This window comes from Eriocheir sinensis, chromosome 36, assembly GCF_024679095.1.
Source record: "Eriocheir sinensis breed Jianghai 21 chromosome 36, ASM2467909v1, whole genome shotgun sequence".
NCBI classification, from domain to species: Eukaryota; Metazoa; Arthropoda; class Malacostraca; order Decapoda; family Varunidae; genus Eriocheir; species Eriocheir sinensis.
Genome location: NC_066544.1, coordinates 8941347 through 9004869, shown reverse-complemented (window position 1 = coordinate 9004869; position 63523 = coordinate 8941347). Strand labels below are relative to the sequence as shown.

Genomic DNA, 63523 nt, shown 5'->3' with positions numbered 1-63523 from the left:
TTTTTAGGTCCTCTGAAGTCTAAACACATTATTTTGGCTCTTTATTTACCTCCATCATCCTCATCCTCATCCTCATCACCATCTTCATTATCACCATCATCATCATCATTACCATCCTCATCCTCATCATCACCATCATCCTCATCCTCATCACCATCATCTTCGTTATCACCATCATCATCATCATTACCATCCTCATCCTCATCCTCATCCTCACCATCATCCTCATCATCTTCATTATCACCATCATCATCATCATTACCATCATTATCCTCATCCTCATCACCATCATCTTAAAAATTCGTTATCACCATCGCATCATCATTATTACCATCATCATCATCATTACCATCATCCTCATCATTACCATCATCATCACCATCATCATCATCACCATAATCATCATCATCATCATCACCATAATCATATCATCACCATCATCATCATTATCATCATTATGCACCACCATCCTCATCCTCATCACCATAACCATCATCACCATAATCATATCATCACCATCATCATCATCATCATCGTGCACCGCCATCCTCATCCTCATCACCATAATCATCACCATCATCATCATCACCATCATCATCATCACCATCATCATCACCATAATCATATCATCACCATCATCATCATCATCATCATCATGCACCGCCATCCTCATCCTCATCACCATAATCATCACCATCATCATCATCATCATCACCATCATCATCATCATTACCATCATCATCAGAAATTACCGGTCCACGTTACAACATTATCATAAATATTCATCTTCGAAGGCTAAAATAATGCCATGGAGTCATTTCGAATAGCTTATTGAGTTTGTGTTATATTTTTTCAGGTTCTCCAAAATCTAAACTCATTTTTTTTTCGTCTTCTTTACTTTACCATTATCGTCATCATCATCATCATCAGGCATTATTAATAGTCCATGAGCCTACAAAAAAAAGTCCTTGGATGTATATATGCGAAAAATTTTCAGAACATAATTTATAATGCCTCGATCAGAATGTTTTTTTTTTTTTTTAGCACTTGTCCCCTACCATTGTATCTTTTTAGTTTCATGGTGCTACTTCCACATGTATCCTTAGTTGTATAATCACGTAACTGTAGGTATATACATATGTACTGCCTGGGGGTTGGGATGGCATGTTCCTCCCTTCTCCTTTGTTGTTTAGCCTACTTGCAACAATAACAATAATAATCTCCTTTGTTGTTTAGCCTACTTGCAACAATAACAATAATAATCTCCTTTGTTGTTTAGCCTACTTGCAACAATAAACTATATCAATCAATCAATCAATCACTACGCGTTAGATAAAGACGGCGCAGTAATGTAATTCTATATAATTTGATACATGGGGCTAGAACATAGGCTATTTTTTTATTATTATTATTATATCATGACAAACTGCAACCAATAATAAAGCCATTGATATATAATTTATAAGGCTGAAGGTATGTGGTGTGGGTGAAAATTAACTGAGAAACAACATATCTCGGAGCGCTGAATAAAATAGACAGAAGGGGGGAATCCAAAATGAGAGTCAAGGGATAGAAAACTTGTTGAAACGTATCGTGCGCCAAGGGATTAAACGGGAGATTTTTCAGGCCGTCTCAGCATCACACACGTACTGCTCTCTCCCACGTCCACACTATGCGATAAATGGTTTAATTCCTTGCCCTCGGAACACAGTGGCCGCATACTCGTAATGTAGGCTATTGTAAGTATATATCTGTTATGGCAAAGAAACACAGTAAAGGAGATCGACGCCTGCCAACCTCCCTCCAGACAGTGTTACGTAAGTCTGTAGACGAAAAAGATAAACTGCCCCGCGCTTCCTGGGTCCTTTACTAGTAGTCCTAACGGTAAGCTTTCTATAGTGTGTCCTCTCCTAGGGTCGTTGTTTGGGGCAGATCTCATTTAGTCTTATTTAGACTGGTTCACGGCTGGGTTTCCAGAGCTTCAGCCTAGAATCTTTCTAGGAATTACTTTGCAGCATTTTAAATGTTCTTTTTTTTTCTTCTTCTTCTTCTCTTCTTTCTTTTAATTGCCCTCCTATGGCAGTAAATACTGTCAGATGTAGTCTAAATGAAAGAAAAGTCCCGGGACAGTATGCCCCCATTGTACTGAATATCTAGCAACACTTCTATTCCTTTTATTCATCTTTACGTCGGTGTTAAAATATGCCATTTCACAAGGTATTGCAACATAAAAGAATTAACATGATTCCAATCTTTCTCGACACACTGACATTTTAATTTTTTTTCCATGTACCCACGGAGGTCATCCATCTCACCCGTTGGCAATTTGAATGTAACTACTTCTGGTAACTATCGTTGTCACACTCTTAACACTTTATCAAAATCTGGCACTACAAAAAAACGCCTGCTATGCTAAAAAAATGTCACGTCCATGTTGTGGCTATAACTATACAAACCAATGAGTCTGGGTTCGATCCCTTTCGAGCCGATGTTGTGTGAAATACGAAAGTTGCGAGGTATATATATAAGTTAAAAGTGAAATACATACTGGTAGCAACAAAGGGGCTCTCATTACAACATGAATAGATAAAAAAAATATTTACAGCTTGCTTAGAGGAAATATTTAAATAACTGGAGTGAGCTAAAATAGAAATGGCGATTGACGGCAATAACTTGATTCGACAATGATAATGTCTTAGTAATTGATTCTGAGGAAAACAAGAAATACCGAGGAACAATAATGAGAGGGTTTGAAAGTGACTGAGGAAAACGAAGGTGACTTTCAATAATCAGTTGGCCAGACAGTAAATTTCATGTGATCGTAAAAGAAACAATCGAGAGAATAGAATGCACGTATTTACGAAGAAAATCAGTACAAATCCAGTCAACGGAAAATAATATATAAGTTAAATAAGATGATCCCATTATTCTAACTCATGGAGAGGTACGTGTCCATACCTTGCCATACAGCTGTCCAAATAATTCATCAAGACTAAACATTTGTCACACACGGCATACTCTCTCTCTCTCTCTCGACGCCCTTTCAATCCTTCATTCACTTCCTCCTCTCACTCCACCCCCTCCTCACGCCCCTCACTCTCACCTTTCAAGGCCTCTCAGCGTCCTTCCTACACTCACTCCTTCTCATCTCATGTTTCCCTCACTCTCACACAGCTCTAGCTCCCTCTCTGCCTCACTAGCTCTCTTGTTCCTCCCTCATGATGTGTCCGGAGCACATCACAGACATCACAGTTTCCCCCGCACAGCATCTGAATGGGAAAGACATAACGTAACGATGTGGCAACAGTGGTGGTGGTGGCATTACTGGCCCCGCCCCGTCCCGTCTCTCCCCCGGCAGGTGTGTGTGTGTGTGTTTATTCGATCACAGCTCTTGTCCACCTCTCGCCTCTCCTTCGCTCTCTGCCGAGGCCTGGGAGGTAAGACGGTGGTTCAGGTGGTGTGTGTGTCCCATGGACCCATGGACCCTGTAAAGTCGTGTTGGATCCCTCTGAGTGTGTGTTGCATTGCGTTGAAGTCTCTGTTTCGCTTCCTGGCCATGAGTAAAGCACCCTGGCCCTCGTCTGGCAAGGCTGGTCAGTTTTTTTGTTTTATTTGCTTACTTAACAGCGCAACAGGTTGATGGCGGGTGTTTGTGGTTCCTAAGTACTGCGATGAAGCTGTGATGGTGGCGTTACATCAAACTTTTTTATGTGACTGAACGCTGGCAGTTTTTGCGACGATGGTGCATGAGATAAGGTTATTGTGATGTGGTTGCGGTGATGGTGGAAGTGCCTTGACAAGATGGACCCGAGGTGGGAGGGGGGGGGGAGAGAGACATGAGGGGTGAAGGGGTGCAGGAGAGAGGAGTCAACAGTCCAGTGATCAGAGCGCAGTCTTACGCAGTTTTCCTATTGCGCAACACACCTGGGTTATGTTTTTATTGTCGCCGCGGCCGCTCGTTGGCTTCCCCGGTTATCTGGCAACAGTGTGACGTGTTCCGGGTGGTGAGAGGAGGTTGGGCGCCTGAAAACGTACGTGACGGGGCGTTGATGAATGACGGTGATGAGTGTTTAGCAGCAGAGGCGAGGTGCAGGGGACGGGAGGCGAAGAGGAATGCGAGGTGAGTGAAGGTGACAGGGGACGCGGTGAGGTGCCGCAGGGATTTGGCACCCAGGAAAGACCGAAGATCTAGGAAAGACCCACCACAGCTCTTTCGCTCAACTCTCTCTCTCTCTCTTCTCTGCGGTGTCTGAAGTGTTTCCAGACAACCTTGATCCTCTCACCCATCCCTCCCCGCCGCCTCGGTCTGCCCAGCTTCCCTCAGCTTCCTGCTCTGCGTTTTTCCCCCTCCACAACAGCCTGACAGTTCTGTGGCTCATAACGCCGCCACTCACAGTGTCTCTCTTTTCAGGGGGCGGTCATGGCCTCCCGCGACTGCCAGGTGTGTTTGGAGCCGTACGACGATGAAAAGAAAAGGCCTCGCTGCTTCAGCTGCGGCCACACGCTGTGCACCACCTGCGTGGCTGACTGCCTCCTCCGCGGCGCTCTGGTGTGTCCTTTCTGCCGCCTCCCCCATGCCGGGAACGTCTCCAGTGCCACCGACGTCCCTGTCAACTACACAGTGATCAACCTGCTGCAGGACTCCTCCTACGCCCACTCCTCGCAGCGCTCCGACGCCTTGCTGGCGGAGGTGAAGAAGGAAGCCAATGAATTCACAACAAACCAGCTGGTGACCTGCAATTGCAAGATGACGAGGCTACAAGACTTCCAGCAGCGCCTGAACGAGCAGTGCAGCGTTCACCAAGTGCACGTGCAGGCCCTCAGGTCCCTGGTGGAGCGGCACGAGGGCCTCCTGCGGGACATGACGGGCGCGGCGGAGCGTGTGGCCGCCACCATCTCCGAGGGCAGGGATGTGAAAGCCAAACTGGAGGCAGCGCAGGCCAAAGTGAACGTCGCCACCAACCTGCTGCAGGTGACGGCGGCGCACGAGGAGGACAGCCGCTACAGGAACACCGTGATGGAGTGGGACGCCGCGGCACAGAGCCTCCTGCAGTCCCAGGTGGTGGCGGCGGCGCGGGAAGTGAGTGTTGAGGCGTCGTGTTGAAGGGCTGGAGTGCGGGAGGCTGTCTCTTCCTTCTTCAGGACATAATGTACCAAACATTATGTCCTTCACAAAGCTTCACAAAGCCATGTTAGAGAATAATTTAGTGAATTATTAGATGAAAGACCCAAAAAAGATCAACAATGCCGACTTCCATAACAGAGAATTACAAAGGTCTCAAATTAGTACTATTCATGGTTCATTCGTATACTCTTTTTAAGATTTCTGCGTTGGGTCCTACACACACACACACACACACACACACACATCACCACCACCACCACTACCTCACCTCAACCCCTCTCGCCCCCACAGCTGGAGTTCGTGACGGCCGCCGCCCTGCAGGCAGTGGTTGAGCGAAGTATGTCCGCTGCCACCGCGGCCGTCACCCCCACCAAAACGTTCCAGCCGCCGCCGCTGCAGGAGGTGAGTAAGAGAGAGAGAGAGAGAGAGAGAGAGAGAGAGAGAGAGAGAGAGAGAGAAGGGGAGGGGAGCACTCTGGAGTATACAGATAATAACACACAGAGCCCGTGCCTGGTGGAGGACGTGAAATGGTTTTTGCAGCCGGTGACCGAGCCGAGCAACACCCAGCAGCTAGTGGAGCAGGTTGTGAAGCAGGCGCGGCTGGTGGGCAGCAGTGTGTGGGCCGTAGTCACGACTGGCGGCAGGACTCGGTGTGCCAAGGTGGTGCAGCGCGGCGACCACCTCTACCTGTCAGCCCTGCGGGAAGGGGAGCCACCCCTCTACTCCCACACACTGCCGGTGAGTCTGGGCCTGGAGTAGCGTTAGCCGCGGCACCCTTCATCCTCTCATGTTCCTAGGGCCTCCTGTGACCCTAACTCCCTCTCTGTTGCAGTACGAGGAGGTGCGGGGCATGGTGGATGAGGCGTGCCCCAAGGTGTTCATGGAGGTGTCCTGGGGCGGCAAGGTGCAGGGCCACGCTGGGATCAAGCTCACCAGCACGGCCACCAGGACCCGCCACTTCTTCTACCTGTGTTCGGGTGAGCTGGGTCCCTCTTACGCCAACACGCGCCTGCTGGAGGTGGAGAGCCGCGGCCGCCTAGGAGAGAGAGTGTGGGGCGGCGACTATCAGGCCAACGACGGCAGCGGGGGCGCGGCGCTGCAGGGCTTTACCATGGGCGAGTTGGCGGCACAGTCAGTGACGGCTGGCCTGGTGGCGGGTTTCTGCTACGGCAGCGAGGACCACCACAAGCCGTCACACTTCGTGGTCTACAATAACGACTACCCGGTGGCCTACGAAGAATGTCCCATCGGGATGGTGGAGGACGGCATCGACCTCTTCCGCTCCGTCGCCAAGCTGAGCAACATCCGCGACGTTACAATCAGCGACTGCGGTCTTTTGCTGACCCTGTGACGACCTGACTTAGACGGATAGCCAGTGCCAAGTCATCCCTTCGAGGCACTAAGGGTCGTTTAGGGCAAGGCGACTCGGTGCAGGTCGGGGAGCATCGTTCCCTTGAACCAGACACTGCTGGGTCAGTGTGCCATTCCAGGACGTGACGGACAAACCCACAGCAAGGGTCTGAGGGCCGGCGGTGACGGCGATCTTCGTGAAGGAATCATCTTCCACAGAGGTGATTAAAGACTTCACCGGAGCTAGGTAGCTAAGCTCTGCTAAAGTTTCGCCGTGAGCGTGGATTGAACTCGCAACATCTCAACCCGAGCCAAGCACAATATCCACAGAGCAACCCAACCCTATCCATAGAGATTATGTGTACTTGCGACTAGCTGTGTGTGCGTGTGTGTGTGTGCAAAATGTCTTTGCTCAATCGTCCAAAGAAGCATGACCCTTCCCCATGTCAGACGACGCTGCTACCATACAACCACAGCCCCGCCCCATTCATCTACACACACACACAGTTCCGGGGGTGGGGTGTACTCACAAGGCTGCCCCCACCACTCACTGTAGGCGGCGGCGCAGGTGGTGGTGATGATCGTGTAGGTGGTATTTCCTTCCCCTCAACAGCTGGCTCGTGACACGTGACCACTCGCACGCCGCCGCCGCCAGTCCACTGTTGTTATCACTAGGCGCGTAACTGTTATTGCTTCAGCTGGTGCATGTATCCTCCAGCTGAGAGAGAGAGAGAGAGAGAGAGAGAGAGAGAGAGAGAGAGAGAGAGAGAGAGAGTAATAAAATTGTTAGTGAATTATTGCTCTATCTGTTATGAAGTATACGTCTGTTATAACTTGTAAAGTATTTTATATTCTATCCGAAATAAAATTTATTATACTCATGAACGAATGTTATTATTGACTGCCCTTTCCTTACGACACACACACACACACACACACACACACACACGTCCTTCACAACAGCCACACTGACCCTTCTTCCTTCCTCATTTTGCCACCATCTCGTCGCCAGAGTAAATTATCTAATAAATAATAATTCTTCCACATGCCACGCGCCCTTCTACCCCCCAGAGCACTCCTTTCTCCTCCTCCTCCTCCCTCCTCTCCCTTTGCACAGTACCCGCCACTCAATGCCATGGGGTGCTGGTTGCCTCCTATCGCTGTGCCAACACTATCATGCTTGTTCATGGTCGGTCCCGCTTCCCGATCCCTCCCCTTCTCCCTCCTCCACAATCATGTTGCTCTTACCACCGTCACTACATTGCCCCCGTCTCCTCCTATTCCCTCTCTCCCTCTCATCATCACAATCCTGCCTCTCTCCCTACCTTCATCACCATCTTTGCATTACCCACCTACTTCACAATTAAAGATTCGTATCATAAGACATTTCGCCGCCCAAGAACACATATTTGACAAGGCTTTCGTAGGAGTTGTGGGCATTTCCAAAAGTAGTTTTATGACCCTGGTGGTAGTTTGAGGCTTCCTCTGTACCATAAACCTAAAGAAACACTCATTAGAACCCGACTGACCCACTATTTGACCTTTAGAAATAGCTGATGTGAGAAGCGAAAGTGTCTTAATTATAATACCAGCCAAATTATCTCCTCTCTTCCTCCTTCTCGCTATTATAATACTACCATCATCACCAATTAACTTTGCACTACCCACTAGTCCCTATTCCATACATTCTCTCTCTCCCTCCGTCACCATTACATCATCGATCATTACCCCTTCTGGCTATCTCTACCTCACAAGTTCTATCTTATCCTCCCTCCCTCTAACCATTACAATCCAGTTTCTCTCTCCCTACCATCACCATTTTTGCACTTCCCACCTACCTATCCTTACTTCACAAATTCTATCATCTCATAATCACCACCATCATGCCCAGTCACGTACTCCCCCTACGTTGCTATACCACCATCTCACTCACCACCATGCTATCCTACCACCACTATGCCGCCCCAATACCGCCCTACTACCCTATACTGTCCGCCACCATACTACGCTGCCCTTACGCTACAATATAGTACTTCAGCTTCCATCTTCGTCATACAGGACTGCCATCTCTGACAAGTGACATCTGCACCACCATCACCACATAAGTGACCAACAACCCTTTTATTAATCCGCTTTCACTAACCATGAAAACCACACACATCCTTCTCTCTTGACGGTACTCTCTCTCTCTCTCTCTCTCTCTCTCTTCGCAACCTCGCTAGATACACATGAAAGCCATATAATAATCGAAGGATCACATAATACATGCTATACCCACCCGAAGCTGACCTCTCTTCTGGTCTCTCGCTCTTTTTTCTTTCGTCGTAGAAGCGTCTGGGGGTCTTTTTCATTGCTATTTTTGCTTTTTACCCTTGAGCTGCATCCTTCGCTGTAAAAAAAAAAAAAAACATACATACATATTCACATCTATCAATCGATCTATCGTTTTCGTTATTGCCCTTCAACTGCTTCCTTTATTCATTGTGAAGAAAAACACACACACACACACACACACACACTCTCTGACCACCCGTAGAGTATCAAGCCCCCCAACACAGCCACCCAAACACCCGCCACTCTGAACCCCCAGGGAGGCATGGCTGGGAGGGCGGCGGCGGTGCAGGATGTGATAAAGCGCGCGGTTCACGTTTATGCAGCTTGTGGGGACGTGCAGGCTCTGGTGAAACAGGCTGATAGGGCGGCACGCTTCCCTTAGCAAGACCCACCTTACCCCGCTCCGCCCTCCCCTACGGCTGCCCTGTCCCTCCTGCCTCCACCTCCCTCCCGAGTCCCATGTCCCTCCCTCTCTCCGTCCTATCCCTTGCTCCTGCCCGCCCGCCTACCCGCAGCTGCAGCCACACACACACACACACACACAGGGTAGTCAGCTGGCTAGACACACAGTGGGTATCGGGCAGTGCTTGCTACACACACACACACACACACACACACACATGGAGATGAAGTGTTTCTTTAAAGTGTTAATCAGCGACCGTAACATGATTGAAAGTGTGTGTTTGTGTGTGTGTGTGAGAGAGAGAGAGAGAGAGAGAGAGAGAGAGAGAGAGAGAGAGAGAGAGAGAGAGAGAGAGAGAGAGAGTTTCATTATAATCCCAGCGTCTTATTTAACATAGACCCTCACGCAGCCTCACTCAGTATTTATTAACTTATATTTGGGTTCTAGGAGGGAGCAACAACCATATAACTTTAACCCCAAGGAACTTCCGTATACACACTCCATCCAAGGCCGAGGAACACACACACACACACACACACACTTCTTTGCCCCTCTTATCTGACCTATGCAAGTGCTGTTATGTCCATTATCAAAGTTCATATTTTCGTTGCGTCATCAATATATTAATAATGCATGTAACGTCTGCCCAAGGAAGTGATGTTGTTGTTGCTATTATTGTTGTTAGTGGTGGTAGTGGTGATGGTGGTGGTGATGATCTTCGTGTGTGTGTGTGTGTGTGGCTATTATTATTTGCTCTAATTACACATATATTAGGCCATTACAACTAGGGCTATATACCAAGGGTCTCTCTCCCCATAACCTCCCACCCCCGTCCTTAAACCAAGACCAGCATTCATTTTTTCTCGGTTGTTATTTAATTAGTCTGGCCATGCACTTGCCTTCTACGAGGGCGATTCAACACGTCTGAAACTTTCTTACCGAACAACAGACAGATTGGAAGAAAGCAAACCCGTCGCCCCCCTCTTCGGTAAAGGGGCAGAATGAACCATCTTTTGAGGCAGGGGGGGATGTTTAGGGATGAGGTCGATCAACGCTCTTAGGGTGGCGATTTTCCCCATAAACAATACACTCATTATTGAGGAAGAAGGCGAGAGGTGGCAATGGCTTCTGACTCATCCCCCAACTGACCTTGAACGCCTCCCCGCAACCTGCCAGCGCACGATGATGCCTCTTCTAACCTCCTCAGACGCGCGCCAAGCTGAGCCATTTTACTGTACACACAAATCTCCTAATGGCATGATAAATAAACCGTGGTATACCTCTTTAAAAGCTATAACTAGAGAGGTATAGCAGGTGTGAGGGAGGTGTGAGGTTCTTGTTCTGTAAAAAGGTAAGGAAAAAAGTTGAAGTGGATGGCCATGCAGAGTTGCAGACATTCGGGAGACTTACGAGGCGAGGAAGGTGCCAAAGAGGTGTTATAGTTTTCAATTTATGCAACGTCTGAGGTTGAGAGGAGGAAGGGATGCGAACGGTGAGGGAAGAGAGAAAGAGTGAGAGAGAGAGAAAAAAAAAGAGGCAGGAGGATGACTCACCACCCGGATAAGCTAGGAAATGCTGAGGGAAAATGAGGGTGACGTCTGAGGAGCGGTGTGGGTACTGCTGTACTTATCGAGTGTCAAGTTTCACCCCTAGAGACAGAAGTGAGTAAGGGATATATTTTCATGCTTCTCAGAACAGAACGTAAACAGGGATGACTACATACCACCTCCCCCACAGATAAGGATATGGGAGTTTGTGAGTTAGTTTAGGTTGTTTTCTCCATCTTCCTGACTGATGTTTATCCTCTGAAACAATTACTAAAGAGAATAAAATTTAATGATATGTTCGATATTTTCATGCTTCCTAGAACTAAACGTAAACAGCTAGGGATGACTAACCCCTCACAGATAAGGAAATGGAAGTTAGTTTTTCTCTCCGTTTCCTTCTTCGATGTTTAGCTACTGAACTCATTACTATTATCTAATAACACAGCATATAAGGTAATACACGAAACTTAAGCTGGCTCTGTAAATCAAAACGGGAACCAATTAAATTTTCACTTAGAAGAATTTAGACATACCTGACAAAGAAAACAGTATAGAAACAAAGTACATAAACAAAGAAGAAGAAGAAGAAGAAGAAGAAAAAGAAGAACAAGAACAAGAACAAGAAGAAAAAGAAGAAGAGGAGGAAGATGAACAAGAACAAGTAGAACAAGGGTAAAGAAATGTTAAGACAGGAGAAAAGGAAGGAGACGAATACCACAATAGCCGCAGCATATCATGTGAATCATTAATGCAGCTCGGCGTGATGATCAACATAATGAAGCCATTGCAACACATCACACACGTGGGCTATAGACTTACATGGTAGCAAGGGAGGACTGAGGATGAGGATGAGGTAGTCCAGTCGTGTGCTAAGCTTCCGGTGTGTGTGAGTGTGTGTGTGTGTGTGTGTGTGTGTGTTTCTCTGTATCGATTCGTCAACTTTTTCTTGGTACTGCGTCCTGTACACATATACTCAACGCCTATTAGCTACACGATATATTTATTACTCATACCAGTCTGCATACCACACCGCTGATATGTTGCATGCCACCACGAACCACTACTACTACCACTACCACTACCAAGGTCACTACCAGTTACATTCTTCCTCTTCCCCCTCCCTCCCGTTACTCCCTCCTTTCCTCCTACTACTCCACATTACCCCTCCCTCCGTACCCACTGCATATCTTCTTGTTCTTCTTTCGCTACAGTACCATATTCCATTCTACAACAATTCTAGCAATCCTCTTTCCCTGATCACCCACCATATAAGCTCTTTCTCTCCCTTTCCATTCCCTAAACCCCATTAAATCCACCCTCATATGCCCCTATCTACTGTATAATCATCCACATGTAACTCCTTCCCCTTCCACCCTTCCATCACCCATTTCAACCTACCAACATCCGTCTTTCCATTTCATGATGTCATACTGTCCCTTAAATTCTTTCACTCCTTGATCGTTTCTGCTTCCGACTTTCTTAGCAAATATTTCCAAAGTCTACAAAGGAGATCAGTCGGGTGCTTTTCACATTCATATGGTCGTGCAAAAACCTTGTCTCGGTCTACGAAAACCTTATCAATGGATGTGTAAGCCGCGGAATGTTAGAGAAAGTGAGTCTTGCTATCATCTTTTACAATCTACCATCTACCCTTTCACTGTCTGTCTTCCCTCCTCCACACACAACACCCGGCCAGTCAGTTTTAATGAGGTATTAACATAAATAATTGGACAGAACTGGACTTCATAGTTTTGCCACACTCACTGTCCCTCGCTCCTTCCTCCTCTCCTCCTCCCCCTTCACACAGCTTCCTTCTTTTCCTCCTTTTCCTCCTTTCTTTCTTGGTAATAAAACATCAACAACAACAATACCAACAACTGGAATAATCAGAACAGATGGAGTAGAAGCATATGAGTTTCCAAGTATTTTGATTCTCTCTCTCTCTCTCTCTCTCTCTCTCTCTCTCTCTCTCTCTCTCTCTCTCTCTCTCTAATTAAACAGAAAATTTCTACAAAAAGGAGGCTCAAAATTACACTTTTTGGGTATAACTATTTTAAGAGCCTGTGTGCAAAATTAATTGTTGACTGTTGGCACATACAAACATATACATACAAAATACGAAAAAGAAAGAAAAACATGTAAAAACTATTTGTAATTGTGTCAGTTTGTCACTTTATATTTATACCACTAGCGCACTTGGGTAACCCTCACGCCACCTGTGAGCAGCCTCTCTCTCTCTCTCTCTCTCTCTCTCTCTCTCTCTCTCTCTCTCTCTTTATTTTTATATCTTACATATTGTAAATGTGTACATATATGTTGATGAGCGGGCAACTCTCTCTCTCTCTCTCTCTCTCTCTCTCTCTCTCTCTCTCTCTCTCTCTCTCTCGTATTCCTTGATAAGTCACTAATTACCATCAATTATATTTTTTTCTCACGATAATTTCTCTCATATCACTCACATTTTTAAGGGAGTGTTATCAGCATCATTATCAAGTGAGTGGAGATAAATAAAGTGACCCCGTTCCTAATATATATGTTTTTTTCATCCATGATTTAAAACGCAATGATGATGAGGTGGTTTACGTAATTCAGGTCACGTTTTTAAAAGATGAAAAAGAAAAAGTAGAAAAGGTAGCAAGGAGTAAAAATGAATAGTAGTAAAAGTAGTGAAGTAAGTAAAGTAATTTAAGTAGAAGAAAGAAGAAGAAGAAGAAGAAGAAGAAGAAGAAGAAAAAGAAGAAAAAGAAGAAGAACAACAACAACAACAACAACATTAATAAGAACAAGGACAAGAGAAAGAACAAGAAGAACGAGAAGAACAAAAACAAATAAGAACAAGAAAAAAAGAACAGAAAGACGAAAAAGAAAATGAAGAAGAACGATGATGACGAGGACGAGAAAAAGAAACAAACAAAAAGAGAAGAAAAGGAAAGACAAACATAATTCAGCACTTGACGTAGTTTCGCGAAGGCTAATGGGAGACACCTGTCCATCTAGGTGTTAAAGGTGCGGGCGGGACGGACAGGTGGACTGATTGCCGGCCTGATTGCGATACGACACCTCCCTACCACCACCACCATCACCACCACCACCACCTGCACTCCAAGTCTCACCCTTTACACTTCACATTTTACCCCTCACGCTCTTCTACGCCTCACCCTTCTCCTTGTCCCTCCTACTGTCCTTTCCTTAATATTTTCTCTTCCTCTCATTTCTTTCCCTTCTTATATTACCTTTTCTATCACACTTTACCACTCACTCTGATTCTACGTCTCATTTCTACGCCCTTTCCCTTTATCCTCTCTGTTGGCCTTTCCTTTTCTCCTTCTCTCATTTCTTCCCCTTCCTCTATTACCTTTTTCATCACCCTTTCCTATACATGCACTTTCTCCCTTTCGCCCTTTATCTTTGTCCTCTTTATTCCCTTTTTTCCTCTTCCTAAATTACCCTTTCCACCACCCTTTCCCACACGCATATGCCCTTTCTCCACTTCCCCTTTATCTTTGTTCTCTCTATTGCCCTTTCTTTCTCCTCTCCTCTCCTTTCTCTCACATCTTATTACCTCCTCTGCCACCCTTTCCCACCCACCACCTCACACTGTCTCCACTTTTACGGCCCATATTCTCAAACATTTCGAAGCTTACACATCCACATTTGATAAGGCTTTCGTAGGGGTTGTTGTGGGCATTTCCATGGGTAGTTTTATGAGCCTCGTGACAAGGCTTCTTCTGCACCATGAACGTGAAAACACTTATGAGAACCTAACTAATCTCCTTTGTGACCTCTGTAAATATTTGTCGTGAGAGTTGAAAGAGTCTGAAGAATACAAGCCTAATTTCCTAACGTTTTTATACATTTACAAGTTATCGTATGCATTTTATTTTGTTGTTGTTGTTTCCTGTGGCATGTTTATCGTATTCGTATATATATATTTGCAAACGTAATCTCTTTCGTTGTTATCGTGATCTGTTAATTCTTGTATATCTCTCGTATTTGCACACATTATTGCAATCTTTATCTATTTCGTCGTCATTGTGATATGTTCCGCTCTCGCTAATCTCACACGAATGGCGTACTAATGTAATGCTTTGTCCAGACTCAGCTCGCTTGTCTGTAATAATAATAATAATAATAATAATAATAATAATAATAATAATAATAATGCTTTGTCTGTGTTTGTTCGCGCGTTTGTTTGTATTTCTCGGTATCACATCAAGATTATGGATTGATATAATTCATGGCGGTGATAACAGACACACTATGCCTTAAACACACACACACACACACACACACATTACTCACTCTCTTTGTTATGCTTACGTGGCTAGTTACACCTTGAAACTACCCATCCATCATACGATTCTATATCATCAATTAATTATCATATCCGGTTCCCTTGAGTCATCATTCCTTTGTTTTATTCTTTGTTTTAATAGTGATTTGGAACTTGGCCACAGTAAACAAAAACAAAATAAAATGCATGCGATAACTTGGTAATGTATAAAAACGTTAGGAAATAGGCTAGTAAGTAAATGTGGTGTTGTGGTTATATCCCTTTACTAACATTATTATTACTATTGAGATCCATGAAAGGGCATTGAGGGAAAATAATAGCAAATATATGATGTAGACTCAAACAGATTCCCTTCGATGAACAGACATGGATACTACTTAGCTCTAAACTCTTACTCTTATCGACTCTCATTTAGTGGTTCTGGTTGAATAATCCCTGAACTGGGTATCTATAAAGCGATGAGACTTACCAAGAGGAGAGAAACAGGAAGGGGCTGCTGTGACCGATGGACCAACTGACACTAACCAAACGCTTTTACAATACTGACCCACCTCTCCTCTCCCCTCTCCTTGTGTTTCCAGCTGTTTAAAAGGGTAGCTGGAAGGGGGTAAGAAGGGTAAGGAAGACCATGTAGGAGTGTAAAGGTTAAGAGTTGTTCGATAATAAGAGTTGAACGACTGAACGACTGCAATAAGACTCACTTTAGGCAACATAGAGTAAGTTTGATTTTCAATACTGGACTTAAATACAATGAAAAGGGATGTTGTTATTGTTAGTAAGTGATACTGAAGAGATTGATAAAGCTGTGTGAGGGTAAAGAGAGGTAAAACGATAGATGTAGGACCTTGCAAAATTTGTTGACAAGGGTTATTTGGGTCATATTCACATTTCGGCGTCCAAGCACACTTTTGACAAGGATTTCGTAGGAGTTGTGGGCATTTCTAGTAGTAGTTTTATTACTCTGGTGATAGTCTGGCCATTCTTATCTACCTTCAATGGAAAAAAAAAGCTTATGAGAACTCGATTAATTTACTTTTCGTCCTTTGGTAGTTGATGTGAGAGGCTGAAGCGTCCGAGAGCACCGACCTATGGCTGCTACTACGTAAAACACACTCCTTGCATTGACCTTCAGCATTAGTCCCTGTAGCCACCCCCCCTCCGCCCCTCAATGACTACAAGGAGCATATTATAAGCGAAGAAGTACGATAATGTAGAGACTTGTACGATGGTCTTCCTTGCTTCGGCGTTGTTGGTATGGCAAGATGGAGCCGGCGCCGTGCAATCAAAATGAATTAATTGTTGCTCTAGTTTGGCGAAGAATCGTATTAGTATTTGCGGCGTAATCCTCGATGGGGAAGACTTGCATGAAGGGACTGGTGATTAAGGTTCTGGGTGGTTGGTTGGTAGGCCTGGCTTGTGGTGACGTGGCACTGCTGCTTAACTTTTTTTTTTTGTTTGTTTGTGGATTGTCAAGGTGTTAGTTAATTGGCCTCTTCCTTCTGTACATTTTCTCTCCCCCCCCCTCTCTCTCTCTCTCTCCCTCCCCTTTCTTTCCTTCTTTATGTATTTTTCTTTTCCTTTTTCTTCCCATTTCCTTCTCTTCTTTTTCCAATTCTTTCCCTTCTTTTTCTTTCTTTCTCCCCCCTCTATCAACACACACACACACACACACACACACAAACAACACATGTATACCAAATAAAACCAAACCATAGGCATTTCCGTTTTATTGTAAAATATTATCTAAATACTCTGGTATAAATAGATCTGACTTCTTATATCATATGAATGTACGAAAGCTAGACTAGTTATAAATATTAATCGTATCAATAGTAGTAACTGGTGGTGTTTTTTTTTTTTTTTTCCTCAGGGCAGCGAGGGACACACACTCTATTATCAAGTGCTCATGACGCTACTACCGCGGAAATACAAAACCCATCCTCACTTCCTTGTACCCCTGACGAAGAGGACGAGGAAGAGGCAGAGGAGAAAGGGAAAGGAAATGGGGGTAGAAGATAAGGAATATTAAGAGAAGGGGAAGAGTAAAGGACGAGGAATAGGCAGAGGAGAAAAAAAGGGGTACGAAGGGAAAGATAGCAAGGAAAATGAAGAGAAAGGGAGAAGTAAAGGACGAGAAAGAGGCGGAGGAGAAAGGGAAAAGAAGTGAGGGTGAAAGATAAGGAAAATGAAGAGAAGGGGAAGAGTAAAGGACGAGGAATAAGCCGAGGAGAAAGAAGGGGAGAAGGAATAGGAGGATAACACTTTAAATGAAGAGGAATTGGAAGAGGAAGCCAAGTAAAGGACGAGGAGGAGGCGGAGGAGAAAGAAGGGGAGAATGAAGAAGTGGAGGATAACAAGGAAAGTGAGGAGGAGAAGGAAGTGGGAGTAGAGGATAAAAAGGAAAGTGAGGAGGAGGAAGGGGAAGAGGAACACATGAGAAGGAAAGGCAGCAGGTATACGTGGGGAGGTATCGAGAAAGGGAGATGAAAAGGAAAAGCTTGCCATGAGCTTATTATCTTTTATCTCTTATCTCAGTCAGTAGCACCCACGACTGTTTAGTTATTATCTTTGCCGTATAGACTGAAGCCGTTTACGTGAACCTGACTCCTTGCGGCTGCGTGTGGGGTGAGAGAGGGAGGGGAAGGTGTGGAAGGGGTGAAAAGGTCCCTGTTCCTTCCCTCCCTCCGTCCCTCGCCCCAGCCGCCTTCCCTTCTTTCTTTGGTTGAGCGCTGCGCTACGTACACACGGAGGTAAGAGTGTTGGTGTTGGTGGGAGGAAAACTCTAACATTACCTAGGCCAAGACGTGAATGTTATGGTCAACGTGTCAAAAAAAAGAAAGTATACAAAGACAAAGATATTCCTTACACTAAGCAACATCAACAAGTAAAAACACTTTAATGCGAAAAATTGCATGGAACTGCTTTTGTTTGCTACGACTCGTTGCATAGTACAGAAAGTGATCACTGCATGGGGGCGCCGCGTGATTGGTATGCCCTGCACCCCGCCACCCACACGCCACGCCCTGCCCCGCCCCTGTCAAAAGCACGGGGCACAAAGAGTGGGCGCGGTGTGGGAGGGTGGTGTGGGAGGGCGCTAAGTGTTCCTGACGGATGATGAGTTCCGGAAACGTCCTGCTGCTGACTTGCTGAATGACGAAGTTGTGAGGGCGGCCACGGGGCACAGGACAGGACCCGCGGCTGTGTCAATGGCGGCGGCGGGACTAGCCTTCACGGGCGTGGGGTGGGAGTGGCAAGGGGGTGGACGAAGGGGAGAGGGGAGGGGACGAACCTCAGAGGGACACCAGCTTGGGCGGGACAGATTCAGGGGAGGAGAGGTCAGAGGAGGAGGACCGCTGCTGAGTGCCGCAGTTGTTGGAGTTGGAGACTGAGCCTGAGGGCGCCGACACGACGGGCGTGGAGAGCGGAGTGAGGCCGGTGTGCAGCGGCGTGAGTCCCGTGCCGCTGGTGACGGGCGTCAGGCCGGTGCCGCCCTCCATCATGGAGTCGAAGTTGAGGCCACGCAGGCCGGCGGAGGGCGTCTCGATGGACACGCCGAGGTCAGCCACGGAGGGAGTTCGAAGGGCCACGGGCGCCACGTTGAGGCTGGTGGGTCGGCGCGGCCTGGTGGTTGGGGGGGCGGCGGGCTGCACCTGCACACTCTCTTCCTCCATGGGCTCCTCCTTCACCAGCACGGAAGGCTGATGCTTCTTCACCACCCGCACCTGCGTGTTGGCCATCGTGGCGGCGGCGGACACGGGCGCCACGCTGGTGGGCACTGCGGTGGTCACGGCGGGGGCGGGGGCGGCTGACTGCACGCGGCGGCGACACACGGCCTTGTGCGTGGCCAGCAGGAACTCGAGCTCATCCCGCTGCTGCTGCAGGAGCTGGATCTCCGTCTGCAGCTCAGACTTCTTGTCCTCCAGCTCATCCGTCTCGTCTTGCAGCATGTTGGTCTGGTCGAGGCGCCGCTTACGACACCGAGCCGCAGCCAGCTTGTTCCTCTCCCGCCGCAGGGAGCGCCGCTCCTCCTCCTCCGCGGTGATCTGTGGGCAGGAAGAACAGAACAATGAAGGGGCGCTACAAACAACAGCAACAACAACAACAACACTACGTACTCTATGAAAAGTGAATCACAATACAGGAAATGTGAAACACTAAACCATGCTATAAAAAAACTACAGGACGTATTAAATTACTTCAACATTACACCATGGACGGAGCCTACAACAAACCCTCCAGTGACTAAACCAAGACCAGGGATCACCCTACACTATATCGAGGACCAGCGGACGGGGGGAAGGAGGGAGGGAGAGAGGGGAAGGGACGCGGCGATAACCTGGCCATGGTGATAAGTATACAAGTGGCTGCTACTGATGCTGACTCGTGTCCTCCGTCACATGAGTCAAGCAGAGGGTGAATCATGCGGGCACAGAGGCCTTGCTGACTGATTCATTCATTGACTGACTCATTCGGCAGGTGACCACACAGAGTGACTGGCAGGATGGATGATAAAGAGGGAGGGGAGAGGACTGGGATTACGAGAGTTTAGGATTAGGATGATGAAGATGAGGAAGGAGATGGAGAGGTGCATTACAGTTCTTTAGGATTAGGATAAGAAATGGGATTAGGAGGAAGAGCTGGAGAATTACATGAGGATTAGACGGATTAGGATTAAGAGACTGGAGATGCTGCTGATGATGAGGAGGAGAAGGAGGGTTATACTTAGAGAAGGAGATTAAGAATTGAGATAATGCTATTTTTGGAATTATGATTAAGAACATTTGGAAGAGGAGGAGGAGGAGGAGACAAAACAAGGAGAAGAGAAAGAACAAAAAAGAAGAGAAAAATTATGATAATGATGATGAGTCTATCTCGACCCTCACTTTCTCCCTCTCTTCCTGCCTTCTCCCGACACAAGAATCCCCATCACCACCATCACCATCACCACCAGCACTATCACGAGTCTTCATGCCCCTCGCCACATCCTCCGCCTCTCGGTCACTATCAGCAGAAGGGAAGGCACAACAAGACAAACATCCTGTCCTGCTTACGGCGCACACCCTCACACTCAACAACGTATATGACCTCTCAACACTAGATAGATAGACAGATTCCCTTTCCTTTCGCTTTCGGTTTCCCTTTCGTTTTGCCTTCACGTGCTGCTATATGTGTAAGGTAACTGGACTCCTGTAGTTTCCTTATGGTGTTGTTCTTAACCCGTCCGCTGCGATTGGCACTGATTTGGCTTTTCTGGTAGCCTGGTAACATATACTCCCAGGTCGTTCTCTGGCTCTATGGTGGATAGTGCAGTGTTTCCCATATGTGGTATTGGTGTGCTGGATATCCCTCTCAAGGTGCAGGTCTTTAAATTTTTCTTCATTGAATTGTAACAGCCACTTTTTGTTCGTTAACTAAACCAAGACTAAACGCGTATGATCTATCTTTACGTAACGTCTCTCTTCAGCATAGAACCTTCACGACCTTACATTCATTACCAAACACATCTCTCTCTACCACTACTTGAAACCCACTCAAAGTCTCCTTCAACCTAAACTCATTCAATACAAAGCGACTGTCTTTTCAACGCAGGACCTTCAATATTACCTAACACAAATTTTACTGACACTACAAAGGCCTGAAACCCACACAAAAGTCTCCTTCAACCCAAATCCATTCAATACAAAACAACTCCTTTCTCTTCAACGCCTTACCTTCATAACCTTACATTTGCTATCTAACAGCCACCCTTCCTTACACTACTTAGGCCTGAAACACACTCCATTCCATACATAACGCCTTTCTCTATAACACAGGACCTTCATAACCTAAAATTTATTGCTCGCCACTTCTTTTTCTGGCACTACTCCTTCAACTCATTTTATCTCTGTCCTCCACCATCTACTACTTCAACTCACCCTTTCGTCCTTAATGGGTCTGCGTCCGCCCGTCCTACGCTGGGTCTGGTGCTGCTGGGAGATCTGTGAGGGCATGGTGAGGGGCGCGGGCGGCGAGTTGGCGGCGTGGGCGGCAGGCGGGGCCCTCAGATGCACTCCGGTTGAGGCGGCGGTGGTGTGAGGGATCTGTGTTAGGGTGCCGCCGCCCCAACACTTGCTGTCCACTGAGACGTACGTGTTGCCTGACGGAGGAGGAGAGAGAGGGCGGTTAGAGGAGGGATGAAGGGAGATAAATAGTTAGATAGATAGATTGATAGAGAGACAGACAAGTGGTTACTGGATTATTTTGGAGGGACGTATTTTAGAGGAGAGAATGAGGTTTAAAGGAGAGGTAGAGAGATTGGGAACAGGGAGAAAATAGAAGATATAACGTGTGTGTGTGTGTGTGTGTGTGTGTGAGTGTGTGTGTGTGTGTGTGTGTGTGTGTGTGTGTGTGTGTGTGTGTGTGTGTGATCAGGATAGAGGAAAGGGAGTGAAAATCAGGAATACACAAAAAAGAAGAGATGAGATGAGGTAAAAGAAAAAAAACTGTCTGTGACTTGCATTCTTAACTTCCAATCAAAAAAAAAAAAAAATAAATAAAATAAATAAATAAATAAATAAATAATAATAATAATAATAATAATAATAACAACAACAACAACAACAACAACAACAACAATGGGCTCACCTGATGTGGGCTGCACGAGGGGAGGAACGAAGCCCGCCTGGTTGGTGTGGGTCTCGGGGGGCTGCACGCTCGACAGCTCCAGGAAGGTCTGCTCGATGTTCCGCAGGGTGGTGGGCGTCAGCGTGGGCGTGGTGCGGGTGGGCACACCGCTGTGCACACCCTCCAAGGAATTCAGCTGCAGGAGAAGGAAAATACTCGGTTAAAAAGACGTTCTGAATGTAAACGAATTGCCTACTTATTCATTACAGTGCTTAGGGAAAATATAAAGGGTCATATTATAAGACATTTCACCTCCCAAGAACATATATTTGACAAGGCTTTCGTAGGAGTTGTGGGCATTTCCAGGAGTTGTTTTATGACCCTGGTAGCAGTTTGACCCTTCTTCTGTACCATGAATTTAAAGAAACACTCATTAGAACCCAACTGACCCCCTCTTTGGCCTTTAGAAATAGCTGATGTGAGAAGCGAAAAGTGTCTTATAATACCGACCAAAAAGTGTCATTAGTTCGGTGTTCATGGAGGAAAATAAATGCCATCTTAAATCAATATCACGACAGGCTCAAGGGCTAATGTGACAGAGATAAGCACCGAGGTCACGCGCACACCTAAATTTACCTTTACAGCACGTTGAGAATTAGGACATACAAAATCACTGCAACACACACGATGACAAAATGATTATACACAAACTAATAAAAATAGAGATGACACAACAGTAGGCTTTTTCTATCCACGTTTTCTTTCTTTTCAACATCCAGGGCTGACTAATACATTACACATACATCCTTGTGTTGTATATTCTGAAGGTCAAGAGCCGTAAAAACCCTCTACAGTCTACACCTTATTCATTCTCACCCTGCCCTGTTTGCCCTGCCCATTCCTTTCCTGTTCTGTTCTGTCCTACCCTCCCCTTTCCTGTCCTGCCCTGCTCCGCCCTGTTCTATCCTGTCCTGTCTCCACTAGCCCCTCCCCAACCTTTCCCTTCCCTCCACCCATCCCTGACATCCTGCGGGACGCCCCATCACCAAGGAGGAGACGGGAAGGAAGGGGAAAGGGGGGAATGGGACAGGGGTGGATTACGTGAAGGCATGTGTGAGGATGCTGAAAATATGTACCTAGCTAATGCATGTGATACTTTCTTATATATAGACAGACACATGGATAGATAGATAGATAGAGATAGATAGATAGATAGATAGATAGATAGATAGAGAGAGAGAGAGAGAGAGAGAGAGAGAGAGAGAGAGAGAGAGAGAGAGAGAGAGAGAGAGAGAGAGAGAGAGAGAGTACGTATGGTTGGGGCATATGCTATATCTGCGCGTGGCTTCGGTGCTCATCTCCGTAGCATAAGCCCTTAAGATTTGACTTAGAAAGGATCTGATAAACATATAATCACAGAAATGGATAGAAAGAGAAACCGAGGCAATGCAAAGAAACAAACAGAAAAACGGGCATACACACACACACACACACACACACACACACACACACACACAGTTTCTAAAGTTGTTTGCTCATGATAGTGAACCTTTGGCTTTGACAAGTTGAGAATCATAATCCGGAAAGTTTGTAGAATCGACATATAGAAGCTTTACGTCATGATAGCGTGAATAGCGTGAATCCTAAGAGTCTTCGAGAGCTCTAAGACGTGTAATTCCAATAGCTTGTAGAAACTATTACCCTCCACTCGTAACGACGCCACTTCACACAGAGATAACGTTTAAAACAGAACAATCATAGTTCGAAGATTTCACATGACCAAGTTCACGATAAGGAACGTGGAATGATAGGAAGTTAAGTGTTACTGTGTTAGTGTGAATAGACTAAAAATGTAACGATAAATGGATAAATAAATAGACAAACAAATAAATAAATGTACGTTTTGATAAATATATGAATGCAAAAGTAAATATATAAGTACACAGTAAATAAATAAATGAGTAAAAAAATGTAAATAAAAAAATAATTATATACAAAGAAAATAATGCAGCAAACCTATTTACTTGAGAGAGAGAGAGAGAGAGAGAGAGAGAGAGAGAGAGAGAGAGAGACCTTATCATCACCCATCTTATCAGTCACTATCGCCGTATCGCATGTAAGCTAACCTCCAGTATCTGTGAGTGGGCGACCCGCACCACACACTGCCCTCAGGTCCTCCAGACAGACCCGTGTGATACCTGAGGACACACACACACACACACACACACACACACACACACACACACACACACAGGCGGGGTCAGGCTTCAGTATTTTCCTATTATTAGTTCTCACTGCCCCGTTCGTGTGTGTGTGTGTGTGTGTGTGTGTGTGTGTGTGTTAATAAAAGATGCACACGGCTCACTTCATACCATGTGTACGAAGGTCTGTGTACACGTAGCTAACACACACACACACACACACACACACACACACACACACACACACACACGCAGATTGGTTTCCTTCACACCAAGTCAACAAACTGATAACATTCCTTTCTTTTTTTTTTCCTTCGTAGTTGATGTAGCATTCATAAAAATACACTTTAATAATAATCTTGACATTCATACTGCAAAGCCGGTTAATAATATGTTATTTATAGTTATTACGCCATTTTTTCTTTTCCTTCTTTCTTTACTACTGCAACTACCAGCCCTCCTTTCGTTTATATTAATTTTTTTGTATGTCATTTTTATATTTGTCTCTCTACTACTACTACTACTACTACTATTACTCCTCCTCCTCCTACTACTACTACTACTATTACTCCTACTACTACTACTACTACTACTGCTACTACTATCACTGCTTACGAAAGTGATGTTAGTCTCTCGTTCATCTTTTAAAACATTTCCTACATTCTTACTTCCTTACGTTCAGATAATACACATCAATGACATCATCCATTATTTCTGAGACCGATTCAACACATCCTCTCTCTCTATGTTTATCTTTTAGTTCTCGTATACTTCCGGCAGTGGGTTAAACTTTGAAGACATTTCCTACGTTATTATTTCTTTACGTTCAGACTATCCATCGGTGACGTCAGTTCTCTTTGTGGCCGATTATAAACATCCTCTACTAGTTATCCTCCAGGAATCGTGTACATCAGGCATTGGGTCAAATTTCTAATACATTTACTACATCATTCAGACAGTATTCATCAGTAACATCAATTCTTTCTGTGGCCGGTAATAGACATGCTCTTACTGTATACATCTTTTAGTAATTGTCTATGTCAGTCAGGCAGTGGGTCAGTCTTATAAGAAACCAACTACAATATTATTTCCTTACGTTCAATTTGCATCAATCAATTCTTTCTGTGGCCGGTAATAATCATCCTCTTACTATATATACCTCGTCTAGTAATCGTCTATGTCTGTCAAATGGTGGGTCAAACTTATAACGAATTTACTACATTATTATTTTTTTATACTCGTACGTTCAGACAAAATGCAGCAATCAATTCTTTCTGTGGCAGGTAATAAACATCCCCTTGCTATATTCAGCTTCTAGTAACCGTCTTCATCTGGCAATTGTCAAACTTCTAAAATATTCACATCATTATTTCCTTACGTTCAGACAATATGCATCAATCAAATCTTTCTGTGGCCGGTAATAACTATCCTCGTACTATATTCATCTTCAAGTAACCGTCTTTATCTGGTAACTGTTAAACTTCTAAAATATTCACTACATCATTATTTCCTTACGTTGACAATTTGCATCAATCAAATCTTTCTGTGGCCGGTAATGAACATCCTCTTACCATATATACCTCGTCTAGTAATCGTCTATGTCCGTCAAACTTCTAAAATATTAACTATATCATTATTTCTTTACGTTCAGACAATATGCATCAATCAATTCTTTCTGTGGCCGGTAATGAACATCCTCTTACCATATATACCTCGTCTAGTAATCGTCTATGCCCGTCAAACTTCTAAAATATTAACTATATCATTATTTATTTACGTTCAGACAATATGCATCAATCAATTCTTTCTGTGGCAAGTAATAAACATCCTCTTACTATATTCATCTTCTAGTAATCGCCTGTGTCTGTCAAACTTCTAAAATATTAGCTATATAATTATTTATTTACGTTGACAATATGCATCAATCAATTCTTTTTGTGGCCGGTAATAACAATCCTCTTACTATATTCATCTTCTAGTAATCGCCTGTGTCTGTCAAGTGGTGGTCGCATTTGCTCTTCGTTGTCAGCAGTATTTACAAGCCGGAGTGACTCAGAGTTATTCTTGGTCGGGCTTTTTTTCTATTCATTATTCTTAACTAACTTATTCCCGCCCGAAGTGTTTGTTGTTCTATCGCTGTATGTGTGTTTGTGCGTCTCTCTCTCTCTCTCTCTCTCTCTCTCTCTCTCTCTCTCTCTCTCTCTTGCTTACTCTTTCCCATTGTCCTTCCCTTTGTTACTGTTGCCCTTTAGTATACGAATTACCATATTTTCTTTTGTGATATGTTCTTGATTCTACTTTTTATTTTTTATATTTATCACCATTTCCTTTTATATTGTATTTTCATGATTTCTTCCTTTTTGTCGTTTGTATATCTTCTCTCTCTCTCTCTCTCTCTCTCTCTCTCTCTCTTACTTTCTTACCCCTTCCCACTGCCTTTTCCTTTGAAACGGTTTTTCTTTACCATACGTATCGCCATCTCTTCTACTGCACAACCTTCTTATAATTCTCTTCTTGTAATTCTTCTCACTTAAATCACTTCCTTTCCCCTCTTCCGTCTCCTCTTTTCCTAAGCCTCATTTCCCGTTATATTTACGACCTTCCCCTTTTAGTTATTACTGTTCTTTCCCCTTACACTGAGGTTACGTGTTGGTGTGGTGGGGGGGGATGGATGGATGGGTAGGGGGAGTAGGGAGGGGGAGGTGGGCGGATAGCCAGGGTGTTGGGGGGGAGATTGGGGGGAGGGGAGGGTGAAGGAGGCACTATTCCTGGCCCTGCCCCCTACTGTACCCCCTCCTCTCCCTCCCTCACTTTCCCTCACCCCCTTCTTCCTCCTCCCCTATGACATCATCACCCAAATACATTGAGTGACGTCACGCATACAGGGGGATTGGGGGGGGGAGGGGAGGGGAGGCGATGCTATGTTGTGGGATAAGTGAGGGTACGTTTAAGGGTGGGGGATGGGAGGGGGTGGGGGTGGGTATATAAGCAGGTCATGTCACGTCACCTCAACAATTTTATCAGCTGCGAAGAGGAGGAAGAAGAGGAAGAGGAGGAGGAGGAGGAGGAGGAGGAGGAGGAGGGCCCAGTGACTCATACCCTAGCCCCCCCCCTCTTTACTTCCCTCTCCTCCCCCCCCCACTCCCCTCGGCCCTGATTGTAGCAGTGGCAAGGTCATGGCAGGGTGGGGGAGTAGATGGGGGAGTTGGGGGTGAATAGCGTGGGGAGAGAGGGGAAAATGAGGGAAAGAAGAGGGCTTGGGGTAGGGAGATAAAGGGGGGTGGGGTGTAGGGGAGTAGGTGAGGATGGAAGAGAGAAGGGGAGGGAGTTATGGTGAGGTATAGAAGAGTCTTAATGGGGAGAAGTGGGGAGGGATAACGAAGGGAGAGGGGAGATATGGTACTGGTGAATTTGGGGTGGAGGGGGATTGTGTGGGGGGGTGAAGGGAGGGGAGAACAAAAGGGGAAGTTATCGTAGTGGTGGTGATAGGGATGGGAGATAAGATGTATGTGTGTCAGGGGGAGGAAGGTACCAGTAAAAGCAGGGGAGTAAGGGAAAGGAGGGAAAAGGAGGGGAGAGGAGGGGGGGGGTGTAGGGGCAGCGAATTGTACTGGAGTGGAGGCAAGGAATGAAGGAAAGGGAAAGGAGAAGGTATAGCGAAAGGAAAGGAAAGAGGTAGAAGAAAGGGAAGGGAAGGGAAAGGGAAGGGAAGGGAAGGGAAGGGAAGAAAAGAAAGGGAAAGGAGAAGGTATAGGGAAAGGAAAGGAAAGAGGTAGAAGAAAGGGAAGGGAAGGTAAGGGAAGAAAAGAAAGGGAGAAATAGGAAAATGGAGCTATCGAGGTGGAGGAGGAAATGGATAGGGGAGCGGGGGGGGTGTGGAGGGTGTGGGAGGGGGGTGAGGTTACGGCAGGTGGTGCAAGTGGAAGTGGAGGCAGAAAAGGAAGTGAGAACGGAGAGGTGGAGGAGGTGGGGGGAGTGGGGGAAGCGTATGGAGAAGTGGAGGAGGTGGAGGAATAATGTGGAGGAGGAAGAGGGGGGGGATGAGGAAAGGGGCTAGACGGGATGAAGAAAGCAAGGGAGGGAAGAGGAGGAGGAGGAGGAGGAGGATAAAGAAACGATTACGGAATAGGGAAAAGGAGGAGAGACGTAGTAAAGAGAGGAAAAGGGAAAGGTGGGTAAGGAAAAGGGAGGAGAGAGGAGGAGTGAAAAGAGAAGAAAGGGAATGGTGGGAAAGGGAAAGGGAGGAATGAATAGAAGAAAGGGAAAGAGTGATGGAAAAGGAAGTAGAGGGTAGAGGGATAAGGAGGTTAAATAAAAGGAAGGGAAAGGGAGGGGTGGGAAAGTAGGGGAGACACTGAAGAGAAAGAGAACCAATAATTAATGAGAAAAATGAATAAGGGATAGGCCAATAAAGGGGGACTAAAGGGAATCAAACAAAGGAGAGACCAACCCGAAGCAGACTTAATTAACGAAGGAAAATAAGTGAAAGAAAAACAGATTAGGACGATTAGGAGAAGAGGAACTAGATGAAAAAGGATGAAATAATAATAGGACGAAAGGGAGGAATAGAGGAAAGAATAAAAGAGCAAAAGGGAGATAGATAAATGACGGAGAGGATGATAAAGGAAAATAATTGAAAGAAAAACAGATTATGACGATTAAGAGGGACAGAAGAGGAACTAGATAAAAGGAAAGAATAATAGAAGAAATATAGATAAGTAACGGAAAGAAGAAATAGAGGAGAGAATAAAAGGGCAAAAGGGAGATAGATAAATGACGGAGAAATAATTAAAAGAAAAACAGATTAAGGTGATTTAGAGGGACAGAAGAGGAACTAGATGAAAATGGAGGAAAGAAAAATAGGAGAAATATAGATAAGTAACGGAAAGGAAGGTATAGAGGAGAGCATTAAAGGGCAAAAGGGAGATAGATAAATGACGGAGAGGATGATAAAGGAAAATAAGTGAAAGAAAAATAGATTAGGGTGAATAGAGGAGGAAATACAGCCGTAATAGATAAATAGGTAGATAAAGAGAGTGTGAGAGTGAGTGATGGAATGAAGGGCACACTGAGGGAAGGAAGAGAAAAGGTAACGCAAAGGAAAGGAAAAGAGGAGGAAAAACTAGGGACGGAAGGGAAAGAGGAGGGAACAGTCACCTTTAAGAGGAATAGAAGAGGAAGTAGATGAAAAAAGGGAGAAAGAGTAGAAGAACAAAAGGGAGAAATGAGGGAAAGGAAGGATAAAGAATGAAAGAATGAGGACAAAACGAAGATAGACAAATGACGATAAGGATAAAGGATAATAAAGAAAAATGAAAAGGAAATGGAGGAAGGAAATAAAGGAATAATGGAGTAAAGAATAAGAAGACAAAGAAGAAAATGTATAAATGATAGAAAATAAGGATAGTGAAGAATAATAGAAAAGAATGGTGGAAGGAAAGGAAGGAATAAATAAAGAATAAGAGAACATAAAAAAGATAAAATTATACAAACGAGGAAAAGGAAGAAACCATAAAAGAATAAAAAGGAAATAGTGATACGAAGAAAGAGGAAGGATCAAGATAAAGACAAATTAAGCGGCTTGATAAAAGGAAGATTATGTATAAGATAAAGAAAAGGAGAACGATAGAAAGGGCGACTCCAGAAATACATAAATAAAAGAGAATAATAATCGAGTTCACAGGAAAAAAGAAGAAAAAAAAGACAACAAATACTAAACACAAAGAAGAATAAACACTAAGAGGAAGACAAAAAAAAAGAAAGGAAAATAAATAGAAGAAAAAGAAAATTGAAAATCTGAAAAAAAAACGAACTTAGAGAGAGAGAGAGAGAGAGAGAGAGAGAGAGAGAGAGAGAGAGAGAGAGAGAGAGAGAGAGAGAGAGAGAGAGAGAGAGAGAGAGAGAGAGAGAGAGAGAGAGAGAGAGAGAGAGAGAGAGAGAGAGAGAGAGAGAGAGAGAGAGAGAGAGAGAGAGAGAGAGAGAGAGAGAGAGAGAAAAGGGAAAAAGAAGAAAGAGAAAAAAGGGAGACTTAAAAACGGAACACTTAGAGAAAGAGAAAAAGGGAAAAGGAAATGAGAGAAAAAGAGAGAAAGGATGAAAAGACGGACACTTAGAGAAAGAGAAAAGAAAGACAAATAAGAGGAAAAAAATGAGAAAGGGTGAAAAAACGAACACTTAGAGAAAGAGAGAAAGAGAAAAGAAAGAGAAATAAGAGGGAAAAATGAGAAAGGGTGGAAAAACGAACACTTAGAGAAAGAGAAAAAGAGATAAATAAAAAAATAAAATAAAAAGCTGAAAAGACGGACAGTTAAGAGGAAGAGAAAAAGAGAAGAGAAAAGAAGGAAATAAGAGGAAACAAGAGAAAATCTGAAAAAAACGAGAAAGAGAAAAGAGGAAAGAAAGGGAAATAAGAGGAAAAGAGAAAGGCTGAAAAGACGAACACTTAAAGAGAAATAAAGAAAAAATAAAAGACTGCAAAAACGAACACTAAGGAAAAGAGGAAAAGAGAAAAGAAACAAAACGGAGAGAGAAAAAAAGTCTGAAAAAGGGTTGGAGAGACAAACAATAGGAGGCGATGTAGAAGGAAGGGGGAAGAAGGGGGTAGGAGAGGGGAAGAGAGCAATTAAAGGGAGGAATAGTGATGTGGGGAACTTAATTATAAAGACGCTTAGAAGGGCTATAAAAAAGATCATATAAATTAAAGGAGGAGGAGGAGGAGGAGGAGGAGGAGGAGGAGGTGCTTTGGAGGCTGAATAGGGCCATCATATCGTTCTCTCTCTCTCTCTCTCTCTCTCTCTCTCTCTGCCGCCCACTCGTTTCCGCCGCTTCGTGTGAGTCAAGGCGGTGAGATTTCCTGACTAGGGCACATGAGTCTTGGCACTATTCTCTCTCTCTCTCTCTCTCTCCCCCCCCCCGCCTCGAAACCGACCCCCCCCCCCCCTTACGCCTCTATGCCTCCTCCCACCTCCTCCTCCTCCTCCTCCTCTTCCTCGAAACCCACCCACCTCACACCTATTCCTTCTCTTTTCTCTCCTCACTTCTGCATCTATAATGAGGTTCTTACTACTACTACTACTACTACTACCACTACTATTACTACTACTACTACTACTACTATTACTATTACTACGACTCTTCCATTTATTGCACTTCGCCAAATGTTCTCAAGAGTTAATTTGACACACACACACACACACACACACACACACACACACACACACACACACACACACACACACACACACACACACACACACACAAACACGCACGCACATACACACGGTCGGCGAGTACAATCATTGCATAAGACACTGAGAATATCTCACATTACCTTGAATGAGAGAGAGAGAGAGAGAGAGAGAGAGAGAGAGAGAGAGAGAGAGAGAGAGAGAGAGAGAGAGAGAGAGAGAGAGAGAGAGAGATTTATATTACTACACAAATCCCATAGTCGCCTTCGTAAGTTCGTAACACCCAAATAAATAAAATAATAATAATAGTAATAATAACTTCACCAACTACAACTATGACAACTAAATAACTCAACGTTTGTCTTATATATTTTTCTTTTTTTCTATTCTTTTCACTTTCATATCTCTCCTTGCTGGGGGGGGGGGGGGGGGGTAAGGCGTCGGCGGCGGAGGTGGCGTATCAGATTTCGAGAGCTAACTGGCCCTTCAGACTTTGTAACTTCCGGTGGAGATACCGATTTTATGGGCTCTGATTAAGTGGGCGGTGGTAGTGGTGGTGGTGTAAGTAGTATTGTAGTAGTAGTAGTAGTAGTAGTAGTAGTAGTAGTAGTAGTAGTAGTAGTAGTAGTGAGAAAAAAACGGGTGACATAGTTTCCAAATTTAGTGATTATGGAAAAAAGAGAACACTAGCTTTAACGTAGTACAGTATATGAAAATAGTAGTAGTAGTAGCAGTAGTAGTGAGAAAAAAACGGGTGACATAGTTTCCAAATTTAATGATTATGGAAAAAGAGAGAACACTAGCTTTAACGTAGTACAGTATATGAAAATAGTAGTAGTAGTAGTAGTAGTAGTAGTAGTAGTAGTATGAATATGGCAGTATCTAACACTACCTGGTATTTAATTAAACTTGTAGTGGTAATGGCAGTATAGGTTTCGTAGTATTCGTAATAGCAGAAGTATACAGTAGAGATCGCATTTGTCAACGAACTAAGAGATATGTAATTATAAGTAGGAGTAGTAGCAGTAATAGTAGTAACAGCAGTAAGCCTAGTCAGAGAAACACAGTAGCATCATCAGCAGGAGTAACAGTCGTAACAAGCAAAGCAAGAGGTCAAGACGGGCCAGTAGAGTGGTCGCGTTGTCGTGGAGGCGAAGGTTTGGGTCTGGGCGATAAGACGGCTGTTTCCTCTGCTTGGGACAATGGCGCGAGGAGGGGAGAGGGAGGGGAGGAGGAGGCGGGGGAGTGTTGGGGGGTGGAGGAGTTGAGGGGACAAAGGTTGGGGGTCGACTGATAACTCCTCGACCTCATAAATTATTTGGCCTCCTTCACCTCCTCCTCCTCCTCTTCTACGTATTGCTTTATCTATTCTCCTCCTACGTATTATTTTATCTATTCTCCTCCTCGTTCTCGTCTTCCGTTAACATTTGCTTGTACTTCTGTTTCTGCTTCTGTTCCTACTCTTCCTCCTTCCAATTCTCCTTCATTTCTTCTCTACTTTGCTCTCCACCACTTCATCTTCCCTTTCTCCTCTTCTCTCCTTCATTTCTTCTCTACCTTGCTCTCCACCACTACATCTTCCCTTTCTCCTCTTCAACCTTCTGTTCCGTCTCGTTCGTTTCCTACATCTTCACTGTCATCATCCACGTTGCCAGAGTGTCGTACTTAGCCGCTTATATTTCCCGACTTCTTACCCCAAAACTGTCTTCTGGGCTCCAATAACGAAACTCATTTATAATTAGTTAAAAGAGTTAGATCCTGATGTTTCATGGCAATAGTTAGGCGTCAGAAACCGGTAAATACAATGCTCTGAGTACGATAATCTGGCAATGCTGTTCGTCATCATCATCCGCTTGCTCCTCTCCAGGCTCTCCTTCCCCTCCCTGCAGCTCCTTCACAACGTCTGTCTGAGTGTAACTTGTATAAACACGTCTTTGCTCAGCTGACATTGATTTACTCACACACGTGCTCCTCCGCCTCCTCCTCCTCCTCCTCCTCGCACGTGTTCTCCACCTCCTCCTCCTCCTCCTCCTCCTCTTCCTCTTCGTTCATTCATGTTTTCCTACGTTTCTTCGTTCTCTCTCTCTCTCCCTCTCTTCTTTCTACGCATGATTCTTCTTCCAAGGTTGAGAATTTGTGGTGTGATATATTCTCTCTCTCTTTTGAACAACACTACACACTCGCGAAATAAATCAAAAATCTTGCTGACATAATTATAAAAAGTAGCCAATCAGTCATAAAAGCTTTCCATCTTACGAGGTTCCTCTAATTAAAGGTAAAGGTAAAGTAGGGGGCATACGCTAAAGCTGCGCGTGGCCTCGGTGCTCATCTCCGTCGCAATGATCAAGAGCCGATTTCACAGTCCAACACAGTGTCTTCGTAACAGCCCGAACCGAACTATAGAATCCCATACAGTCCAAAATGGTGAGGTATTCGATGCCACACTAAATCCACAAGACTTTTCCCGTATAGTTTCATCAAATTTGTGAACTTAAATATAAACACCAGACACTTTACATGGAAATTTCGAAGCTTCTGGTATTGGTTTGGGAGCTTACTAACCAATCATGGGGAACTGTGAAACTGGCCCCAAGTCTTCCTACTCAGCAACAGGGGGTCAGTATGAACAGTCTTACCACTATCACAACCATCTCCATCACCACCACCACCATTGCCACCCACCTGCCTACCCGCCCTCCCACTGCCTATCCTGTTTCACTCCTGGTAGGCCGGGGCGCGCCGATACCTGTCCTGAATCACACAGGTAACGTGAGGACAGGCCGAACAGCACCACTATAAAGGCTACTGCTCTCACACACACACACACACACACACATACACACAGTTATGTTTTCGTATTTAGACAGTGTTCTAACTAGTTTTAAGGCGCCGGTTCAAGGATGTAAAAAAAATGCAACTTTTTTTTTTCTCTAAGTAGTGCTACGATTCAAAATATCAAAAACTAAATTGTCAGTTCTAGCGGATCGTAAAAATTATGACGCGTGTTCAAAAAAAAAAAAAAAAAAAAACCACCCAGCATCGTCAGGTTAAAATTTAAATCGTAAAATAATCGAACTGACAATGGATATAAAGAACGATCCACAAAATTCAGAGGAAAACTATCAAACATTGCTTTAAATATCTATCCCCTCCCCATGACCACTCAGGACCAAGGAAATCCGGGCAATGGCCAGGAAAATGTTAACGGAAATCTATCAAACTTGGCCAATGATACACACCAGTCACTCAGCACTATGATACAACACCACCACTGATATATTCCTGAGGGTGTTGTGGACGAGGCGGCGTGGCTAGCTGATGATGGTGGTGGTGGGAGCGGCGCCGCGTGTGTGTGTGTGTGTGTGTGTGTGTCCTGCGGGTATGCTGGGTCGTGATCGATGCCCGAGCGCACGTGTGTCAACAAGGAAGATCTGGGTGCTGATAAGCCCGGCGAGGGGGAAAAGGTCTAGGGGCGCGTGGCTTAAGTTTTCAATGACCTGCACTGGGCTGAGAAGAGGGGAACCGATCCACTGGAGGAAATTGCAAGAGAGAGGGAAGGTTCAACGTAGAGGGAGGGATTAAATTTTCGAAAGTGTCCATCCGTCTGGGGTTAAAAAGAGGAGCATCACCGTTGGGGATTTAAACGAAGTGGGAATTTTCAACGTGATGTGAGCAGCGTTGACAGATAATCGTACTCAGCCACCTCTGTTTGCCGATTTCCGACCCAAAAACTGCCTCCACGACCCCAATAACTGCCTTTATGTATAGTTATCGTTAAAATAGTTAATTATTGGTGTTTTTTAGCAATAGTTATGGCTCAGAAACAGGTAAATACGAGTCTCTGAGTACGATAATCCGGCAACGATAGATGTGAGGGCTTTAAAGTTTTCAAAGACATGTCGATCCCTCTGTGGCCGAAAGGAGGAGTACTGTACACTGCTTGGAGGCATATGCACGAGAGGGGTTGCGACGCGAGTTCGAGACACCAGCTTATTTCCCTTATGTGGCAGTTGCGGTAGCGGAAGGAGTCTGTACCTGTTGCTGTTGATGGTGCAGGTGCTGGTATTGCTGAAGCTGCTGCAGGTTCTGGTGGTAGTGGTAAGAGGACTGTTGATGTGCCTGCTGCTGCTGTTGCTGTTGCTGCTGTTGTGGTGGTGGGTGGTGCTGTTGATGTTGCTGCTGGTGATAGAGTTGCTGGTGGTAGTGGCGCAGGTCCTGGGATGTGCTAGGGTAAGGCGTGTGCCAAGAATTCATCTTCGGACATTATTGACGAGTTAATAATCCACGTATCGTGACGAATAACACGCGTGGCAGCAGATCCAGGGGCGCGGGTTCACTGCTGGACGGGTTGTCACTGCACCAAGGCGCGGGAGAGTGAGGATGGCTGGGGCACTGGAGGGCGACACGCGGGCAGGGCCAAGGCACTGTCATGTGGTAGCCTGCTGACACACTGAGCTCCGCGCCGACACTGGCACACCAACCTTCCCGCCACCACTAGGGCGCATGCGCTCGCTTCCCGTTTTCTATAGTGCCATATTTACTGTGAGGAATTTCACAACGATTCAGGCTAGAGTGTGTAATATTCCCAGAAGCCCGGCGAGGAGTAATGCAGGCGGAGAGGCGCGCTGATTCACGGCGGGGAGCCTTCTGAGAACCTGTGGCGGGGGCGCGCGCGCTCACACACACACACACACACACACACACACACACACACACACACATTTTGGCCTTATTCGGTCAAGGCAGCGATCAAAATAAGGGTGTTGCTGCTTTACGGCGTCATGGGCGTGTGGGTACGGAAGGCGGGCGGCTCAGCGATGCCCTCCTACCCCCGCCCCGGCCCCCAACCCTCGGCCGCGCGCCCCATAATGGGTCAACCTGCCCGCGTTACCTTAAAAGTTCCCTGACGCTGTTCATTCACACCCGCCATGCCGACGCTGCTGCCCCCCTTACCTTAACCCCCAACCCCCTGCCCCTCCAGCCCTCCCTCTGTCCTGGCTCCTCCTCCTCTCGTTCAAGGTTCTCTTCACGGTTATATTGGCGCCCAGACGTTTGCGTGAGCTGTGTCAGAGGAAGGTCCGAGGGGAGCGAGGGGAGGGGGTTGGCTTTGTACAGGTGTATGCTTGAGGGGAGCCAGGTGGAGGGGAAAGGAATGGGAGGAGGGAGGTGGAAGGGACGGGATGAAGGGGGAAACAGGTGGAGGGGAAACGGATGGGAGAAGGGGAGGGAGATGGAGGGAGAGGATGGAGGAAGGGGAAAGCTAGCAGAGGGGAAATTAATTGGGGAAGAGGAGGGAGTAGGAGGGAGGGGACGGGATGAGGTGAGGGGAAAGGGATAAGAGCAGAGGAGGGAGGTGGAGGGAAAGGACGGGGTGAGGAAACAAGGCGGAGGGGAGAAGAATGGGAGAAGAGGACAGGATGAAGGGAGGGTCAAATAGAGGGGAGAAGGATGGGAGAAGAGGAAGGAGGTGGAGGGAAGGGAAAAGGTGAAAGGGAAATCCTGGTAGAGGGAAGGAAGGTGAGCCAGAGGGAGGGAGGATAAAGGGGGAGTCTGGTGAAGAGGGAAAGGACAGGAAGGGAAGGGGATGGTAGGGGAGAGCTAGTGGAGGGAGACAGAAGGAAGGGAAGGGAAGGGAAGGGAGAGGAGAGGAAAGGAGGGAAAGGGAGGGGATGGGGAGAAAGGGGAGGGTAGGGGAGAATTAAATGGAGGGCGAGGGAAGGAGAGGGAGGGGAGAGGGAAGGAAGGAAGGGAGGGGATGGGAAGAAAGGGGACGGTAGGGGAGAGCTAAGAGGAGGGGAAGAGGGAGAAGGAAAGAAGGGAAAGGGATGGGATGGGAAGAAAGGGACGGTAGGAGAGAACTAAGTGGAGGGAGAGGGAAGGAGGGAGAGAGGGAAGGAGGGGAAGGGAGAGGAAGGGAGGAGAGAGGGAAGGTGGGGAAGAGGGGAAGGGATGGGTTGGGAAGAAAGGGGACGGTTGGGGAGAACTAAGTGGAGGGAGAGGGAACACAAAGGAACACAAAGGAAGAACAAACAACAGCAGACCTGCTGGTCCTTACGAGGTTGTTTGTGACAAGCTACACTAACTATCTAATCAAAGGTGGAAGATGAAGGACAGCAAAGGCGAAGGCTCCTCCCAACCCCCGATCCCTCCAGCCAAAGCTGGCAGGAAAGGAAAAAGAACCATGCAGCATGGAAAAACTGCATGGAATTTATGTAGGAAAGAGGAAAGAACTACCATTACTGCTACCACTAACCGGGCGATAAAAGCGGACAAGGACACCAGTATTCGAAAGAACTTAACGTTATTACGACAATGAGTAATATCTTAGTTGCTGGTTGGATTCAAAACACTTGTCTAATCTATTCTTGAAGGCCGTAACTGTTGTAGGGAAGGAGGGGAAGGGAGAGGAAGGAGGGGAAGGGAGGAGAGAGGGAAGGAGGGGAAGGGAGGAGAGAGGGAAGGAGGGGAAGGGAGAGGAAGGAGGGAAAGGGAGGAGAGAGGGAAGGAGGGGAAGGGAGGAGAGAGGGAAGGAGGGGAAGGGAGGGGAGAGGGAAGGATGGGAAGGGAGAGGAAGGAGGGAAAGGGAGGAGAGAGGGAAGGAGGAAGGAAGGAGGGAAGGAGGAGAGGAAGGAGGAAGGAGAGAGGGAAGGAGAGGGAAGGAGGAGAAGGAGGAGAGGAGGAAGGAGGAAGGAGGAAGGAGGGGAAGGGAGAGGAAGGAGGGAAAGGGAGGAGAGAGGGAAGGAGGGGAAGGGAGGAGAGAGGGAAGGAGAGGAAGGGAGAGGAAGGAGAGGCAAATTATAAATCGTGGACTCACTCATAAATCTTGTCGATCTTCTCATCTTGGCAACATCGAAAAATATCTTGTCCTTCAATAACTTTTTAATTAACTGCCACAGCTCTCTCTCTCTCTCTCTCTCTCTCTCTCTCTCTCTCTCGTGGTAAAGGTTTGTTTTAATTGTTTCATTTCGCTCAGCCGCTAAATTTAGACATGCCTCCGAGTTTGGATCACAGGCTTGTTTGGTATGTATTTCTATTTCAGTACGCCTCTCTCTCTCTCTCTCTCTCTCTCTCTCTCTCTCTAACAAGGAGGACCAACACCATTTCAAAAGCGTCCCCCCACACTGATTTATTACCGTCCCCAACAAAGCACACACACACACACACACACACACACACACACACACACACACACACACACACACACAAGGGGGCCCAGTGCAGTCCGTGTGTACGAGAAAGAAGAAAAAAATAACCGACTAAAATAAATACGTAAAACAAAGGTAGAGAAAAAACACGCCTACACTCAGTTTCTATACTTGAGAGCGTTAGTGGCATGCCTTTCCCTTTTCCTGAGTGAATGAAAATAATAAAAACGCTGATGATGGTAAAAAAAATAAAAAAAAAACAGAAACAAAAACAATAGGTGACGCTTCGATCCAGGTGCAACAGACATACCTGAACCAACCTAACAGTACGGACACATGGACACACACCTACCTATCTCGCCCCGCCCTTTATCCTGCTTAGCTCACCTGCAAGTTTAGCTCACAATGGCCACCTCATCCTCCCCCTTACCCCCCCACGCGGACCCCCAGTTCCTACCTCTACCCCCTGCTCCCTCATCACCCCCCCACCCCCCCATCCTCCTCCTTCTGGGACTGTGCTAAATATGGCTTGTTGGTCTTTTCTGCGGAGGGCGCGGCGGCGTGGCGTGGCGAGGCGTGGATACATGTGCGACCTTCTTTCTTTATTTCTTTCCTCCCTATTTCTCTTTCATAATGGTTTCCCTCCCCGGCTCCCGCACCTTCAGTAGCACGTGTCTCGTTCGGTAGGTGGCGTCAGATGTCCCGTCATCCAAGTTTGTTTCTTTGTTAGGAGGAGGAGGAGGAGGAGGAAGGAGGAGGAGGAGGAGGAGGAAGGAGGAGGAGGAGGAGTTCACCTGAGAAGCATGACGTGATGGCTGGTTCCTATGTTCGTTTACCTGCTCTCTCTCTCTCTCTCTTATCTGGTTTTGTTTCCTTTAATTTCTCCCCCCCCCCGCCCTTTACATTCACTTTCTTTTCCTTTTTTGTCTGTCTTCTCCTCTCTCTCTCTCTCTCTCTCTCATAATAATAATAATAATAATAATAATAATAATAATAATAGTAATAGTGATAAGAGCAACACCTACAACTGTTAATGTTTACGTCATCGCCCATTTTAGGCAACCGATGAGAGGAGGCCCATGCATTGACCTAAAACAGGGGGTCCAGTGCAGTGCTCTCTCTCTCTCTCTCTCTCTCTCTCTCTCTCTCTCATTATTTTCCTCGTCTTCATCTTCCCCTTTCTTCCCTTTTTCTCTGTATTCCTTATTTTTTTCCAAATTTTTTTGCAAGACATTTTTTTAATTATTTATTTTCTCCCATATCTTTCATTTTTTATCATAATTCTTCAAGACTCTCTCTCTCTCTCTCTCTCTCTCTCAATTTTTTGTAAGACTTTTTTTCTTCCATATATCTTTCATTTTTATCATAATTCTTCATGAATCTCTCTCTCTCTCTCTCTCTCTCTCTCTCCCCAGTTTCCTGCCCCCGTGTCTCCCAAGCGGTGGTTAAGGGAGTCTTATGGGCCTGTAATGAGGGCCTTGTATGTGAAGGTAACGACGTGGAATAACACCTTGCACTACTTCGCTCACACGCTACTATTGCCTTTACCTCCACCCCCACCCCCCCTTTCCACGCCCCTCACTCACCCTTCTAACCTTTCCCCCTCACCTCTCACCCACCAGTCACTCAGCCGTCTTCACTTTTCAGTTGTATAATATTGATGGCGAGCGTTTCTTTCTTATTTTATTTTTGCTACGCTCTTCTTCCTTCAATGACTAATGGTTCAATATGTATCTAGCCTCCATGTCTCAATGTACTTTCCCCGTCTTCAGTTATATACTATGACTGCAAACGCTTCTTTACTTTTTTATTTTTTTATATTTTGGCTACGTTCTTCTTTCACCCACTAATGGTTTCATGTATCTCGCCCCCAACTCTCACTTCCCTTACCGTCAACCGTCTTCAAGTACATGACTGCGAACATTTTTTTTTTTCCCTACGTTCTTCTTTCACTGACTAATGGTTCATCTCGCCCCCAACCCGCACACCCTGTCTTTCGTTGCAATATATGGAAGTGGGCGTCTCCTGGTATCGCTTCGTTCGTAAGTCCCTTCACCTGTTCTAACCGTTGCATATATGTCAGTTTTTTTTCAGGTATACGTTTGATGACTCAAAATTCTTTGCCTGTCTACACTTTCAATTACTGACATATATTTTCAATTACTGACATATATATATATATATATATATATATATATATATATATATATATATATATATATATATATATATATATATATATTTATTCAAGATGCGCTATTAACCTACATCGTCCTTTCTTTTTTCTTATCTTCCAGGGTACAAATACAACTCTCAGACTTCTCCTAACGTCTGGCCTTCACACATACACACTGCACGCCTGTAATTGGTTAATGATTTCACCCTTTGCATGCTTTCTCTCCTCCCACGCAAAACTCATTCCTTGCTTCTTTTCACTTCTCTCTACAAAGCATCACACCCATTAATTCACATTTCTCTTGTAAAAAATGTATTCACACACAAATAAATGTTGACCGTGTGTGAAATATATATATATATATATATATATATATATATATATATATATATATATATAGATATATATATATATATATATATATATATATATATATATGAAATACGGAAGAATACGAATTTAATCTTCTAAAAAATGCAGGTAGGTTAGAACCATGGAGATAAAAAGCTGTATTTTATACTCCATGGTAAGAACAGAGTTAAGGAAGCGCACCTATTCTCCTCTCTTTCCGTTCCCTTTAATCCTAATCTCTCTCTCTCTCTCTCTCTCTCTCTCTCTCTCCCTTACCTTGGCCTATCTTCCCTCCTCCTCCCTCGTGACGTAAACACGTGTTGGATTTACACTAAATCGTCATGTTACGTACGAAAATAGCCGCTAGACAAAGAAACAAAGAAATAGTGCTGCACTGACATTGAACGCGCCGCTGCCAGAATAATTTCGTTGAATAGCGGATGTAAACACGTCAATTTAAGGAAAAAAAATGAAAGTCACATATAATTAATGCTTGAAAATATCGTTATTCTAATATAGTGTCTGAAGGTTCTTGTGCAGCTCATGTGAAGCAAACCGGTTGGTCTTATATGCAAGTCAGCTGTCAGTTTGAATATTTAATCATACTATTCAAATTCAACTTTACCTAGTTCTCTATCCTCACTCGATTTAACTCACCTGATCTACCTTAACCTCACCTAATGATATAACCGAATCTACACAGCCCAGTCTACTCCATTCTATCTGCATTTTTTTTTTAAATTTCGTTAGTTATAATTCTACCTCGAGGACCTTTTGTGTGTTACGTGTCTACTTCCGCCTAGCCACACGACACGCATTTTTTTTTTTTTATCAAATCCAGGAACTGTGGTGTTTCCTTGCAGTTACGATTGCTGTGTGTGCTCAGGACTGTGAAGGATACTGCTGCTGCTGCTGCTGCTGCTGCTCTCTCTCTCTCTCTCTCTCTCATGAATATAGTTTCCTTCTTTCTCATTGTTTATTTACTTTTACATCATTCTTTTCTCCTTATGGGTATGGTTTGCATTTTCTCATTATTTAGTTTTACAATCTTTAGTTTTCCTCTCTCTCTCTCTCTCTCTCTCTCTCTCTCTCTCTCTCTCTCTCTTCCAGGTTACATCATAATTTTAATCGGATTCTCAACATTCTTGCTTTGAGGCACTCCATTCCTACCTCTCTTTCCTCCTCTCCTTGCCACCTTGTATTTATTTATATTTCCTGACGGTCCTTGTCATATTTTCCTTCTTATAATCTACGTCATTACATTGTTACAAATGCTGCGACAAATTATATGCATTTCCGTGTGACGACGTTATCAGCTGTGTGTGTGTGTGTGTGTGTGTGTGGTGTTCAGCCTGCGGTGGTGCCAGCTTGGCGTGTGTACGGCAGTGTTGCCAAAGACTTTGTATGCGATTCCTACAACCTGCTATGTCATGGTGCCAATATCTGTGTCTCGGAGGCTCTGGGTCAATTTGCAATGTTCCCCCTCCGCTCCTCGCTCGATCAGTGCAGGTCAGGGGGTGCCATGAGAGATAACCGTCCTTCCGGGTGTGGTTCTAGTAGGATGAAGTGCCACGTGCGGCCCATACCTCCTCCTCCTCCTACTACTACTTGGTGAGGTGCATTGACACTCATGGTGTAACACAGTGGCGCCGCGTCCTTTGATGACGCAATAATGGTACAGCGTGGCGCGATCCCCCTAACAACAAATCATGTGATCTGAGTACGTAACAAGAAGAGGATGTAGTCTTGCTTATACAAAATTGGTTTCGGTACGCGACGAAGTCTGAGCATGACGTGGAATTCAGGTTGCTTCCCTGAGACGCCAGACAGACGTTGGAAAAAAAAAAAAAAAAAAAAAAAAAAAGGGTTCGTTCTGGAGTGTAGCAGCAGACTGGCGCGACTGGTTATATTGATTGTGGCTGAGTGCTGTGCTGGGGTCCCAAACTGCACTCATGGCAACCCCCCCGCCAGCCACACCCTTCCCGCACCAAGGCACCCACTACCACCACCACCTGTGTACTCAAAACAAGGCTAAACCTGCTAAAACCAAACACGAAGCTTCTAGACCACAAGGATAGAGCCTCTGGGGTGTTCAGCTTTCACGTCAACAGCCAAGGATGGCAAACGTAATCATTATTGACATTAGAAACTGCATCAGTTCTATGTTTTCACCTTCATGACGAAATTCACTAGGAGAAAATGTCAAGCAGCGGGAGAGCTGGGTCAAAATATCAAACCAAGGACATTGTTCCTTGTTTGATGTCTGTTTTAGGGACGTGAGGTATTCCGTGGTGGTGACTGGCTTGTCAAAATTCTAGTTTCATCATGCTAGACGGATCGTACGGCTGGCAGCCACGCGTGGGGCTGTCTAGGATGTACTCTTTTGTCAACTGGCTGTTGCAGTCTTCCCTTTATGCTCACTAATAAATGCATAGCTTGCACCTAACACAGGGTACTCCAAACACTACCACTCTCACACCTGTATCTTCACATCCAGGCGTTATGTTGCCAGTGTCTCGAATAACCACATTACGTCACACATACATACATACACACGCAGGCTGACACGTGTATACAAACCAAACGGGAAAGTTCCCACACGCCTACACGGGTCGCAATAACTTATCTATAGCCACCCATTACCCCTTCTATAGCTCCCCCAACAGGTAACTTATCACTAACAATCCCTAAAACAAACAAACAACACGGAGCGGGGCAGAGTTTACTCACCACCAAGTTGGTTATGGTCGGGGTGTCAAGTACTGGGGTGGAAATGGTGGTGATGCAGCCGTCCCTGCTGTCCGGAATATTGACAGCTGTGATAGTTAGACTGACACTGGAGGCCGCGTCGCTGGTGCTGTTTGTAGTGCTGTGGGTGGTGACGGTTCCTCCTCCTCCAGACACGACGGAGGCTGTGGTGAAGGGTAGCGGGGATGAGGTAACAGTCCTCGCCGTCGAAGTGGGGTTGGCGGCGGCCTGGGAGCGAGTGAACATGACTGGCGATGGTGGCCTCGTCTCACGCTGCGAGAATTTCCTTCGAGTCACCTGGTCTGAGTCGCTGACTAACATGGGGCGGTGGCGTCACTTCAAACGTTAGAAAGAGCTCCTCCCCCTCCTGCGATGACTCATACACTGCCTGGCCGCGGCTGGGGAACTCGCTCCTATATCCCAGCCATTCGCTCTGCCTCTACCCGCACACAGTGTTCGTCTCGTATCTTTATGTTCAACCCACTCTTTAATCTCACCCGAAATCTTACCACCCCTTTATATCTCCCTTTATATACACCCGTAGTACGTGTCTCTTCACTACCCATACAATACTCATAAGCGAGAGCCATGTTTTGGGCACCAGCGAGGTATCTTGTCATCATCAGCAACCGAAACAAAATGACAAGGGACCGCCCACCTCCTGTGACGTCACATGTATCCAAAAATAGAAGCTACGTCAGCCTCGCCTTGGTCATGTGCCAGTGACGTCAGACCCTGTGTTATTAGGCGTTATTCCTCAACGCGAAGGTTATGGTACGGAGTACTGCGTGTAATGTGATGTATAGTTGACGGGAGGCTTGTCGGTGTGGAGATCAGCGTGTGAGAAGGAAAATCCGGCCACAAGTAACGTCTTCAGCCAGTGTGTGAGGTGGCCCGTCTAGGCAACCCTTACGTTAGGCTAAGCACCAACACCGATAAGCGCTATCTGTCTTTAAGTGAGCATTTCTGCTCGGTCCTAAACACTCATAGACTAAACATCACCTCTTCAGGACTAATAATATTCGACAAGGCATGACATAAGTAAGCATCCACTTTGTTCTTACTTTCCTCGCAACTTTGTATACTAAACCACGCAGTAACAATAGAAACAGGTACACCTATAAACACATTTAGACGCAAAGAGATGTAGCCAAGTAGAATGGTAGGTATACATATCATAATAGCTACAGCGAGAGAAATATACGGGAGATAGGAAGGAAAGGGGTGTAGCTAGCGACCCCTGGCACTCCCAAGCTACTACCAGGAACCCCCTGTCGCCGCTACGCTTTCCCGGAACAGCCTGGGAATATTACTGGGATTCTGGGAACGGAAGGAAAGCCACACTCACCCCCTTCCTCCTTTCCCTTCCTTCCTGGCAAAACATCAATTTTCCCCAAAATGCTTTTATCTCCCTCCCCGCACCGGATGTAGAAACACGACACTTATCTTTTGAGTCCGTTTTGAAGGAACCAAAATTGCTTGAAGATTATCACTATTGTTTATCAGGTTACTCAACTATTTTTATAATCTGCTATCGCGGCACTCACTGTTTGTCTTGAGATCTTACAAGTGTGTGTGGGTTCAAAGGGCATGAGCGAAGATGGCACTACCAGGCACCACCCCCCCACACCCTGGCCCAAAAACTGAAATAGCTCATGACTACAACAAACGCATGCAGGATCAATCATCACGACTCCACCATTGATTGCAAAATAACAGAGCAAGGGAATAGTAGGCATAAAAGACAGAAAAAATCATGGCAGCGGTGGGATTCGAACCCACGCCTCCGAAGAGACTGGTGCCTTAAACCAGCGCCTTAGACCACTCGGCCACGCTACCTGACCTAAATACGGAATTTCGGTGACATTTTGAGTTATTAAGTCCTCTCTTAGTCTCTTCTTAGTTTGAATGATCTTATATATGAGTTATGACATAACCAAGTAATGTCTCTTGTTAACCTTTGACAAAATTATTTAAAAATATCGCATATGCACTAAAAATGTAGAAGAAATAACTATGGCAGCGGTAACACTGCACTCACCCACACCATTACATAACTGCAACACCCTACACGGGCCTCCCCAGCTAGCCAGCCAACCATTGATCCCTTTGTCTGGACATTCGCCTTGTTTTCCGTCCCACGAGTGACATTTTGTTCTTAACTATAATAATCAAAACATGGTAACTACCATGGTACTTATGTTTGAGTATATCGCATACACGTCACACAAAGGTTTTCTTGACCTATTGCCACTGATATTTACTGGAGAAGTCTTGGTTTGCTTCGTATAGTGACAGCCATTCAACACGTATATATAAACAGTAGGGTAACACACAGGCCTTAACACACTCTTCCTGCCTCCATCTTTAACAGCTTATCTCACGGCCTGGGGCATGCTGTAGCTGCTGGGTCATCATTATATTCGTCACATGACTGAGCTTGCATGCCTCACTCTCGTAAATACATTACATCATGTGATTCTGATAACATTCTTCAACAACCACTTAATTTTAGATGCTGATAATTTAATGGGTTTTCCTTATTGATAATCGAGTCTAATTAAGAGAATACTGGCACCTCATGTGTTGCGTCAGTGTATGTTAATGCGCGTCACTTTTTCACCGTCAAACTTGTGCTGATAATAATTCTTACATCAGATGGAAAAATTTAACAAGGCTGGAGAAGGATGGAGTACGCTAAGGTACGTCAGAGTATAGACGAAAAGCAATTAACACAGAGAATGACTTTTTTCCATTTGTGGCCTAATAATGGCTGATGATGATGTTTGCGTCAATACACGTCAGCGGGGTACACGTGTATAAGAGGCATATGGAGGAGCATCTAAAGAGGAGTACTTCATCGCTAACTCCGTCACAGCCCAAGTTTGCTATAGTGGTGGTATGGCGCCTTGCAAGAACAGGTCACCGCTATATTCAACCTTGGCAGAAATACCTATGCATACCTATGTTCAGAGGGGAGCACGAAGGGGCGGGAAATAGGACACACACACACACACACAAAGGCGTATACCACTAAAATCAAAATAGGACTGTTATGAGCCCATTATTTAAAATTAGCATGAAGGCATTTTTAACCTGTACTGCACGATGCGTTTTCTCAAAAACATTTTCTACTTGTGGCAGCAGTGACAACTTTGGGAAACAAGTGTACTATCGTCACTTTGTTGCTTGTTTTATTTTTCATGATAACTATAGTAATACACAATCGAGTACTGAGTAGTAAATGGTAATCTCATAAATATATCAATAAACAACAATAACTACTATGGGGGCCATGTGCCCTCCTCTGTTGTACTAAAATACAGCACTTATTGTATTTCATCCTTATGCCCAGTAAAACTAATTAGTCCCATAGATTCAGAATCAAGCCCAACAATTTGCATAAACAATGAAACTATGAATACAGTTATGGCCTGGAACACTTGATCCTGTATTCATAAACCAAAGCAATTTTAGTGTATTAAAGTTTAATTAAGGCTGATGAATGGTTTTAGGGCGAAATATGGTATGTATGTGACACACACACACACACACACACACACAAACCTCAAATCCTGTATACTACAACTTGGTAAATATATTGGCACCAAAGATATCACAAGGTTATCACTTTTAAACAAAATAAGAAACTACAACACTAAAAAGTGCACTATTGCACTATTGCACAGAAAGCTGCTCAGTTGACAGGATCAAAGACAAGGCACTTCAAACTACAATACATAATTAACAATGGTTAACTAAGAAAAATAAAATACTTGTAATACTAATATTACAACTACAAACAATAACACAGGACTAGAAAAAAACATTAACAAATGACGAACACCTATCCGAAAATATTATTTTTTTTAGCAGCAACTTCTGGGTTGGTGTGCTGTCCTCCTTGAGAAGGAAGTGGATGGATGATGATGAGCAATGGGAGATTAGGATCATATTCTAGCACCTGGAAGCAAACTCTAGTTTTTTGGTACCACTTTACTAAAAAATGAGGTTGCAACTCCACAACCAATTGCAGTATCTACTCGCTTTCAGGTGAACAAGGCATGTACTGTAAATGGGCACTGACTTAACAGTCTCCACCAAAACCAGGACCTTGCGTCTGAGTCAAGCTTGCTGGCCCAAAAACAATACAAAATAATAGGGAACTATTTGAAAAGGGTTAAAAGTACTTTTTCCAATAACAACTACAACTAAATAAGACTTAGGAAGCTATTAATACAGCATCCTAATCAGAATTCCCAATAAAATACCCAAATAAAATGTTCAGGCTAGGTTTCTAATGCAACTATAAAGAAATACCTTTCTTGTTAATGAAGACAGCACCCAATAAGTCAATAAAAAAGTGTTGTCCAATGAAGGATGTAACCCATCAATGCACCAGCTCCCTGCACTAATTAGGAACTTTTCAGGTGTTCCATGGAAGGCGATCGAGGTCAACATTGCCACCACACAGGATGACCCCGACCTTCTGTGGTGGCGGGCTGACCTCCTTCAGGCGGTGCAAGGCTGCATACACTGCTGCCCCTGAAGCCACCTCCACCACCATCTAGAACACATCATCGTCATCAGTCACGACTATCACGCTATCTTTAGTTAACCCTATCTTTACTATAAATATTTTTCATCAACTAAACTGGATGACTGTTATAAAAGGGCAAAGAACCCTTTCTATAAAAGTTACAAAGACTTAAGTTGAACTATTCTCCAACCAAGAGATTAGGATTCACAGGAGGAGGAAGTGTTTGAGTAGCAGCTGTAGTATAGTAGAGGCAAGGACTTGTATACAGATGCCTTTGAGTACAGATTACAAGAAAACTTGGAATTACCTTCAGACGCTCAAAAGTCAGCTTCATGCCCTCAACCATCTGTTCATCAGTGATGGTGAAAACTTTGTGCTCAGCAAAGTCACACAAGATGGGAAAGGTCAAGTCACCCACCTGTTCAGAGGAAAGGTGGTTCAGATTATTGGAATAACAGTATGCATTATTATAGCTTAGCAGGTTCTATTCATAACCTTCCAATTTCTTTTTTTAGTCATATATAAATACTCTGTTCTCATACTTCTTAATTTCCACATTCAGCTATAACGTACTTCAACCTTTGTCACTCTCCCCACAAAATTCTTTGCTTTAGTTTTGTCTCAAACCAAAACCAATAAACAGCTCTTCTCTAAGGACACAGTCAACTTCCACTTTCGTTCACATCCTTTCCATCATACCTAGCCATTCCCCAGCTGCCATTTTTTTGTGTACAAGCTCAGCAGCCGACTGATATTAGATTCCAAGCTGTGACCTTTCTTGAGAATACATAGTTGGTGGGAAATACCACAAAATAAAGAGATGACATACTGTTATATTTTTGGAGTAATGAATATGGTTTACACACGTTTCATCATGTCACAAAAAAATTATTTGTAAGGAAAATTTTGTTGAGTAATAGTAATTGCTTGATAACCACAAAGGTTAGATAGCTTCCATTGTGTGCCAGTGTTGAGGAAAGGAAGACAAACACTGTGAAGCCCTTAATGATTTTAAAATGCATCGAAGAAGAATAAGTACAAGTGATATTGTAATGAAGTTACCATGTCAAGTTAGTGTAACCTTTGGAAGTTCTGAGGATATGCTCTAATCTCACCTGCTGGATTCTAATGGAATCTGCCACTGTATCCAAGAACTTATTAGGGCCTGAATAGATCTTTTCTCCTTTCTCTAAACACCTCTGGAGGTCTTTGCCCACTGGTTCAACAGCAAACACTGAAACATACAATCTTGAACTTGCAGGAGTCAAATCTTTATTACAAAAACTAAGATGTATGTGAACAACACACTTTAAATTCTTAAATGTATTGCTTATGTATGTGATGAATGAAGTAACAGTATACTACACCACAAATATATGATCCTGTCTACTTGAAGACTAAAATCATGGAATGGCACACAATGCCACACAGCCCACACCACAAATTATGGTTGATAAGTTCGGTTTTCTGTGATCAAAAGATAAATCCAGGCACGAACAACTTGTGGGGGTAAAAACTCAGGAACTGGGATGGACAACAAATCTCACTGGCTGCAGCAATAGCATATGCTGTGCTAAGAAATTCCTAGTTGATCTAGATTACATAAATTTGGAATGGTGCTATGCAGAGGATGTGATGCATTAGAATGAATACACATAACATGCAAAGAGTACTAATGGCATGACAATGTTCAAGATTACATATCATATTTCATTATTTCTACTGCACATAAATTTAGCTGTTTGTAAAAACTGTATCAGTTATAGTTGGTTCACCTGAGTCAGAAGTGTGCATTATTGCGTAACGGCAACTTGCAGCTACATGGCGTGTCTGATTTCGTGGATACTGTTTGCTAGCTTACGCATAGTAAACAGTCGTCAGTGTCAATCATATGCAGGCAGCAATAACAAATGCCATCAATTATAGTCGATTTTGAGTTAAAAAAATATTATTAATGTCGCAAATAGCTGTTTTATTAATATAAAGCCTGCTAATTTTCTCAGTGGTAGACAGCTTCAAGGATGTTTGATAATCATAATCAGTGATCTTGTAAATTAACAAAACAGTTAGTATTTGAGACATTACTAATATTTTTTAACGCATAATCGACTATAATTGACGGTATTTGTTATTGCTGCCTGCATATTACCGACACTGACGACTGTTTACTATGCGTAGGCTAGCATACAGTATCCATGAAATTGGACACGCCGTGTGGCTGCAGATTGCCATTGCGTGATAATGCACACTTCAGACTCAAGTGAACCGACGGTAGTACCGTAACATCCAGCAGCAGCAAAGAGTACTTAAGGAACATTAGAAACAATTGTCAAATCTGATGGAATCTGTAAAAGCTACTACAACTCAAGTACTTACAAATACACAGGCTGTATGTATCACTCCTTTCTAACATTGAGAACTTCATTCAATAACACACATGCTAGAAAACACAAAACCACACTCACACAAAGCAGGTTGATTGGCATTTCAGTGATGCCCCTTACACCCTTACCTGCTGAGTCCTGATAGCATCAGCAATGGTATCTAAGAACTGAGGTGGGTTTGGCCACAAGCGCTGCCGACTCTGAAGGCACCTTTCTAGGAACTTCCCAAATGGCTCAACAGGAAACACTACCAACCCAAAACAATATAAAGAGACGCTTCACACCACAGAATATCTTATGAACATCTATGTCCAAAAAACAATAAACAGCCAGTAACACCTCCATAAATCAAGGAAAATTCCAGGCAAGAAACAGCCAATGAAGAGCATATTCCACAAGTTTGTTACTGATACTATGAGTCTGCGATATTCACAAATCATCCATCAAATAGCAGTAAAATATCAAATAACTTTCAATTAAGATCCATATTTCATGAGGTCATCAAATCAAATGTTGAGAAAGTAATCAAAGTGACTTCTTAACATTAATATCTAAACCATCCTATCCATGATACTACCATACTACATGATACTGATGCAACTAATTTAAGAGGGTAAAGCATAAAAAAAGTTAAAATACTGTGCTAATACTCGAATGAAAAGTTTTATCTAATTCATAATGACACTTCAAAAGCATATAACTACAAGAAGTTGTAATGGTTGTGATCTGTGGTTGTTGTTTTAATTTCTTCAGTCTGAGTTTCATTCTGTTTTTATATAACTTAAAGAAGAGAAATAATGATAAGGATGATAATGATGAACCAAGGAACAGTTTCCTGACTGACATCTCTGCCCAAACATTTAGTGACACCAAAACTATTAAGTAAATACCACACCCAACAGTCAGTGTTAGTTCAAAAAGTTAACTCTGTTAGATGGGTGTTACCATCCAAGGACCATCAACACAAGGAATGACTAACCTTTGCAATTGGGTTGCATCTCTTGGGCTGCTACAGCAATGCCGGATGTCATTCCCCCTCCACTGATGGGCACCAGAATAGCATCTAAATCTGGCACCTAAAATAAACTGAAAATTAGAATAAGATAAAGTGCATATTTCCCTAACTTAAATGTGCAATGATTTTTTTTTATGTATATATAGCCTATGCTAATTCATATAACAAATCAATTTGATGTGGCTGACATGTATACAGCTTACAAAACAACACTCTTCTATATTTCACAATCAAAAGGAAATTATTAAGAGTACAGAATATTGTTACTACAAATGCACAATAGAGAACCAACATCAATAATAAATCACCTAATAAGTAAACTTATTGCTATGAAGCACCTCATATGTCATTAAAATTACACCCATTTTATGACCAAGTCCAATTAACCCTTTCATTATGTGACGCAGACAGCGGCGTCACAGTATGGAAAGGGTTAAACGGAAATGGAAGAGGATTAATCCTCTTTTAAACCTCTTCCATTTCCTCTTAATCCTCTGCTAAACCTCTTAAGAGGAAATGGAAGAGGATTAAGAGGTTTAGAAGAGGATTACTCCTCCTCCATTTCCTCTTAACCCTTTCCATATTGTGGTGCCGACGTCTGCGTCACCGTATTGAAAGGGTTAAGCATTTTTTCTATGGTGGAGCATGAGAGCCCAGAGACTCACCTCCTCCAGGAGCTCCAGGGCGATGGTAGCCTGGCCAGCCATCACCCGGTAGTCGTCATAAGGATGGATGATGGTCTGGCCCATCTCGTTGGCAATGGCAGCACATGTTTCTTTGCTGCCACAAAAAAGGAATAATTAATTATATTTTTACTTTCTTATTACATAATGCTACACAGAAAAAAAATTATGGTTTCCCTACCATCAGGTAAATAGAACATACTGGCAACTGAAACTGAAGGTCATACATAGACAAGGAAAAATGTTGAATATATCACATGTTAGGCAAAAAGGGAAGGAGGGAAGTCAATAGTAGATTGCACTGTCAAACCAAAGTGTATAAGTAAGAACAGATTTATGTGCATGATCATCTTTTGGGAGCTCCGGTCACAGACTTTATAACAGGTTCATAGCCCACATGAATAACTGAAGGACAAAGTAGCTAACAGACAGCAAACTAAATTTCTAGAATTCACTTTTGCCGGAGGCTGACTGACTTCTCACCGTGCCTGTGGAGATGGCTCACAGAAGACCAGCTTGGCACCATACCCCTCTATGGCACTGCACTTGACCTTGGGGGTGTCTTTAGGCACCACCACACTGCATGGCAGCCCTGCACACTCTGCCCAGGATAACACAGTGTAACAATCACTAACCACACTTGTCTCCTTGTTTGCTTAAATGGTAATACTATCATTTCTATGAATATTAATCTTGCAGTTTTGATTGGTACCTCAAGAAGGAAGTAAGAAGTAATTCCTTAAAATTTATTATAGTCTAAAAGCAGAGACACGCCAGTCCTCGTCAAGTGAGCAGCTCGGCCAGCCCTTCCGCTGGTTGTAGACTGCTGAGCTGCTCACTTGGCTCCTGCTACGGGCTGCCTCTGGCGCCCATGCCCCCTCCTGCTGGGAGGGGGCAACCCCTCAACGCCCGCAAGAGTGCTATGACTCGATTCCTCTTAATGGGCCGTCGATACAACAAGGGGCCGTTTCCCCTTAAGGGGGATTAATCTTTGAAGAAGAAGAAGTCTAAAAGCCTTGTTAAATTTGGTTTAGTAGCTAATGACAACAGGAGAAAAATCACTGTGAAAAGTGTATACTAAATGGGGAGGTGGTGACTGACTGGTCAGTGTTCAGATGTGGTGACTCACAGACCTGTATTCAAGTCCTGCTGTCACCAGCAGAAGATTTACAGCCCTTGTCAAGGGCCTTAAGATAACCCACTATTGTCCTGATGACCATCTATCAGCCCTAATTTCAGCAAAATTATCAAGAGGAACAAGAGGAGCCCCATGGAGCAGCATGTGCCAAGCAAGACACATTAGTGTCACTATTGATATATACTGGGGCTCAGCATCTAGCCCCCACCAAGAAATGCCTACTAGCAGTATAGGCTGTACATAAAAAAAGGAATGTAAAAATTAGGTTACATACAGAAATATGTCAAATTTAAGCCATGAACTCTTTAAGGCATAGAGACTTACTGGCAGCATAGGCTACAGCTTGGCCATGGTTGCCTGTGCTGTGGGTGACCACGCCAGGGCTGTCAGGATTGTTCTCTTTCTCGATGAACACCTAAGAAAAAACATGTAGTATATATTTTTTTTTTGTAATGGAAATGCATTTAATAAAACTTTCTCATAAGTTATTAGGTGGGTAATGTAAAGATGTAATTCACAATCACTCTTCTGGAGCATCATGTTGTAAAAAAACATTCTCAGAACTTGCTTTACATCTGGAAAATAATGATTTTATCATATCAGTATATTTTTTCTAAGTTAACTCTGTCTTTTGAATCTTAACTGAAAACAGCAAAATGTACCAAGAAATTTGTCTGGCATTAGTCAGTTTGACAACATGCAAAAATATAGCTTTCTACAAATGAATATTTCCATGTTCCCAGGCAGATGGATACTTTGACAATTGTGAAAATCAAGGGCATTCCCCTTTTTCTTAAATTCATTCACATAACAGTAATAACACACTAGAATGATAAAATCTATCTGAAACAGTATAACCTTGGGAGGTCATGGCCCCCTTTGGGAGGTTAAAACATATATTCACTTTTTATTTACTGACCGAGGCTTGTAATAATGATAAGTTGAGGCGTCCTGTGCCCTGGTAATTCTCAACAGATACATATGTTTCTCTCCCTGGGATTCCTTGTGACCCCTTACCGCGTTGCAGGCCCCTCGCGCCTTGAAGGAGCCTGTCTTCTGCAGGTTCTCGGCCTTGAAGAAGAGCTGCCTGCCAGCGAGCTGGTCGAGGCACCGAGAGGTGAGGACGGGGGTGCGGTGCAGCCAGCGGCCTGCCCTGCTGGACGCCTCGCGCACCTCCCGCAGGCTGAACGGGGCTGCCATCCTGCTGCTGAACTACCACCAAGCACACACACGTTCAGTTACCGCCGTTCCGTGGCCGTGCGCACCGACGAGGGACTACATAACAGTTTAGCTCGGCAACAGTGGCTGGGAGCCGCGCGGACCACATTCACACGCAACGCAACCTTTGGCCCGGCGCGGCGCACTTGTACGGCGACACATTTCACCGACACGCTACTTTGTGTGGGAAGGAAGAACATAACTGAGCTGGCCATAGCTGCTTCATATACTATGTAAGGATTTATCAATATTAAACAGCATAATACTCGACGTTATATCACAACCAAGGAGGAAAACTGATCGAATGTTTTGAAATACTAAATGGATTCACGAATGTGGATAAATCAAAATTGTTTATGATCGATGACATTTTGCGGAGGAGGAATAATGGTATGAAACTTAAATGTAGAAAAGTAAATTCAAACTGCACCAAACTTTTCTTCACCAACATTGTAGTGTGAGAATGGAATAAGCTTGACCGACGTACACATCCTTCAACTTAATATTAACTTGAGTTGAAATACAAAGTTTTGGAGCCATCTGATTAATGTAGAATCACTTAAGTGTAAGGACAGATCACCTATAGTCTGGACCACATAGTTATATATATATATATATATATATATATATATATATATATATATATATATATATATATATATATATATATATATATATATATATATATATATATATATATATATATATATATATATATATATATATATATATATATATATATATATATATATATATATATATATATATATATATATATATATATATATATATATATATATATATATATATATATATATATATATATATATATATATACAACTCTGTGGTCTGGACCTTGGGGTCAATGTGGTCTGATTTTCTATGCAAATCTATGTAAACTCATTAAGCCAGTAATCGATGATTTATATTTGCATGAAAATGATTATTATATATAGAGGCTAGGCGGTGTAGAGATTATAATCATTTTTTTTCTTGCTTTCTTATTACATTCTTCAAACAGAACATATTAAAAAAAAATCCTCCCTTGGGGTATATCCCCAACGAAATACCCCCCCCCAAAAAAAAAAAAAAAAAAAAATCCTCATCAACAAGCATATAGAGACGGTTACACGTTTTATCTTGCATAAAGCATCCTGACCTTAGAGAGAGTGGAATTAATACTACCCGAGCCATGTACGGCATACACCGTAAAAAAAGTAAAATTCGTTGACGCTACAGCTTGGGGATATTGGTAAGGGAGTGCTGTCAACTGAAAAGTCAGCAATTAAGTCAAGGCCCTCTCAGGTCACGCATGATGCTGCTGGAGGATTTGGTTTCTGCGGCACTATATATAGGTGGTTTGTTAGACAAATCGGTGAGGGAGTTTATAAAAATAGTTGCCCTTCAGCTTGTGGAAAGTCTGGCACAGAACCGTAGTCCTTCGTTGGGTATATTTCCTGTTAATAAGCAAAAATAATAATAAAGAAAAAGAAATAAAGAAAGTAAGAAAGAAATTCGTAACTGAATATATGCGCCAAAATACCGCAGAGTTTGGAAACTAACGCTTTTATTGAACTGCCTATTATTTGCCACTACTCTTTGCATACACACACACACACACACACACACACACACACACACACACACACACACACACACACACACACACACACACCAACCACCCTTCCCCACTTCCCCCATTACTCATCACATAAATCTCATTGTACTTTGTGTATTTTCAGCCTTCTGGCTGCCAACAAATTAATAAACCATTTTTATTATTATTATTATTATTATTACACACACACACACACACACACACACACACACACACACACACACACACACACACACACACTCAGACACTACTACTACTACTACTACTACTACTACTACTACTACTACTACTACTACTACTACTACTACTACTACTACTACTACTACTACTACTACTACTACTACTACTACTACTACTACTACCTGTGAACGAGGCAACCATCCATCCCTTGGGCTGCGTTGCCACAAACATCACCAAGACAGAGATGCTCACCAACGAGCATATATAAAAAGGTGCATGAAGGTGGATGAGCCTCACTCCACGCCAAACAGTGGCAGGAAGAACGACAAAACCTGCGTGTGGAAGACAATTCAAATCCTCCTTACTCTTTTCAAGTTACTTTTATTTACGTGAACGGAAGAATGAGAGGAGCTGGCTGGGTGTGGGCGTGGGTGTGCCTGGTAGCGTGCGCGGCGGCGGTGACCACTGACCAGTACTACCAATATGTCTCCACCACCTCCAAGATCAGCCTCGTCGCCCCCTCCTACCCAAACGTCTCCCTTCTGAAGTAAGAAAGGGAGCGGGGAAGTAGAGGGGTTGTAGGTCTGGGTGTACACTTGTGTGGGTAATTGTCTATATATTCGACACTGTCTGATTACAGGTGCGTGTGTGTGTGTGTGTGTGTGTGTGTGTGTTAGAGAGAGAGAGAGAGAGAGAGAGAGAGAGAGAGAGAGAGAGAGAGAGAGAGAGAGAGAGAGAGAGAGAGAGAGAGAGAGAGAGAGAGAGAGAGAGAGAGAGAGAGAGAGAGAGAGAAGAAAAAGGTGGCGGAGAAGAAAATAGAAGCAAAGATATAGGAAGGAGAGCAATGCTGAAAATGCCGACATGCAGGACATTACACAAGGATACGTAATGATACGAAGAGGCCACATATAACTGTCTACATTTCATACCATCATCTGACTTTTTTGTGTGCGTATAATATAGACAAGTCCTATATTTCATCCCCTCTTTACTCTTTCCGAAGTGTTGCAGCTGTGCCTTCCGAAGCAACGTTCTTTCAACCCTATACATTCCCTCCTTTCACTACTCTGTATGCAGTAAAACAGACAAATATTCCCTTCCAGGTGTGCCTTCCTCTGCAACGCTGTGTCCGGCTGCTGGCTGTTTATGTACCGCCCTGAGACGAAGGCCTGCCTCCTTCTAACCCGGGACAAAGTCTCTTATCTTGATAACCATGATGGCTCCTCCTACCGCCTTTATGTCCTCCGCCCCACCAAGAAAATCCTCTACTTCTTAAATGAGATGGAGTACAACGATGCCGAGAGAACTTGCCAGGCCTATGGGGGGAGGCTGTACTATCCGGGAAGCTTCTCTGACATACAAATGCTACAAAGCCGCAATATGGACGGCTACGTAGGGCTGAACAAATTCACAGGGGAGTGGATGAACAGCGACGGCCAGCCCTTCACGGACACCTCCCTCTGGGCCTCCTATTTTCCTACCAACAACGGGCCCTGTGCCCGCGTGAATTACGGCAGATTGATAGACTGCTCCTGCACCAAAACCAGAAACTTCGCATGTCTTTTGGAACTCTAAAACAATTCATCTTGGGACTGGTCTTCATTTTAAGTAAAATGACATAATATATTTGAAATGGGAATGGAAGATATTTTTAAAGTCGGGTATTACCGCTCACTAGCCACTCGTAAATCACTTTATTGTCACTGAGAATGGAAAAACAAAACAAAATAAATAACAAATAATTGATTAATTAGTAAGTAAATAGATAAACATATAAACAGAGAGAGAGAGTGAGAGAGAGAGAATATATATATATATATATATATATATATATATATATATATATATATATATATATATATATATATATATATATATATATATATATATATATGTTTTGCAGCTGACGTCATCAGTGGGGGTGCGGGGGTAGCGCGGGCCTGCACGGCCATCTTGGTGGTCAGTGGTGGTAGTCACTTATCAAAGCAAATCTTGGTGGCGGATAAACAAGTGCTCTGTGTGTTCGTCATGGGATACGAATGCTGTGCGGTTGGATGTTCTAACTGACACGGAAGAGATGCTGTGTCATTTTATAGATTTCCAGCGAATCCAGAAGAGCGGGGGAAGTGGATAGCAGCTGTGAGGAGGGAAAACTGGCGGCCGTCATCTTCATCTCGACTCTGCAGTGCTCATTTTGTCAGAGGTAAATATTACAGGCAAGACTGATCAGATTATTACATGAGGTAACATTCATTTAGGTACTGCCCCGGGTCCCCTAGCTTATTGTGTGGCGGGGGATTACTCCGGAACGGGATTTACATGAGCTGGCGGAGGTAAACACGCATGGTGGCGCTCAAGCAGGGGAAGAAAATAGGAAAGGAAATGCAGTGGAGGCAAAGTGCACAGAGGGACAGAGCTCAGTGCTGGGTGGAGTATATAAGTGTACGCAGGGAAGTGACCAAGAGTGCGTAGTGTAAGGTGACTTGCCGTCATCTGCCCTCACCTGTCGTCACTTGCCCTCACTTGTTTGCCTGCCTGTGCTGCCTAGTCCTACCTGGGCCTACCTGGGCATCACTGGTCAGCAACAGATCGGCCAGGCAGAAGGACATGTAGCCAGTCAACCGACCAGCCAGACAGTCAGCCAACCAACCAATCAGGCAGTCAGTCAACCACCCAGTCAGTCACCCAGTCAACCAGCCAGCCACCCAGTCGGTCAGTTAGAGAGACAGTCACTTTACCAATCAGCCAGCTAATCAACCCATCAGGCAACCAGTCAACCCACCAGTCAACCAGACAGCCAGCCAGCCAGCTAGACAACCAGTCTACCAGCCTCCTCCTCCAAAAGCACTGATTTTTTCGATGTATTTAGCTTCACAGCATTCTCAAGCGATCTCGCGTAATCACTTAACACAAATGATGCTGAAGGTCCTGCCATTTGCCCGCGGGTAGTGACTTAGGATGGGGCACACGTGGTGCGTCTGCCCACTCTGCTGGGGAGGTGACCACCAGCGGGTTTGCAGACGACGCACAAGGTGCAGACGACGCTATTTCGTGACGTCACTGCAAAACCTATATATATATATATATATATATATATATATATATATATATATATATATATATATATATATATATATATATATATATATATATATATATATATATATATATATATATATATATATATATATATATATATATATATATATATATATATGTTTATTTATTTATTTATTCTTCCTCTCCTGAACTAAGAAGTTGGACTGCCTAAAGTAGCACCCGCTACATTGGTGACCCCGGAGTGACTCGAACACCCAGCCCTCTGATCCCTCACACTTCCTCTGTATAATATTCATTATATATTGATCATGACCTTACTTTTAACGTAGAAGGGTGTACAGCCTTCTATGTAGAGGGTCTCAGATATAGTAATCAAAAATCACAACGAGAAAACAGAAGGAAGTATTGGGGCAGGAAGGAGGAAAACTCACAGATACGCAAATGAGGTTTCAGGCCCCGGCCCCGGTCCGCCACCGTAGCAGCGCTCCACAAAATAATAGTCTATATTTGACTCGACGTCAACCAGCCATGTTACACAATCGTGCATGTCATTGTTAGAGGTATATTAACCAGTAAATGGAGAAAATGCAACATACAGGTCAGGCACCAATTACTGAGAGGGGTTGGTTACATGTTTTTAGGGAGAGAAATGGTTGTGGAGTGGTGGAGATGGCTTGATCACCAGAGATAAAAAAAAAGACTTACAAGAGTGGAATAAATAATAGAAGATAACTCCTGTAAAAGAGAGAGAGAGAGAGAGAGAGAGAGAGAGAGAATAAGAATGAGTGAATTAGAATGAAAGAATAAGAATGAGAGAATGAGAATTAACGTTGTCAGGCAAATGAGTGCCCGTGGGTTGAATCGACTCGGTAACTTGCCCAGGTTTACACTTATTTTACATGTTTTGCAAAATAATTATGTGTTCATTGTACTTCTTATAGTACCCAAAGACCTCTACATTCCAGTAATGTGACCTGTTTGTGTGTAAAAGCCATGGGAGATGAATTACAGATGATTTCCTTGAAATTTCCACCAAGGAATCATTTGCATTCTTTTGTGTCGGTCTTTTTCAAGCTCAGTTTTCTCGCCTCCTATATACTGTTTCACCACAAATATAATTTTTACCGATGAAACGTTATGCTGCCATTCCCTCCTCTGCGGGCGCAACCAAAGGCAGAGCAAGCCGGTATGAAGGGAAAATGTTGAGGTGAGGTGTGTGGATGTCGCGCGTCCGGCCAGCCGGGCAATATTAAGGGTGGAATAGTGTTTTCGATTGACATCACGCCGCCATGCACCATGAGAGTGTGAGACCTTAACAAACCATGGTAACGCCGACAGGCGACTGGGCCGAGGACGAGTTGTCTCACGGAGACTACAGTAACTCCTTTGGGTTGTCTTTGGCTCCTGCTTGCTTGTTTGTGGGTGTGGATGTAAGAACAGCGATGCCACACTGCTGTTGCGTGATTGGGTGTTGGAATACGTCCAACAAACACCCAGTATCTTTCCATGGCATTCCTAGAGTGCCGACTCGTGATGATCACCGCAGGTATTTGACGAGGAAAGCAGCAGCCTCCGGTTATCAAGGATTTCCAGAGCCCAGATTTCAAATCCTGACCTCTGGAAAGTTTGCGGAAGTGTCCAGAGCCCAGACTTTAAAAACAGACCTCTGGAAAGCGTCCGGAAGGCACTTCATAACAGGTAATTATTGTTTACTTTGTAAATTTTACTGAAAGCCCCGAGCAAGGACAAGCGCAGTTGTGCATGTAGGTATCTCTCTATACTTGTTTAGGGTCTTCATTTTTGTTAATATTACCTATTTGATTTTTTATGTGGGATAGATTTGTGTCAGTGGTGGTTAACATATGAATTGAAATGATGTTAGCTTTGCAGAAACTTTGGAAGTACACAGTAAAATAAGATGGTCAAAATGTATGACAACGCATACGTGCATCCAGACATGTTCTGCCTCAGCTGATGGCTGGCTGACATGGGGAACTCGCTGTAGAGAGCCACGCCAGTCCTCCTCGACAGACCGACTTGATCGGCTAGATTTCGATCGCCGATAGAGTCGATCTATCGGCATCCTGCCTTTGGCAAAGGCCCGTGCTCCCTCGTGCAGGGAGGGAGCAATCTTTCCCCTCTTAACGGGCCGCCTTCGGACAAGGGCCCGTTTCCCCTAGTGATACTAGGGGATAAAAAATAAAAAAATAAAAAAAACTCGCTGTAACAAACACTTCTTTCACCTATCAACCACCTGTGAAAAGCTTGTACGTCTGCAGACTCTTGTGGGCCTTCGTGTTGTTCATGTTGTAGTCTGGGTTGGATAAAGTAACCAGAAAATAGCAGATATGTCTGGCAGTGTCTTACTATTTGAACATATATTGCTCCTATTCGATGGCGTATGGATCTTGATTAACACGTGTAGTTTTAATTTATGTTCATATATCGTTCTGTCCACCACCAAACGTGAATTTTAGTATCGAGAATACTTCATTGGGACTGAAAACCAAGTAAAGCCCCAAATACACTGCCGAATTTTGTCTCACGAATGTGCGCGAATATGCAAGTCATCCTGTGTCGCGAACAAGTTCGGCATCTTTCTTGCCTGTTCTTGGCCGTTCGGGGACATGTCTGCGTCCACCACGCGACTGTTGATAGTTGGTCACAACCGCCACGAAAGTTTCATGTTGCATGAAAAATTCGCGGCCGTTCGCCGAATGTGCACGAATGCAAAATGGACGCCGAATTGTCGCCGACATGTCACAGACAATTCGGCGTCCGATTCGCGGTGTTCGGCGAATTGTCGCCGAATTTTGACCGTTGAAATTTAAATTTTATTGGCAAATTTGTCGCCGACATGTCGCCGACTATTCAGGGACATGTCTCCGACATGTCGCCGAATGGCCAAGACTATTCGGGGACATGTCCCCGAATATTCGGCGAATTAATCACGACACGGCAAACGGGTCGCGGTGGGAGGTGTACACGGGGGTCTGTCTATCTATCTATCTATCTATCCATCTATCTATCTATTTATGTATTATCTTTCTATCTATCTATCTATCTATATCTATCTATCTATCTATCTATCTATCTATCTATCTAAATAAATAAATAAATAAATAAGTAAATAAATAAATAAATAAATATATATATATATATATATATATATATATATATATATATATATATATATATATATATATATATATTTATATATATACGGAATAAAATAATACTATAATAATGAATAGTAAACAAGAAAATATGAAAAACAAGAAGAATCTGAATATATAAAATAGGTATGGAACTAACATTTTCATTTATTTAATAATTAATTTACTATTTATTACTTTATTTATTTCTTAATATCATTATTCCGCCATTATTTAACCTTTGTTTCATTTTCAGTTATTTATAATTTATTTCTTCTTTCAGTTACTGGTTTGTTTACTGATATTACGTAAACATTCATTCATTCTAAAATATTTGTAGGAGAGCAAAACAAAAACAAGTCACATTTATACATTTTATTACACATACTATCATACATATTACCACACATATTACCACACATGGTATTTACTCGCCCACAATTCTGTCCTGTCAGGCCACTGCTCCCCGGGTGTTGTAGTAGTCCATGAGGTAGGCGCGGATTCCCGAGCTTTTATATGCCACATGGGCATCAGATGATCAGCTGTCAGAAATCTTGGCACTGTCGGAGAATTGTCCCCGACGTGTCGCCGACACTTCGGGGACATGCGAAGACAATTCGGACACTTGTCGCCAGTTATTCCGCGACAAAAAAAACGTTAAAATTTCAGATTTTGAGCTCGGCGACATGGACGCCGAATAATCGGCGACATGTCTCCGAACTGTCCCCGAATTGTCTTGAGCATTCGCCGACATGTCGCCGAATGGTCACGAACTGTAAGAATCTTGGTCATGTCGGCGAACCGGTCGCCGAATTTTTTCACGAACTGATTCGGCGTCAAGTTCGTGGCCAAAATTCGGCAGTGTATTTGGGGCTTAAGTCCGTAAGCAAGTCAAAGCGGGAGGTCTCACGGCCGACCACGTGGGGGGTTTGTTTACCAAAATGACGTCACGAGATGACGTGATTGTGATCGGAGCAAAGCCAAGGCCAACAAGACTGCTTCACTTCTGTGACGTCATGCCCTCTCCTTGTATTCTTCCTCCAAGGTGCAGACCACGCCTCGCTTGAT

The 63523-nt window shown here is 44.1% G+C and overlaps 3 protein-coding genes and 1 non-coding gene across 14 annotated transcripts; 1 reads left to right on the top strand and 3 right to left on the bottom strand.

Moving 5' to 3' along the window:
- The first annotated feature begins 3084 nt into the window (after positions 1–3084).
- On the top strand, positions 3085–7360 carry LOC127007734 (uncharacterized). Of its 6 annotated transcripts, none has more exons than XM_050878984.1 (5): positions 3085–3358; positions 4412–5080; positions 5417–5527; positions 5666–5863; positions 5958–7360. In XM_050878984.1, the coding sequence occupies exons 1-5, from the start codon at positions 3152–3154 to the stop codon at positions 6474–6476; spliced, it is 1704 nt and encodes a 567-aa protein (XP_050734941.1). In that variant the 5' UTR covers positions 3085–3151; the 3' UTR covers positions 6477–7360. The 6 variants fall into 6 exon arrangements, with proteins under 6 accessions (XP_050734941.1, XP_050734940.1, XP_050734942.1 ...); XM_050878983.1 differs by having other exon boundaries at positions 3087–3358; positions 5627–5863; XM_050878985.1 differs by having other exon boundaries at positions 3088–3437; positions 5627–5863.
- Positions 7361–16765: 9405 nt separating this feature from the next.
- On the bottom strand, positions 16766–43907 carry LOC127007731 (fos-related antigen 2-like). 2 transcript variants are annotated; one of them, XM_050878979.1, is made up of 4 exons: positions 43447–43907; positions 21678–21852; positions 20969–21189; positions 16766–19096 (listed from the first exon to the last, which is right to left on the bottom strand). In XM_050878979.1, the coding sequence occupies exons 1-4, from the start codon at positions 43783–43785 to the stop codon at positions 18344–18346; spliced, it is 1488 nt and encodes a 495-aa protein (XP_050734936.1). In that variant the 5' UTR covers positions 43786–43907; the 3' UTR covers positions 16766–18343. The 2 variants fall into 2 exon arrangements, with proteins under 2 accessions (XP_050734936.1, XP_050734937.1); XM_050878980.1 differs by lacking the exon at positions 43447–43907 and adding an exon at positions 35080–35627.
- A 1314-nt stretch (positions 43908–45221) lies between these two features.
- Trnal-aag (transfer RNA leucine (anticodon AAG)) lies at positions 45222–45303 on the bottom strand. The gene has a single exon. It is a non-coding gene; the product is annotated as a tRNA-Leu (tRNA).
- Positions 45304–46644: 1341 nt separating this feature from the next.
- LOC127007732 (probable serine racemase) lies at positions 46645–54729 on the bottom strand. 5 transcript variants are annotated; one of them, XR_007760474.1, is made up of 9 exons: positions 54242–54724; positions 53549–53639; positions 52570–52687; positions 52069–52183; positions 51368–51464; positions 50517–50635; positions 48312–48422; positions 47785–48031; positions 46645–47428 (listed from the first exon to the last, which is right to left on the bottom strand). XR_007760474.1 is itself a non-coding variant. In XM_050878982.1 (8 exons), the coding sequence occupies exons 1-8, from the start codon at positions 54422–54424 to the stop codon at positions 47891–47893; spliced, it is 975 nt and encodes a 324-aa protein (XP_050734939.1). In that variant the 5' UTR covers positions 54425–54729; the 3' UTR covers positions 46645–47890. The 5 variants fall into 5 exon arrangements, 2 of the variants coding, with proteins under 2 accessions (XP_050734939.1, XP_050734938.1); XM_050878982.1 differs by lacking the exon at positions 50517–50635 and adding an exon at positions 49120–49238 and having other exon boundaries at positions 46645–48031; positions 54242–54729; XM_050878981.1 differs by having other exon boundaries at positions 46645–48031; positions 54242–54723.
- Between the last annotated feature and the right edge of the window lie 8794 nt (positions 54730–63523).

Bases quoted from the DNA above. Each gene is read 5' to 3' on its own strand.
- LOC127007734 (XM_050878983.1), top strand. From the start codon at position 3,152: ATGTTTCCCTCACTCTCACACAGCTCTAGCTCCCTCTCTGCCTCACTA. The intron at 5,081-5,416 runs GTGAGTGTTGAG...TCGCCCCCACAG, and splicing joins TGGTGGCGGCGGCGCGGGAA to CTGGAGTTCGTGACGGCCGC. The intron at 5,528-5,626 runs GTGAGTAAGAGA...AATAACACACAG, and splicing joins AGCCGCCGCCGCTGCAGGAG to AGCCCGTGCCTGGTGGAGGA.
- LOC127007731 (XM_050878979.1), bottom strand. From the start codon at position 43,785: ATGTTAGTCAGCGACTCAGACCAGGTGACTCGAAGGAAATTCTCGCAG. The intron at 21,853-43,446 runs GTGAGTAAACTC...CTTCTCCTGCAG, and splicing joins CGACCATAACCAACTTGGTG to CTGAATTCCTTGGAGGGTGT. The intron at 21,190-21,677 runs GTGAGCCCATTG...CTCCTCCGTCAG, and splicing joins CCTCGTGCAGCCCACATCAG to GCAACACGTACGTCTCAGTG.
- LOC127007732 (XM_050878982.1), bottom strand. From the start codon at position 54,424: ATGGCAGCCCCGTTCAGCCTGCGGGAGGTGCGCGAGGCGTCCAGCAGG. The intron at 52,184-52,569 runs GTGAGAAGTCAG...TTTTTGTGGCAG, and splicing joins GAGCCATCTCCACAGGCACG to CAAAGAAACATGTGCTGCCA. The intron at 51,465-52,068 runs GTGAGTCTCTGG...AGTTTATTTTAG, and splicing joins CCCTGGAGCTCCTGGAGGAG to GTGCCAGATTTAGATGCTAT.